The sequence below is a fragment of the Humulus lupulus genome, chromosome 9 (assembly GCF_963169125.1).
Source record: "Humulus lupulus chromosome 9, drHumLupu1.1, whole genome shotgun sequence".
NCBI classification, from domain to species: domain Eukaryota; kingdom Viridiplantae; phylum Streptophyta; class Magnoliopsida; order Rosales; family Cannabaceae; genus Humulus; species Humulus lupulus.
Genome location: NC_084801.1, coordinates 2,620,159 through 2,692,247, shown reverse-complemented (window position 1 = coordinate 2,692,247; position 72,089 = coordinate 2,620,159). Strand labels below are relative to the sequence as shown.

At 35.4% G+C, this 72,089-nt stretch overlaps 4 protein-coding genes and 2 long non-coding RNA genes across 7 annotated transcripts; 3 read left to right on the top strand and 3 right to left on the bottom strand.

The window, feature by feature from the left end:
• Positions 1-2,054: 2,054 nt before the first annotated feature.
• On the top strand, positions 2,055-5,313 carry LOC133800613 (phosphatidate cytidylyltransferase 1-like). The gene is made up of 7 exons (XM_062238616.1): positions 2,055-2,140; positions 2,981-3,103; positions 3,354-3,486; positions 3,678-3,931; positions 4,057-4,208; positions 4,465-4,609; positions 5,028-5,313. Exons 3-7 carry the CDS (start codon positions 3,415-3,417, stop codon positions 5,296-5,298), a joined length of 894 nt encoding a protein of 297 aa, XP_062094600.1. The 5' UTR covers positions 2,055-2,140; positions 2,981-3,103; positions 3,354-3,414; the 3' UTR covers positions 5,299-5,313.
• A 15,472-nt stretch (positions 5,314-20,785) lies between these two features.
• LOC133802050 (uncharacterized) lies at positions 20,786-22,420 on the top strand. The gene has a single exon (XM_062240282.1). It carries the CDS (start codon positions 20,786-20,788, stop codon positions 22,418-22,420), a length of 1,635 nt encoding a protein of 544 aa, XP_062096266.1.
• An 8,304-nt stretch (positions 22,421-30,724) lies between these two features.
• On the top strand, positions 30,725-36,269 carry LOC133801788 (uncharacterized). 2 transcript variants are annotated; one of them, XR_009876976.1, is made up of 5 exons: positions 30,725-31,037; positions 31,966-32,035; positions 32,814-32,993; positions 33,904-33,955; positions 36,115-36,269. It is a non-coding gene; the product is annotated as an uncharacterized LOC133801788 (long non-coding RNA). The 2 variants fall into 2 exon arrangements; XR_009876977.1 differs by lacking the exon at positions 31,966-32,035 and having other exon boundaries at positions 30,732-31,037.
• An 829-nt stretch (positions 36,270-37,098) lies between these two features.
• Positions 37,099-39,031, bottom strand: LOC133800917 (flowering time control protein FCA-like). Its single transcript, XM_062239027.1, has 4 exons — positions 38,699-39,031; positions 38,276-38,440; positions 37,994-38,191; positions 37,099-37,211 (listed from the first exon to the last, which is right to left on the bottom strand). The coding sequence occupies exons 1-4, from the start codon at positions 38,756-38,758 to the stop codon at positions 37,203-37,205; spliced, it is 432 nt and encodes a 143-aa protein (XP_062095011.1). The 5' UTR covers positions 38,759-39,031; the 3' UTR covers positions 37,099-37,202.
• Positions 39,032-41,916: 2,885 nt separating this feature from the next.
• Positions 41,917-42,444, bottom strand: LOC133801790 (calcium-dependent protein kinase 1-like; the record flags this gene model as incomplete). Its single annotated transcript, XM_062240037.1, has 2 exons — positions 41,917-42,219; positions 42,336-42,444. Coding segments are annotated over 2 exons (312 nt in total), but the record flags the coding sequence as incomplete, so codon positions are not given.
• Positions 42,445-66,102: 23,658 nt separating this feature from the next.
• LOC133801968 (uncharacterized) lies at positions 66,103-67,831 on the bottom strand. The gene is made up of 3 exons (XR_009877082.1): positions 67,352-67,831; positions 67,221-67,250; positions 66,103-66,199 (listed from the first exon to the last, which is right to left on the bottom strand). It is a non-coding gene; the product is annotated as an uncharacterized LOC133801968 (long non-coding RNA).
• Positions 67,832-72,089: the final 4,258 nt, after the last annotated feature.

Sequence of the window (72,089 nt, the reverse complement as noted above, 5' to 3'; positions counted from 1 at the left end):
GTTGAAAGTATCCCACATTTAAAAAAATAAATTAAATAAATTTATAATTAATATTATTTTAATTTGATTTAATAATTAATTAAATTGAAATTATTTTAATTTAAATTGAAATGATTTTAATCTAAATTTAAATTGATTTAATAATTAATTAAATTGAAAGAACAAAAATATATTTGTTAGACATATACAAGAAATACAATATTTGTTAGACATATTCAAAATGAACAAATATTGCATTATGTATGAAGAAAGAGGTAAAAAAAATAAAAAATAAAAAACCTATCAACGAGGTCGGTAACTTTGGATTATCGGCAACATATATGTCACCCATTCTTGTCGCAACTCATCAATTTGTGCCTCTGTATATGATGTGCTTGTTAACTGCAAGAAATATAAAGTAAAATATATTAATTAATTATTTGATTACATTTATTGTTAAAAAAAAATTGTAAATTTTGATTAATAATACCGTTCTCAAGTAATGCCCGGGACTCGTGTGTTCAATCAAATCCTTCAACATCCTCATTAAGTAGTATCCACATCCCACATTGTTCGGTTGGTGTGGACACTAATTATTTAAAAATATGAGTAATTTATTATTAAATTGAAACTTTTTAAAAAATGCATACATATTATTCTACTTAATTATTATAAATGTTCAAAAATTTATGCTGAAGTTACTTACCTGAGGTTGCTTAATGCGTAGAGTATCAGGGATCTCGACATCAGGAAGATTCATAGAGAAAAAAAGATTGAAAGCGTTGACGATCACTGATACAATCTCCTCATGGTTATTTAGCTCTGAATTCACTGGATCACAACAATAAACATGATATGCATATGGTGCCAAAATAAGCAACATCCGATGTTCACTGTATAAGAAAAACAAAAAAATTATAGCTCAAATGTTAAACAAAGAAATTATTGATATGGGTCGGAAAAATGACAACTTTTTTAAACTTACCCATGGTTCCAAGGGACTAGCATAACTTGTTCTTTTGATTTTATGTCATTGCAACGTCTGAACAGATTCTGAACACGATCGTCGAATGAACTCCCTTGAGTGGCAACGATATTAGGATTGACAAATAGAAACTTATTTTGGCGACCTTGTTGTACCACATATCTGTAAATGAACCTAATACAAAAATATGAAAAATTGTTATATGATTGAATAAATCAAAATAGAAAATTAAATGAACAAACTTATTTGTGAGATATATACCTCATGTAGCTGACGACTAATGCTTGTCCAATCTTCTCCTTTCGAGCAAACTGAAGTATGCATCCTTAAATATATAACAGTGAGACATATCCTGATCAAAAACTTCAGACTCTATGCCTCGATTGACACACTCGTCATCATCCCAATGAGATACGATATTCTGTAATCGTTCCAATGGAGTGTGGGCCAATTGTGTTGGAGGAGTTTGTTGTCGTCTTCTTTCTCTAGGTTGTTGTGTTGATGGAGCTCTTGGTCGTTGTGATTTGGTCCTACTTGTAGAGGGAGTCTGTATACAATAATATCAACAATTAAAAAAATTGCAAACAAATATAGAATTGCACTACAACAATATTGAGTATATATTACATTAAATAATAGCATATATTTAGAAGTGCTATTATTAAGTCGGGGGATTAAAAAACACAGAACTGAATAGTGGGGATTAAAAACACACGGTCTGATTTTGGCACCATATGACTAAAAACTCAGGCGGCAAAATGAATTTCTGCCAAATTCCCTTTCTCTCAGCCTTTCTCTAAGTTACCCTTTCTCTCAGCCTCCATCTCTCACTCACGAAGCCCTCTCCGCCCTCACGAAGACTCACCGCCCTCAACTCATCTCTGCCTCACCGCCCTCACGAAGTCTCTCAGCCCTCAACTCATCTCTGCCTCACCGCCCTCACGAAGTCTCTCCGCCCTCACCGCCCTCACGAAGTCTCTCTGCCCTCAACTCATCTCTGCCTCATGAAGACTCACTCCAGAGTCGACAAAAAGTGTGAGACGACAAACATTGAAATGTTAAGATTCAGAAACAGAACCTAAATGTTGGCAGCCATTCTAATTCTTTCTCTCAGTTTCACTTCCGCTGGGCGGCGCTCCTCTTCGCTTCCTCACTTTGATCTTTCAACTCTCCTCTGTTCATCTTCTCTCTCTCCTCTGCTTTATGTTGTTCTAGTTTCTTCCACTTGTTTTCTATCTGATTCGAAATTGATTTTGAGCTAAGAATCTAAGATATGTTTGCACCTCTTATATGCACTTTTCTATTATTGTGATGATGATTGAATTAGTCTTCTGCATTTAAATGCGAATTTGTATGCGTAAAATGGAAGCTTTAGTTGAGTAACGAATGAATATGAAAAAAAATCTAGAGAGAATAAAAAAAATATCATGGGTCTTTGTAACAGCTCATATAAATATAGTGACGAGTTCAATAAGTTTGTTCTTATTTTTACCAAATGTTTCGGTTTAGACTGTTGAGTATTCTATTGACTATTAAAAAAATTTCACTTCAAAGGTAATAAATATATCGAAACGTTTGTTTCTATATATTCTATTCTACAAAATAAGTAGTTCCATTGTCTAGGGTGAGTGAAGGTGCTTGAGTTATTTAACATGGATGAACTAGGCTAAATATAGACTGGTGTATATTGTTTTTGACATTGAATAGATGGGTTGTTGTTTTTCTTAATTTCTAGCAATGGTTACTACTTCTAGTACTATAATTTACGTTCACGTGGTAACTTTTCAGAATGGTTTTGAACATTTTGTGGGATACTGATCTTCTAGCTAAAATTTAACGACTTTTTTGTTTTCTGTTAGTTCGATGCCTCCATTTCCAGTTTTGGTTTGTTGGTCCTATTTGAAAATTATGGGTCATTGCTTCCAAGTTCATCGTAGATGGTATCTCTTATAATTATTAGCTCTACTTTCCATGTCTTTAATGCTTAAATTCTTGATCCTCTTGTCCAATTTTTAGTTCAAGGAGCTGTTGGGGGGTCGTACCACAGTTGTATATTTATTGGTGGACATTTTGATCTTTGGTTGTGGTGGTCTGGGGCTCTTAGTTGTTTGGTTCTTAGCTTCATTCCTCTTCTTGTAGGTGAGAACAATAAAACCTCTATTGCAGTTTGTATAATATGCAATTTTTCATCGTTTATTTTATTTTGGGATCTAAAATTTATTCGGGGAGCTTTCTGATGGGAAACCTGGATTATTTTTAAAGCTAAGAATAGAAATCATGCACATCCCAGTTTCAGAATCTTGGAGAATTATGTGTACATATTAGCTGAAAATCTAAGAGTTATAGGTGGTTGCTTATAATTGCCTACTATATGGTCTCAATCTTTCAGGTAGGGCTTTTGTGCATTATATGTATGCTTTTTTGTAAGAGTGAAATCCAAACTAAAGAGCATGAAGAAGGATAACACTAGCACCCCATTAACACCAACTGGTCGGGTTCGACATCGAAGACGTTCAAATGAGGTTAGTCACATCATAAAATCAGGTTTTGGTCATTGTTATTCACATTTAAAATTAATGATGTTGTATTTATTGGGTTTTGGATTTGTTATAAGAGATGGGATGATGGGTACAATTGAAATTTGAAAATTTTCTAATAATAGCTGATATTCAACCTTGGATTTTTTTTTTGAGATATCCTGTTGGCCTCTCAGGTTGTTCCAGATGTTAGTATAGCCAATGGAGGCAATTTACTTGTTGATGACAGTAACAAGTACAGGTCTATGTGGATACGGGCATGCTCTTCTGTTTGGATGATTGGGGGATTTGCATTCATTATATATATGGGTCATCTCTGTATTACTGCTATGATAGTTGTTATCCAAATCTTTATGGAGAAAGAGTTGTTCAACCTACTAAGGCGAGACCATGAAGAGAGGCATCTCCCAGGATTTAGGCTGTTAAATTGGTCAGATTACTAATTTCTTGTCGTGGTAATAGTTGAAGTGTGATTTTACAATTGAAACAGTAAACTTATATAATGATAACTAATGACGTATTTTGTTTTCTTTCATTGTTGACTTGTATGCTCAGGCTCTTCTTCTTCACTGCCATGTTATTTGTATATGGTCGCATTCTCAGTCAACGGCTTTTTAATACTATAACTTCGGACAACTTTCTCCATCAGTTTGTTAGCAGCCTTATCAAGTATCATATGGTTATCTGCTACACCTTATATATCGCAGGTTTGTTGTATGGTGACAATTTGGATTTTGCTATCAGACATTTCATCTTAAAGCTATGTTTTAGTTTAAATATCACTTAGCATTTCATTTACTTGCTTCTTTTTAGTTAGCTTTATATATAATTTTGAATCAAGAATCCTGTCTTATTGCTCATTGCTTTTTGGTTAATTTTTTCGTTGGCTTTAGTTCTTTTTTTTGGTTATGTTTAACTGGCTTATATTTATATATTTCTTCTTTATTTTGTGCTTTGGCTTAGGTTTTGTGTGGTTCATCATTACATTGAAGAAGAAGAGGATGTACAAATATCAATTTGGTCAGTATGCATGGACACACATGATCATGATTATTGTGTTTACGCAGTCCTCTTTCACAGTAGCTAACATTTTCGAAGGAATTATCTGGTAAAACAACTTTTTATGGAAATCTCAGGTTTCTTAGTTTCTTACTAAATATTTCTTTAATTCCACGTCTTCAACCTTTTGCAGCTTTCTTATTATTATTATTATTGGATCAAGAAATTACATGATGGTTGTACTTATTACATTTTTTTATATCCTTTATAAATGAGAATTGTGAAGGGTCTTGTATAATATCTTTAGAAGGCTATAAAAGTAATAAATTCTTTCCTCAGACCTGCCTGATATTGTATTTTGTGTTCACTAATTACGTGCTTAATATTTTATGGAAATGCTGAGCTTATTTATGTAAGATTGTTATTCCCCAAATTTGATCTTTATGTGTCTTCAATGTAGACTCTTTTTTATTTTTTTTTCCAAATCTTGTTTCTCTTTCTTGATGCACCGTCAAATATGCATGCAGGTTTCTTCTTCCAGCAACACTTATAGTTATCAATGACATTGCTGCATATTTCTTTGGGTTCTTTTTTGGAAGAACCCCATTGATCAAATTATCTCCAAAAAAAACTTGGGAGGGATTCATTGATGCTTCTGTTACAACTGTCATATCTGCATTTTTGGTAAGCTTATTTTTCCTATGCGATGCACATTTAGCATTCTTGTGCATATTCCTGAGATTTAGGAACTGTAGCATTACAAAGTTAAATTTAGTTTCCTACTCAGTTATAAAGTGATGGTTGTGGTCCAGCCTCGGTCACCATATTATTTGTTAAGGATTGTCTATGTGTAGATCCACACTATAGTTTGGTTGGTAATGGGCTCGATATAAGTATCTGCTGGCCCTAATTTCTACTGTTATCACACAGCCATATCACATTCTGTTTTACCTGAACTTTGTTAACCTAATACTATACTCAATTGTTCTTTATGTACTTAAATTCCTAAGTCCTCTAATACATAACAGTCGTGTATCCATATATACACTAGTCCTGTTATCTTGCTTGTATGACTCAAGTAGCGTGTATTAATTATGCAGTTTTGAACTCAAAAATAAGAAAGATTAGTTGATGCATGCCAAAACCTGCAGCTTAGCAATGAAACTTTTGAGATATAAACTGAGGACTTCCATTTTAGTTAAACACCATGGATAGCTATCACTTCATTATTATGTTCTTTCACTTGAGTTGAATCCTACAACTAGCATCCTTGGAAGAAGGTGAATGGTCAGAGACTGATAAACTTTATTCTCTTTTGCAGAATTTGAACCACAAAAATATTGTGAAATATCTTGGATCCTTAAAGACTAAGAGTCACCTCCACATAATTCTTCAGTAAGTGGATGTAAAACTTGTGTATGATATTTAATTTTGTGACTTTTATTTTGGAAAGTCCTATTATTTACTCCGGTTAAAATTTTTAGATATGTGGAAATTGGTTTTTGTTTGGCTCATGAATCAATACCAGAGATAGGATTTATTATTTTTGCATTCTGACTTGTTTCAGATACTTAATCAGTAGTAAGCTAGCCATATTACTATGTTTGGAAGCACTGAATTATACAGAAAACTTTTCTTTCTGCACATAAATGGATAAAACAAAATCAAAATGTCGTTTGCAATTTATTACTTGAAATAGAATGCAAATTGACCTTTTATTTAAAAAGAAAAAAAAATTAATATATATATTTTTGAAAGATAGATCTTAATATATTGAGTGCATATCTATGCATGGTAGACTAAATGTAATTTATTATTGGTTGCAGGGGGGAAGAAATTTTACACTACTATTGATACTTTGACTCAACGAGAGCCTTATTCAATGCTTGCTACAATGTTCAGTGGTTGGCATACTGTGTGTCAGGATCCTGAAATGGTATTTAGTTTACATATTATTCCTTCAGATTTCATTTTATATTTGTAGATATATGATTGTGTGTGCGCTAGAGAGGGATTATCTATTAGCATATACATACAGAAATGTGTACTTTTATATCATCTGTAAATGTTCATACATCTGTCTGTGCTATGCGTGTAGATGCATATATCTACATAGACTGTGTCCCATAAGTTGATAATTTAAAATTTTAGTCTATATTAAAGAGGTTAAAGTTTCTGTCTGAATTTTGAATGGAATGGTTTATTCCAAGAAAATATTATATGATTTTATGGTTCTATAATTATTTTAGTATTGCATACAATAAAAAGAAGAATAAATTTTGGAATTGTGGTGTGAAGATATGGTTATTGCGCGGTTTGGCTGGAAAGAAATGACAGGAATTTTCAACATAAGGAAAGCTTCTTCGAAAATCTATGGGACGAAATAAACTTCTGTCTTAGTTTGACTTTAAGCCGGATCTTTCGACTGAATGTGAGGCTTTGATGTGGTTTGTTTCTGCTTTTGTTATGGGCCTATCTGTGCTTGTCTTTGATGCTTCTGGTTATAGTCTCTGTAATCTTTATTGATGATACTTAATAATAATCTAGTCTTTCTCTTTCACTTTTTTTTTTCCAAATTTAAAGATAAATAAGAGAAATAAGAAGTGATAAAACAATGAAAGAGTTTATGCTTTGTTATAGGTGAAGATTTAGTTCTTACAAATTAATTTTGAAACACATCAGTCCTTATACATATTTATTATTTGTAGGGATTTGTATTTGTTGATAGGGATGGAAAACATTTCCGACACATACTTAATTGGTTAAGGGATGGTGTTGTTCCTACATTAAAAGACTCTCAATTCGCCGAGCTTTTGAGGGAGGCAGAATACTACCAGCTACCGGTAAGTAGAGTCTAATACTTATTTTGTGTTAACATCAGGATATTGCTTTGTGTATATTTACATGTAGGTGCTCTTACAATTTTTTTTTTAGTTTGGGATCTTTTTCATTTGATTTTCATGTGCTCATCGTCTACATATGGAAGTTGATCGTTCATATCAATTAGCCAGACATGTCTTAATGCATTGTTATAATAATTCTTGTTTTGCTTTATGCCATGCCCTTTTTTTCACATCTTTGGATTTTCATTGTCAAATTTGAGGAATTTCTCCTAAAAGTTTCTTTCTATAGAAGTAATATTGATCATCCGAACTTGATCAGTACTCAAGTCAAACAAGACATTGATCCAGAATCCAGGTATTTTGTCCGTTGTTTCTTTTTTATTTTCAAGATTTGGTGAAAATGTAGAGGTTTCCACATAGACATCCAGTATATTCTGTGAACATGAAATATCTTTTCTCTAAATCATAAGTCATTTTTACAAGATGACAAGCAATTTTGAATTAGTTCTTTCATGCGAGCTTTTCACAATTTTAGTGCTAACCTTGCTGTATATCCGTAATCTTGCAGTGGTGGGATGAATGGTTACATTTATGTTTCTAATAGACCAGTGCAGCCTGCACAAATAGATTCACCAATTAGTGGCATGGATATGATTGCCGATAATAAAGTCTTGTAAGTTGCATGTTACTTCCTCATCGCGTCTGGACGTATACAAATGAGAATCTTTGCTATCATATTTGATAAATCTTTGTTTCTGTTTATTTAGGTCAGTGTTCTACAAGTGTCCAGCCTTCCATGTACACATTCCTAGACCACCAAGTGGAGTTCATTATCCAAATAAGGTACACTAGTTTGTATTTTTTATAGCAGTTAATATTCTAAATCTTGGAAGTTTAATGCAACATAATTCTATGCGGGACTTGAAAAGAGTTATGAAATTTTACTAGATAAGGATAGACAACTTTCTCCTATAGCATGTGCTTCCAAACAATTCTCATTGGAACTAATGAAAATAAATTTTGGTAAGGAAACCTTTGAAAATATTTTAATCTGAACTAGTTAATTTGGTGGTAGTAACTCAAGAGGGGTAGCTCAAATGGTGAGGCATGTAATTTACTCCAACAAGATCTGTTGTTCAAATTTTTCCTGGGCACCTACATAGCAATTGCTATGGTTTCTTGTTCAAATTTTTTAGGTGGAGAGCCTAGTTAAAAAAAAAAATTGGTGGTAGTAACTTTCATTACCAATGATTTATTTTTGTGTTTATGAATCAGTTTATTAACCTTGTTTGTTAGTTTTAGTCTGGACTCTAGAGTAATTGTTTGTGTGGCATTAATGATGCCTGTCATCTCAGCTTTTCCAATTAAATTGTGTGATTGGATTGGAAAAAAAACATTTGGTTTTGAGCACCAATGGCACCTTTTAACTTTTAAATGACCCGATTTTTACACCTACCTTTTAATTTGAGACAAAGTGTTGATGGAAACTTTTCAATGAGAAAACTTACTTTATTTGATGCTCCCAGTTTCTCTTGCTTTGATTATAAACGCATGTATATAATACACACACACACAAACACAAATATATAATTTGGGTCAAGCTGATTTTTGGTATTATGTTTATGCAGTCTATCCTCAAGAAGCATGCTAAACCCACACCATATTTTTGGCATGAGAAGTCTGCTGTTGTTGGACGGTTGCATTCTTTAAGGTGAGAAGGCCCTAATATTATCTTTTTATAGAGCAGATTTTGCTTGTAGTATAATTGCATGGCCAGCTGATAAAGTTATAATTAGATAATTAACTTTTTTTATGTACTCTTTTAGTTTACTATAACTTTAAGTTAAAGCATTACTTATTTAAATTTTGTTGTAGCTAAACAAATGGACTCACAACAAAGACAAGTGCACAAAGGATGATGAATTGAAGGATGGAGCAAGTTTCACGCATGGTTTACTTTTGTGTATCTTGTAATGTTTCTATTTTTCATTTTTGAAGTAAAAATTGTTCAAGATTATAAAACTTTATTATGTTATGCTATCAAACTTAAGTTAGAACTAAGATCTCATGAAGTAGACACATTCGTGGTTTGAATTAGTTATTGTTTAATGTAATACTTATGGTTTATCAATCTATTGAGAATTACATTTTATGATTAATTTTGAATTTTTTTTTATCAAAATACAATAATGAAAATCTTTTAATTAAAAAAAAACCATATACTTATCAAAATAAAATTAAAAATTTTATTACTATATGTTATGATTTAAAAACATATTATAAGCGTAAAAAATCGTTATGATTTATATAATATAACAAACTAAAAATGTTATCAAAACAATCAAATGTAACAGTTGAAAAGTGTTATGAAAAAAGTACAAGATTAAACTTCAAATTTATAACCAAAAACTCTATCTAAATGTTATTATTTGAATATTATAGCACCTAAAAATGTGTTATTGAATAGTTTAAGATAACAGCGAACATAACATTCAAAAACTATTATAGAAAAGACTGGACTTAGCATTTTTAGAAGTGCTATCAATAGTCCCGGTTAACAGTTTTTAAGTGTTATAAATACTGTTTTTTCTTGTAGTGTTGTAAGGATAATTATGTAAAAATATGGCATCACCTCATGATATACATCTTCAGATATAATGACAAAATCCTTAGGCCACGCTATTGGTGTCCCAATGGCCTGAGCAACTATGTACATGTCCAAATCAGGATATGCAAAAGGGAGAGGACAGGTTGGCTTAAGAACACTCGTAATCATAACTTGGAAGTTGTTGCCTCCCTCTCTTTCAATGAGTTTACCTAATGCAACAATGTTTGAAACCGAACCAATTGCTAATTGGCATGCTCGGCCCTGTGTAAGAAACATATTATATACAAATAATCATGTTGAAGCAGTAAAGAAATTTATTTGGTTTCATAATATTCACAGAAAGTTATATTACCTCTTGCAAAAGCGGTTGTAGTGCAATAATGTGGTGTTCTGCTTGAGGCACTACTGGGTCTGGAGTATAGTAGGATGCCTGCGCTGGTGGCACTAGTGGGTCGGGCACATAGTATGATGATGGCGCTGGTGGGACTCCAATGTTAGATCCTGACCCGCTCTGTTGGGCCAATAATTTTCTCAAGAGCTCATCTTGTTGCTGAAGGCGCTCTTCTAGGCGTTGTACTTGTTCACGATGCTCTTCTTCTTGTTTTCAAAATCTTTCTTCAAATTCCTTTCTAATGTCGTCATTTGAAGAAGAGGCTTTTGATTTATTTTTCGTTGAGGTAGGTGTTGGAGTATTCGAGTATACTGAGTGGGACACACCGTGTCCTCCAGCCCTAACACGTCCTCGAGGCTCAGGAGTGCCCAACGCCCTCGTCAGCACATCATCAGGGCCATCAGGTTGCCCATTTACCCTCAGCTTGGAGTTGTCGGTAATGATCCTGTGAAACAATATTCACAGAAAGTTATATATATAAGCTAATAATTTGATATATCAACATTATTAAATATGAGCACTTACAATATTTTTTTGAATCTCAGCAGCCTCTCCAATGAGCTCTCCTTTTGCATTCCGACGACCCATGCTCCATAAGTCTGCCCTATCAAGTTCAGTCAGACTTTTCCCACTTTGTTCCATTAACATCTCTTCAATACGCACATAGCCTCCTCTAGAGAGGTTGTGATTGTATTTATTCAGTGTTCGATACTTTTGCATCTCCTCTCTCTTTCTTTGCCACTCGGGAGTTAATCTTGAGTTCACAAACTTTAACCATTCATCTGGAGTTATGACATTCTCAAATCCAAATGGCAAAGCTGGCGGGAACTCATTTGGGTATTTTTTTCAAAGCGCCGTAAACGTGTACCCTTGTAAGATTAGTCTTCCAATTTCGGAAGTACTTTCCCGCATCCTTCAACATCTGTTGCTTTTGTTTGGGGTCCAAATCATAAGTTTTCTGCAAGTTTGAAAGTAATAAGAAGCATATTATCAAAACAATATATATTTTAAAAACATTAAATGAAATATAATTAATGAAAATATACCTTCATTGTGTCCCATATTTTATTTTTATCCACCACACTAACATCTTTCCAACTGTCAATGTTGATGGACACAGTTGATCCAAGCTGTGATGAAACATTACTTCTAGAGTCTCCCACTAGTTGATCATACTCATTGTATTCAACAGGAGTAAGATGTCCTTCACTCCTTTTTTTGGTGTTTTTAGACATCCATGTACGTCCTCTCACAATTTTATTTTCTTGTTCCACTGGCTGAGAATGAGGGTGTTGCTCCCCCTCATCAGAACTACCACCAAAAGGATCAGCCTCCATCTGTGAAACATAAATATCATTATTATAACAATTTTGGACACTCATAATCAAAAGATGAAACAAAATGATGAAACCAAAAGATGAAACTAAAAATTTCACATATCATAAACATATGAAACCTATTAAATGGTACCTCAAGACCCATTATCATCAACCCATAATCCTTCACCATTTTCATGGAAACAAATACAGTCATCATCAACTTCGTCATTATCTTCTATTGCGGTGAATGTGACAAGTTCTTTTTCGAGAGGTATATCATGTAAATCACCATCTTTAATGTTCCATTCTCTTTTTTGCGTTGGAAGAACAATTGACCATTGTTTTTCTGAAGGATCATTCACATAAAATACATGTTTCGCTTGTGAAGCTAATATAAATTGATCAGATTTGTGCCCAATTCGTTTTAGATTAACTAATGTGAAACCAAAATCTTCATATATTATGCCGCCGTCACTTTTCACCCAATCACAAAAGAAAACAGGTACTCGAGTTGTGATATAATCTAACTCCCAAATTTCATTAACTACTCCATAAAAAGTCATATCACATTCAACTGGATTTTTATCTTTTGCACTAGAGACTTGCACAGTTTTAGCAACAAGGCTAACACCACTGTTTTGTGTGTTTCTGTTGTTATCGCGCTCCCTAGTGTTAAATAGAGTGCCGTTAATCATGTATGATGAAAACTTGATGACATTAACCGAAGGTCCTCAAGAAATCCACTTAGCAATGTCTGAAACCTTATTTGATGTGTTTTGTAATTCTGACACAACCTATCAAATCAACATACCAAAAACAACCAAAAATGTCATCTTGTAATTAATTACTAATTAATGACAATTTTCAATAATCAACACAATTTACCTTTTGTTCTATCCAACTACTAAAAGTTCAATAATGTTCGTCTTGTAACCATTTTGAGCTCCTTGACTTGGATGGAAATTTGGTCTTTATCCAATTAAAATGTTCCCTTCAATTATAAATATGCTGTTAAACAATTGAATATACGAAATTACACAACTTAAACTTAATGTATTATATGAATATAACTCACTCGATATAAGGTTGAATTTCATTTATATTCTGCAACACAAGACGATGCGCTTCATCGAGCTTCAAAGCTCCAAATCCGACCCCAACGGGTCCGAAACCCCTTAAATCAACATTTTAATCCCACAAATAGTTCACCCAATAGCTTAGCAACATTAAAAACCAAAAAATACCCAAAATTCCCATAGGAACTCCTAATCCAAGTCTTGATTTTGTAAAACTCAAGAACACCAAGAATATAGAATAAACTCATGATTTCAAAGCTTAAATTACCTCTAATTATGTCGTTTCTTGCTAAATCCTCCGGCTAATAAGCTTCTAATCTTCCTTAGATATCCTTTGCATCGATCCTCGCTTGAATCCGAGTCCTAGAACTCAAGTTTCCTTCGAAAATGCTAATGGTGTCAAAAATGGAACGGGAGAGAGAGAGAACGTTCTGAAAGTTTTTTTTTATGTTACTGACAAGTTACTTTAAGCTTAAGCAACCTCAAGCAAATCCTAATGCTCAAGATCCCAAAAACGCCCACCGGGGGTAAAATAGTCAAAATTCCCATAATTTCCCCTTGTTCTCACTAACTCCCAATTTATCATCAAATATTTATTCCCATTACCCAATCTCTCGTTAATGTACTAAATACCCCTTGACTCACTCCGAGTCAAGTATGAATCCCATTTTGAGTTTCCCACTAGCTTGCCTCCTAGGATCATCTCGTGTTGAGTAACCCTAGCATAACCAAATCATAATGAAGCACCACACACATACCACATATATGCCAAATATACCCGAAATGGCCAAAATATAAAAATTGCCCCCATTAAATAGAATTGGGCCCACATGCATAATTAATACTCCTAAACATGCATATATAGTCATATTATAATATAACTCCATATTCACATAATGATACACATAAATATCACATATTCATATAATTCCAAGATTTGTCATCCTGGCCCCCTAACCAAGGCCCTAAGCCTTATTAGGAAATTTGACTCATTACAACTATCCCCAGCTTATCAAACATAGTACTTGTCTTATTCATCGGTTATTTTCCCTTACGAGACTGAAGGTGTAGGGGTGGTAGTTCCACCTTGCCCCTATCGGTGCGACGTTGCCCCCGAGCCTCTCTTCCTACATTACTTTGAGACTTTGAGCAGCAATTTCCATTCCTGTCATGCCTTTCAGATGTTTAACCCTCATTTCTTGCATTGTTTTGTTGATCCCCCTGGGAGGGGGCCTTCGGGTTGGTAATACTCCTACTCTGAGACGGAGTGTTATTCTTCTTAGTCATGGAGGAGGCAGTCTTGGAATGTGCCTCTTCATCCTGTCTCTGGGAAAGTGGTTCTAAGAGTGTCCTTGGGGTCCTACTCCTCCCCTGGGACTCTCTGTTACTATTGTCTCACATTCCTGTTGCTTTGGCCTGAGCCTCCCTCACCGCCTGAGCAGCAGCTTCAGCGTTAGCTCGGGTTTACTGAGTAGCCGCCTCCAAGGCAACAGCGGCCTCGCAGTGCTTCTAGTCCGCCTCCTGCTCCCTCTGGATCATCCTCTGGACCAGCACTTCGATCTCCCATCATTGTCATTCCATAGTCGCCCTCTGAAGGGAAATTTCTGCAGCAAAGGCATCTTGCCTTGCCAGAAATTGCGCCATCTCCTCCTGGTGAGTGTCCTGTGGAACTTCTACATCAAGTTGATCTCCTACCTCCACCTGAGGTTCGTTAACGAGATCTATGGGATCCTGGGTGGGGGGATCCCTGGGAGCAGTCTTCTTTGTATGACTGGGTTTTGGAGGCATCTTAAATTGATGAAAGTGTGTTTCTAGATTTCATTCTCTCAATGAAAGCACCAAAATGTTGACCTGTGAAATTGGCCAATGGTCGTATGTGCAGTATATGACACCTTTTGAACGAAATAAATAAAATAAATGACAAAGTGAGATATCTTAAATAAACACATAGGAATTTTATAGTGGTTTAGCCCTATTCTGATGAACAGTATTAACCTAATCCACCCACTTAGCTTTTAGTATTGAATCACTCGACAATTACACCGTTGAACCAAAATATCCACTCGTTCTCACTTGCCCAGAATTTCTCCTCAAATATTCTTTAGGTCTCCAAAATTCTAGAAAAAGTGATCTAGCCTAAAGTCCAAAAGTCCCCGTAAATGAAGCCCTGGGTCCTTCATTTATAATACCCAGAGGTTGTTACATGACAGTAACACTAGGATCGTGGTTTTGTAGATGATTATCATGTAATAGAGAGACGTGTCCACCTTCCCATGATCATGAGATCGTGGGTCTTCTCATTGTTTCTTTAGATCGTGGTAGATAATGCACGATTAAAACTTCTGGGAAAATGTTAAGTCTCTGTTGGTATATGAGACTTAGGTGCTAGGCCTGACGACCAAAGCTTGGGTGCTGGACCTGTGACCCTCTGGGTGCTAAGCCTGTTGATCTTCGGGGTGCTAGGCCTATTGATCTCAGTTTGAACGAGAGTGATTATTTCTCAGTGAAGTGTACTTGGGGGTTAAGGGCGACCACCCTATGATATATAGGGTGGGCCGACAACCCAGGTGGCTCTTGGGCCAACTTAGGCCGATCACCCTTAGGGGTCCTTGGGCGTATAGGGGCCGACCACCCCTAGGGGCCCTTGTGCATGTTGGGGCTGGTCACTCCTAGGGGTTTTAGGCTTGGTCGACTTCCCATCGGTCTTTCCTCAATACTTTGTCATTTTTCCCTAATTTGTGATGTCATGTGTCACATTCTCATTCGCCACATCATCCTCATATTTTTTACGGATAACAAGCATGCTTACTCAACATTCATTAGCATAATATTGGTCGTGTACATTTACAGAGACTCAAGCTCTGATCAATCTCATATTCAACATTCATGCCATGCCCTAATCACATGTATCTTATGCATCACATACTGGATGCAGTTTTCTTACCTTTGGTCCAAGCACAAGTTACCAATGAACAATCCTCGAGCAGGATCATGCTTCCAAGCCCCTAGCGATAGCCTAGTCACAATGATAAACAGTGTTTCAATGAGTTCAAGTTCCAAACCCAATCTCGCACTCTTGAGACCTCCAATCCCACCAAACAGGGTGGTGGAATCATCCCCCAAGCCCTCGGGTCAAAACCCCAAAAAGTACCAAAAAACCAAGTTCTAAAGACTGCGTAGCGCTATAGCTACCTATTAGGCGCTACAGCGCTATAGGCAAAACATCATCCCCCAAATAGAGCACCCAACAGTGGAGCGCTACAACGCCTAAACAAGAATTCTAGGTTCTCAACTCGTGTTCTTCAAGCTTCAAAGCTCGAAATCCGTCCCCAACGGGTCTTTAACCCCATAAATCAACATTTTAATCCCCCAAACAGTTCACCCAATAGATTAGCAACATTAAAACAACAACAAATACCCAAAATCCCCAAAGGAACTCATAATCCAAGTCTTTAGTTTGTAAAACTCAAGAACACCAAGAACATAGAATAAACTCAGGAATTCAAAGCTTAAATTACCTTTGATTATGTCGTTTCTCGCTAAATCCTCTAGCTAATAAGCTTTTAATCTTCCCTAGAATCGCTATGCCTCAATCCTAGCTTGAATATGAGTCCTAGAACTCAAGTTTCCTTTGAAAATGCTAACAGTGTCAAAAATTGAACGGGAGAGAGAGAGAGAGAGAGAACGTTCTGAATGTTCTTTTTATGTTTCTGACAGATTACTTCAAGCTTAAGAAACCTCAAGGAAATCCTAATTCCCGGGGTCCCAAAAACGCCCCCGGGGGTAAAATAGTTAAAATTAGGATAATTTCCCCCTGGTCTCACTAATTCCCAGTTTATCATCAAATATTTATTCCCATTACCCAATATCCCGGTAATGTACTAAATACCCCTTGACTCACTCCGAGTCAAGTATGAATCCCGTTGTGACTTTCCAACTAGCTTGCCTCCTAGGATCGTCTTATGCTGAGTAACCCTAGCATAACCAAATAATAATGAAGCACCACACACATACCACATATATACCCAATATACCCGAAGTGGCCAAAATATGAAAATTTCCCCATTAAATAGAAATGGGCCCACATGCATAATTAATACACCTAAACATTCATATATAATCGTATTATAATATAACCCACATATTCATATAATGATACACATAGATATCACATAATCATATAATTCCAAGATTTATCATCATGGCCCCCTAATCAAGGTCCTAAGCCTTATTAGGAAACTTGGGTCATTACAGAATTGCTTCTCTAATCACCCTAAATACCCAATGTTTTCCTCATTATTTATAGTAAGATACACTCCAAGTCAGCATGTAAAATCACTTTGTAGCTAGCTATAATGTAACCTATAATTGAGCTATATATTGAACCCAGAACAACACTTGTTGAGATAAACCACCTGCATAACTTCCAATACCAAGAAACAAATAACTATTAAATAGATGCATATATTAAACTAATGAAGAGCTAAATGGACAGCATAAGTAAGGTTTACGCTACCACAATCATCACTTTGTTCTAACTGAACTTCTTCCCACTCTCTTGCTTGGATATTTAAATATATATATATATATATGTATGTATATATTTATATAATATGACAACAGGAGATCAATTCATCAGAGCATCGACTTAAAATTACAGAATCTCTACACAACGAGCATGAAAAGTATAAAATAGTGAAACCCTGAAAGTTTAATTGTAAAGTTAAAAAACCATTTTAATTCAATTCACATAAATGAGCAATATAAAGCAACCCATTACTCAAAATGTAAAGAAACATCTAAAGAAAACTCAAAATTGAAAAGTATAAAATAGTGGAGTTTTACCTTGTTCCTTCTCTGCTAGGGTTACGACTCTCAGCATATTGCTATGGCCATGGCAGGTCGTGACCGACCACGCAAAGGGGGAAACCAGGGGATCGGAAAGAGCACCGGAAAGACGAAGAAGAAGAAGAGAGGACCAAGTTCTCCAGATCCAGTCCTCAAATCACGATCCATGGCTGAGATTATGGGGATTTCAATCATTGATTTTCCAGATGGGGATTCTGCAGACATTGAGAAGGTTCACGCGGAGGAAAAGGATGAGACGAGTTTGGCGAATTCTAGGAACAAGGGATTGCCGGGAATGGAACAGAGTTACGTAGAGCCATCAAAAATGGCAGAGGGCTCTTCTTCGACGATGGCAAAATCTTTGGTGGAGATGGATGAAAAGGAGAAATCTGAGATGAAGAAGACTATCTCATCTTGGCTCAATGTTGTTCAAGCTTCGAAGGAAAGATGTTCAAGTGGTAAAATCTCTTCTCCTATCCCTATTCTTCACTTTGACCCGATTACTGATAGCTCTAGAGTAAAAGATAGAGTTAAGATTAATCTTGAAGATATAGAGGATGAGGTATCATACTGGATCTCTGCTCTGGTTTGTTATGTTTTAGGTGTGAATCCCCCAATTCAAGTCGTGGAAGGGTTCTTTCATAGAATATGGAGAGATTCGGGAGTGGATAAGGTTTCTTTACTTGCCCATGGAGTTTTTGTTGTTAGATTTCACACTATTGAAGACAGGGACAAGGTGATTAAGGGGGGTTATGTGTTCTTTGACAAAAAGACTCATTATGAAACCTTGGAATTCAAAGGAAAATTTTTGCAGAGAAACTCTTAGTGTTGTACCAGTTTGGATTCAACTTTCAAATCTGGTTATGAAGTATTGGGGAGTTATGAGGAAGATTTTGACTCCAATTGGAAATATGGTGAAGCAAGATATGGCAACAAGAAACAGGGAACGACTTGAATATGCTAGAGTTTTAATTGAAGTCTCTATAGGCCAAGAGTTGCCTGAGCAAGTCATCTTCGATAATGAATATGGGGATCCTGTGGCTGTAGGAATCTATTATGAATGGAGGCCTATTATTTGCCATAATTGTAAGAAAATGGGGCATACCACAAACAAGTGCAGGAAGAGTAATAAGCCAGAGCAAAAGTGGCTACCTAAAGAACAGGAAGCAGGGAAGCTAGGGGAAGATTGTGTGAATGAGAAGGGTATCAAGCATAAGAATGTTACTGACAGAGGAGTGATTGGTGCTAAAAAGAACTCACAAGGATTTTGGGTTGCTAGGAAGAAAAGTAAGCAAATTGAGAGACCTGAACCGAGTGGAGTTGCTTTGAAAAATGGTTTTCAAGTGTTGAATAGTGGTTTGGAAATGGCTGAATAAATTCAAATTAGGCAAATTCTTTGCGATTCGGGACAATCAATTGAGGGAGGGGGAGATCCTCCCACAATTGATGGATAACATTCTTTGTTGGAATGTCAGGGGGTGAATAGTTCCTGGAAGATGCAAGAAGTGAGACGATGTATTCAAGAAAAGAAAGCAGGAATTGTTTGTCTCCTTGAAACAAGGGTTAAAACTCACAAGCTGGGAGTTTTATACCTAAATTTATTTGGCGGATGGTGCTTTACGTCTAATTCGGCTTGTCATCCGAATGGAAGAATAATTCTTGCGTGGAAACCTTTGAGTTTCGATGTGGATATATGTGAAGCTACAAGTCAGTATATACATACATGGATCAAGCCGAAGCACACAGTGGGTTTTGCTACTACTTTCATTTATGCTCACAATGAAGCAAGAGAAAGAGATGTGCTATGGACAGATTTAAAATTGATTTCTTCCAAACAGATGGACCCTTGGATTCTTATGGGAGATTTCAATTCAATCATGCGGCTAGATGAAAGAATTAGAGCTGGGAAGCTTGCTACTGATTATAAGACTTTGAGGGATTTTGTGGATACTTGCGGACTTATGGATATTAAGTACTCGAGGTGCTTCTACACTTGGAATAATAAACAGGAAGCGGATTCCAGGATTTTTGCCAAGCTTGATAGAATGATGGCTAATGAGAAATGGATGGATATTTTTACTAGTGCGGAAGTCACTTTTTTCCCTGAAGGTGATTTCGATCATAGTCCAGTGGTGCTTGCAGTTTACCCTGCTGTGTCAATTGGGAAAAAGCCATTCAGATATTTCGACATGTGGAGTACTGACACTGGCTTTCAGAAAATTGTTGTAGATGCTTGGGGAAGGAAAATTGAAGGTACTCCTATGTTCCAGTTGTGTCAAAAGCTTAAATTGGTTAAACAGGCGTTGAAGGATCTTAATAAAGTGGGGTTTAGTAATCTTGAAGCTCAAGAGAGATTTACTAAACTCAACTTGATGAAATGCCAAAGTGATTTGCATAAAGATCCTATGAATGAATGTCTTCTTGTGATGGAAAAAGAGGCTCGGTCTGAACATTTAAAAGCTTCTATAGCTTACCTCTATTTTCTTAAGCAGAAGGCTAAAATGGCTTGGATAGCTGAGGGAGATGTTAATTCCAAGATGTTTCATGCTAGCCTCAAAAGGAGAACAATGCAAAATACTGTACATGCGATTAACGATGATAAAGGTAATAGGGTAAATGATCCAGAAGGAGTCAAGAATGCTTTCATGGATTTTTACACAAATCTTTTGGGCAATAGCTATGGGAAGAGAAGCCCGATCCTTACTAATATTGTACAGGAAGGCCCTACTTTAAGTGATATTCACCGTCAAGTTCTCTTGGCTTCTTACACCGAAGAGGAAGTTAAAGATGCAATTTTCTCTATTCCTAATGATAAAGCTCCTGGGCTCGGATGGATTTAGTAGTGGATTCTTTAAAAGGACCTGGGATTTGACGGGGAGAGACTTTACAGAAGCTGTGCTCGCGGTTTTCAATTCTGGGAGACTTCTAAAAGAGGTAAATGCTACCACTTTGACTTTGGTGCCTAAGATTTAATGCCCAAATAGTGTTAGTGACTTTAGACCCATTGCTTGTTGCAATGTGGTTTATAAAACTATCACTAAAATACTTTGTGTAAGGCTAAGGAAAGTTTTGCCATACTTGATTGCTGCAAATCAAAGTGGATTTGTTCATGGGAGATATATTGGGCAAATATTTTAATTTGTGAGGACCTTGTTAGTCATTATGGAAGGAAACAAAATAGCCCATCTTGTATGATTAAGATGGACTTAAAGAAAGCTTACGACACTGTGGAATGGGGTTTCATTAGAGAGATGTTGGTTGCTCTTAATTTTCCAAATCATTTTGTTAATTTAATGATGGAATGTGTGACAACTCTGAAATTTTCATTGATGGTGAATGGGGTTTTGCATGGTTATTTTCCCTCTAAAATAGGTCTTAGACAAGGAGATCCAATATCTCCGTTGTTGTTTGTCTTAGGGATGGAATATCTCTTCCGTCTGCTGGCCAAAGTCTCCATGATGGATCAATTTAAGCATCATCCAAGGTGTGCTTCTCTAAAGCTAAATCACTTATGCTTTGCTGATGATCTTTTACTTTTTTCTAGTGGTGATGTTCCTTCTATTATGCTGCTGTTGAGAGCTTTTAAAAGATTTTCTGAAACTTCTGGGCTTCATGCGAACAACAGTAAGACATTTGTTTACTGCTCAGGTATGTCTAAAGGTGATGAGAAATTTATTTTGGAAAGCTCTGGCTTTGCTAAAAGTTCTTTTCCTTTTAGATACCTTGGCATTCCCATTTTTTCAAAAAAGATTTCTGCTGCTGAATGTGATAATATAATTGAGAAAATGGTTGCTAGAATTCGGGTTTGGAGCTCTAGGAATGTCTCCTATGCAGGCTGGTGTGTGCTTATAAACTCTGTGTTAATTGCTGTCCATTCTTATTGGGCACAACTGATGGTGTTGCCTAAATATGTTTTAGAGCAACTTAACAAAATTTGCAGGGTCGTTTTATGGAAAGGCAATCATGATACTAACACTCCAGGATTGGTTGCTTGGAATCAAGTTTGTCTTCCAAAATATGTTGGAGGGTTGGGTTTTAGGAACATTGAGCACTGGAACTTTGGAACTTTGGGTAAGTATGTTTGGGACATTGCTAGAGACAAAGATAGCCTTTGGGTTAGATGGATTCATTCCGTTTATCTTAAAGGCCAATATTGGTGGAGCTATAATGCCTCACAAAATTGTAGTTGGTATTGGAGGAAGATTGTGGAAGTCAAGAATGCTATTAAGGAAAAAATGGAGATGGAGGAGTTTAGAAACATGAAATTTAATATTTCAGGTTTGTGTGGGAAGTTATGGCCGAACCAATCACAAAAAGTTTGGCATGCCTTCACTTGGAACAGGTATAGCTTTCCTAAACACAAATTTATCACTTGGTTAGCTTGTCAAGATAAATTGTTAACCAGGGATAGATTGATTCAGTTTGGCATTACTACTGAAAGTAAATGCCTCCTTTGTGAGCAGGCTACTGAAACTCATCAATATATATTCTTTGATTGCTTCTATAGTAAAGAAATTGTTACAAGTATCCTTTCTTGGGTTGAGATGAAGATGACTCAAAGAACCTTAGAAGCTTGTTTGAAGAGCATTAAGAGAAGGAAATTGTCAAAATTCAGGAGAGAATTCCTTGTGGAAGTTATGAACGCTGTTGTTTATTGTGTTTGGGAAGCAAGGAATGTTAGTTTGTGGGAGCAAAAAGTCTATACTGTAAATAATATAGTGAAAAAGATTAAATATGATGTTTGTAATAGGTTTTCTCATTTTAAAAGAGAGAAAACAAGTAAAGTAGATAGAGATTGGTATGAGGCTTTGAGCTCTAGTTATGGAGCTCTTTGATTACTGTTGTAAAGAGTTGTAAAGAGATTGTTGAGCAATAAAAGTTTTACTCATTTCTCAAAAAAAAAAAAAAAACTCAAAAGTGAAATGAAAACAAAACCTAATTCATGCTTAATTGGGACTTGTTGTGTGAATACACTTATAAGCTTACAGGAATTTATTTTTTAGTTACAAAGACTCAATGCTCTCAGCAACAAAAATAACTAGATACAGTTACAACTATTCTCTAATAGTTTTCTAGATCAAAGACTACAACTCAGATTACAACAATTATAATTAAGAGGAAAGCTTTACCAAAAGGGGACACACAAATTTTGAGAGTCGGGTGATCTGAAATCTTCAAGCAGTGATGACCCATTTTTCTCTTCGATATAAGGGATTTGCTCAAGAGAGGCAGAGAGTGACAAAACAAGAGAGTTTTATTAAGGTTTGAAATTAGGATTGAAAGAAAGAAAACTGTATATAGAAATTAGTGAGATACAGAGGCTTACCAGTCGAATGATTGTGACTTGGTACCTCCATTGATGCTGTAAAACTGCTTCAAATAGTGCAAAGAAGAGTTTCTCTCTGAGGCGAGCTCAACGAGGAAGTAGCCTCTGATTTTGGGGGTGAACCTCGATAAAATCTAGTGTATTCTCTTCCTTTCTTTCTCTTTGATTTTGTGTTTCAGACAAATGCTCTAATTTCAAGTATCTGGTTCTGTTCTTTAGAATATCGTATGGTTTCTAAGAAAACAAGAAACATAAACATCATATTAATATTCAGTTTTGTGTACTGTTTGTCATATACGTGTGTGCTTGAGATCATTACACATTGATTTGATAAATTACTGATTTATACTTATTTGTTTTAATCCGCATGTGAGTTGGTGTAGGGGTAACAAAGTAAGAATACATATAGTGGTATTAGAGCCAGGTTATTGGCAAGAAGATTTAACTAACAGAATAATCAGGAAAGCTTGCAAGACTGGAGGAAGTGGGCTCTCAAGAGGCAGAAGCCAACATTGAAGAATTTATGGATACTCCCCTTAATGATCCTACTGAAACATCTCAACCTTTAACTTGGTTTAATTCTGATTTTATTAAAATGAGTAATCTAAAAGTTGATATTGATAAGTTTGATGACTCGGGTGATTACAGGATATGGAGAAGGAAAATGCATGCTCTTCTTGCACAACAAAAGCTGCTAAGGGTATTAAAAGATCTTATAGAATGGCCATAAGGCACAACTAAGATTCAGCAGGAGGAATACTTAGAAGCAACATTCGGGGTCATCATTTTCAATCTTTCAAATGCAATAATCAGGTTGATTTACAAAGAGGAGACACCAACTGTAACACCCTAATTTCTCATAGATTACCGAGAACACAACGTTGAGTCATAATCATAAATATTGCTCTTTTATTTAATAAAAACTTAAAAATAAATACATGGATCCATGGTTTTATAAAAATAAAATACTTGTCTTTAACATAAAAATGAGCAACATTTAAATAAAACAAACTTTAAAATAAAAATTTTAATAAATAAATTATTAATTTGGCCCGCTTGATCTTGCTCAACTATATGGTCCCCAACGAATACATCACGAAGCTCTTAGGTCCCACTCACCACCGGCCTTTCTATCCTTAATTTCCTTGAATAACAACATCATAAGGAGTGAGCATCTAAGCCCAGTAAGGAAAATACAAACAAATGTTAGTCATATAATCAAACATAACATATATTCACCAAAGTCATACAAACACAACATCTAGATCATATCATACCTCAAGTCATAATTCTAAATCATAATCTGAGCCATAAATCATATATCATACTCTAAGTCATAAGTCATCGATAATAAATCATAGGTCATAAATCATAACTATAGGTCATATATCATAATCATAACTAAAAATAACAAATCAGATATAATAAAAAAGATAAGTGCTTATACAGGGATGGAAATTAAGCCCCGGACAAAAGTCTGTCATACACCGGACATAGGTCCATCATAAAGTTTTGGCAACCGAGCCTACCAGACATAGTCCGTCATACATCATTGGACACCTTAGGTCCAGACACACTTACTCCTTTATTGTACCTGAACACTCCTAAAACCAACAATAAAAATAGTGAGTATTTCTAAAAGACGGAGATGAAAGGAAAAGAACTAAACCGCCAAGAGGAAACTTACCGAAAAGACACCTTAAGTTCAAAGAACTTAAAATCATAACCACAAAACCAGAACAAAAGTTAGAACCTGAATGAAAACTAAATAAACTAAGGAATCAAACAGAATGAAACTTAAGAATAAGGGTGCCTCAGTTGACCTTATGGATTAGTCTAACTCCAATATCGAAACACTCTAACCTCACTTCCCAAAGTGTTTTATAAAGCTTAAGAATAGAAAAACTTTTTCCCAACCCAAGTTTTTATCACTCTTATGGTCTCACTAGCACCTTGGAGTCTGATCACAGCTGAAGAGTAAGTGAAAGGGCTGGGTCCTAAGTCCTATTTATAGAGTTCTAGGAATAAAAATATTCTTTTTGGCTTGAATAAAAATAATGAATTTTATTGAAGATATTTGAATATTTGTCAATCAAAGGCTGAAGACTCGGTCAAAACTATCAGAGGTTGGTCTAAGGAGTCAAAGTTGGTTTTTTTAAAAACAAAAAAAAAAATAGAATCCTAACTTCTAACTTCCTAAATTTCGTAACTCTAAAATCACCTATAGTAAAACTAACATAACTAGAGTTTTATGACTCCAATTTAGACCATCTTTATACTGTTAGAAAGATAATTAAATTATCTACAACTCTCTAGAAATACTATTTTTCAAAATTCATAACATAACTAGGTCAAAAATAGGTCATAAGTTACATTACCCTAAAGTTACGGGAAAATCTATTTAATAATCTAAATAACAACCTAATCCACAATTAAATCAAATCGTGACAAATGTCATGCTCCTAACAGAATATGGTGAAGACTAATTCTTATATTCCCCTTATTTTATCATTAAAATAATAATTCCTTAATAATCATGCATATGACAAGTGTCATAATCCTATTGGCTTTATCTAAACCTTAGGAATAACCATGATCATGACAAGTGTCATATTCTTATTGGCTCTATCTAATCCTTAGGTTATAATAATTATCATATTAATAATCAGCAATATTAATCAAACCTTATGTTATAATTAATATTCTTAAACTATAGGTTAAACTTATAAAATCCATAACTATTGCTAGGAGTTTCCAACTAAGTCTCGGTTTGAACCAAAATTCATGAAATCTAAAATACTACAACTACTACTATCTAGCTAACTAAGTAAAATTCTGGGATGCTACACCAACCAAAATATGGAAGAAGTTAGAGGAACAGTTCTAGCAAAAGTCCCTTACAAACAAGATCTTTCTAAAAGAAAGAATCTTTTGCTACAAAATGAATCATTCAAAGACCCTAGAAAAGAATCTTGATGAGTTCTTGAGGATGCATATCGATGAGCAAACTCACGAGAAAATGAAGCCTTGAGTGATGAAAATCAAGCCATTATTATCCTCAACTCATTTTCTGAATCATGCAGGGAGGTGAAGACAACAATAAAGTATGGGGGGACAGAAATTGCTCTTAAAGAAGTGATCTCAGTTTGAAGTCAAAGGACTTGGAGATAAAAAATGAAAAGTTTGGAAGCTCCAATGGAGAAATAAACCTAAGTCGAGGAAGATCAAACCATAGAAAGCCTTGGCACAACAGAGGACGTAGCCCCTAATTTTGGGGTTAACCTCGATAAAATCTGGATTATTCTCTTCCTTTCTTTCTCTTTGATTTTGTGTTTCGGAAAAATACCCTAATTTCAGGTATATGGTTTTGTTCTTTAGAATATCGTAGGGGTTCTGAGAAAACAAGAAACATAAACATCATATTAATATTAAGTTTTGTGTACTGTTTGTCATATACGTGTGTGCTTGAGATCATTACACATTGGTTTGATAAATTACTGACTTAGCCTTATTTGTTTTAATCCGCATGTGAGTTGGTGTAGGGGTAACAAAGTAATAATACTTACAATTATATATATATATATATCTTCTTATTATAATTTGTATTTAATATCCTATCAATATTAATTGTATTTATTGGAATATTTAAGTTGCATCTATCTTGTTTATAACATTATCCATCTATCTTGTGGACCATTAATGACTACCCAACTTATGCTATGATGTCTGGGTGGAGCACAAAAGGGTACAAGGCGTGCCCCACATGTAATGAAGAAACTCTCTCTGTAGGGATTAGAAGTAAAATTGCATACATTGGCCACAGAAGGTTTCTTGATATGTATCATGAATGGAGGAGTAAACGAGCACTATTCGACGATAACAAGGAACTCAGGCTACCACCAAAAGATTACTCCGGTGATGACACTACAAAATACCTTACTTTTGCCGGCACAAATTTGCGCCGGCAAAAGTCTTATATTTTTGCCGACGCAAATTTGCACCGGCAAAGGCCCGAGACGTAACCCCGTCGCTAATTTGACTTTTGCCGACGCAAAATTTAATGCGCCGGCAATAGTACCTTTTGGCGATGAAAAAATGCGCCGGTAAAAATAAGGATGCGCCGACAAAAAAATTTGACATGTTGTGGAAAATACTTTTAGTGGCGTAAAAATGCGCCGGAAAAAGTTGACTCTTTAGTGGCGCATTTTTGCGCCGGGAAAAGTGTATATATCCAGTGAATATTAAAACTTTTGCCGACGTAATTTTGCGCCGGTAAAAGTATGTTTTAAATAACATTTTTTATTTATTACTAATTTTATTTTCAATATATTAATATTAATTAATAATTTTTTATTTTAATATATTAATAATTATTTAATTTTTTAGTAATATTATTTAATTATATATAAAATTAAAATTTTATAAATAAATAAAAAAAATTACAACTATTAATATTTATTGTCTTCACCAAACATGAAAATATAAAAGTAGTTTAGTAAAATAAATGTCTAATAAATTAAACTTTAAATAAATAAATAAAAAGTTCTACAAATGAGTACTGCCTGCCTCATCATCCCCACCCCCGTCAGCATCATCATCATCGTCTGAATCCTGTTCTGGTAAGTCAATAGTAAAACCAGGAGCCATTTCACCAACCTGCTTCAACAAAGCATTGAGCAGGAGATCTTGACGCCGTTGACGACTCTAGCTTCTTTATTTTTCTTCGATATACGCTTCAAACAAAAAACAGTACTCATTAATCTAGATTGTAATTTTATAATTAAAAATTAATGTAAAATCTACAGCATACCTGGTGAGAATCAGAAGCCCAAAAATCACATAAAATTGCCCAATCAGAAGAAGTAATCGACACAAAAGTTTTTGACTTCGCTCTCTCATTGTCCACCTCCCCTCCAACCTCTACCCAGTGTTTCTTCATCGTGTGGCACCAATCAGTCAGATGTTTTTGCATTTGTCTTACCATGGCATTGTTGATTACTGGATTGTCTTGTGGATAAATGAATTTGTCCTAAAATCACAATTAAAATTGGAATTTGTTAAAATATTATGAAGATAGACAAAATATTGAATAGTGAGTTATTAAAGGTTTAAAAAATGCTTACAGATAGCCTATTTCGAATGACTTGGATATCAGCTGGTTTTACTTGTTCCCAAGCTACTGTAGTTGGGGTACGGTGTTACGCAAATAACGAGCCATGGAATTGTTGAACCACTTTCCATACGTTTTAATAGCTTTTCCAGTTTGTGCATCAAACTCTACTTTCAGATGGCTAACTTTTTTGGTGGCCAGTTCTCTCTCGATATTGGCACCGTAATAAGCTCCCCTGCCTCTCTTTGAGCCACCACCTGTGTCATTACTTGGTTCGACCATTCTACATTAAAATATTCATTAATTAACTAATTCAAATTATGTATGTCTGTTGTTTTTTGTTATAAAATTAACATTTTTTCATTATGGTATTTCCAAACCTACCCTATTCCGACCTAGTGGATCCCTTGGAGATAGTAAGGACTCATGTACTTCTCCATATTTTTAAAAAATGAGGAGCAATACATGAATACATTGGCTCGATATTAAGATACTTGTTACAAGGACACTTCACTAGTTCCCTTGTATCCACAAATCGCTATACACTCCAGCAACATACTCATCGGAAAAAATTTATTTGGATTATTAATCCAGGTCTTGTCGATCGACATTTTATGGGATACTGCACAATGTAAGAAAAAAAAAACTTATTCATCTAGCTTTACAGAACAACAGTGTGTGTATCCTAATCCATCTTCTCGCTCCATTTCTATAAGGGTAAAGAACACACCCTCCCTGAACTGGGCTAAGGCTTTTTCGTGAGTACAAATAATAAAATAATTTATCACTATGTGATAAAAACAATCTATCCTATCTTTGATAATAATTATCTATTACCAAAGAAAAACAAACAAATTAAATATTGTATTATGATGTCTTATTATTTTTTCAATAAATTATGATGTTTTACAAATAAATTAACAATAACTTATTTTATTAAAATTTAGTAATTAATAAATTAAGTAAGTAATTAATAATCAATTTAATTTTAATTTTAAATATTATGTAGTAATTAATTTTATTTGATTTAATTATCTGTTTTATTACATTTATTTTAATAATTATTGCAAGGTCATGGTCTATTGAATTGTATGGCTTATTATTAATGCAATTAAAACTAATTAGCACATTTCATATAATTATATATAAATATTAATTATGTCGTGTCCAAAACTTTATAATAAGCTTTTAAACAAATTGAAAATATTAGCATATGTACTTAGCACTAATGGTCAATTTTCAATTCTAACTATAGCAGCTAGCATATAAATATATATATATATACTAATAATCTATTATACTACTTATCACTTTAATTTTCATTATTTACCGGGATTTATGTGAGAGGTAGAGCGTATAGCTGGCCTAGAATTTATAAAAGTAGTTTAATGTTAAAAGAACAAAGGCTGCTTTTTTTTTTAAAAAAAAAAAAAAACCAAGAACAAGAACAAAAACCCAAAAAAAAAAGAGTTAAAATGAATATATATAGCACAAGTTCGTCAACTATTTATGAGCCTAATTTTCTTGTAGTGATAATTCAAAATGGATTCAGGTTAGACTAACACCTCAAACCAAGACTCACTCAATCTTAACAAATTTACACAAGTGAACAAGACTAAAAACAAACAAACAAATTTGAAATAAGTAACAGTTGGGATAATAAGTAAATCGTACAAAACACAACACAAGACTAATTAATAATAGCATTCCATTTTATCAAGGAATTAAAGGCATACATAAATCACTACAAGAAAAAATGCTTTTAATAACACCAAAAATGTGTTATCAAAACCTACGATAACACTTTCTGATGTGTTAAGACAGACTATGTTATCGTAGGTCAGGGTACTTTACATAACACTTTATCAGTGTTATACAGATGTGTTATTGTACTGTCAACGATAACACAATTTCTGTGTTATTTTAATATATAGATAAGTGTTGATTTATGTTATTTATAGTCGATACTATAACACTTATTTTGTGTTATACTACACTTTAATATAATACTTTTTTTGTGTTATACTACACTTTAGCATAACACATTTTTTGTGTTATACTACACTTTACTATAATACATTTTTTGTGTTATACTACACTTTAGTATAACACATGTGTTATATTAGCTTAGAAAAACATAATCTTTTTTTACTTACACAAAACTAGGAAAACAAATATGAAAGTTGAAGCCAAATAAGATAACATAAATAGATTTTTATTAATTACTCAAATGTAATTACAATATTTAGTCTACTAGTCACTACTACAAAATACCCTTTACGGGACACTTTTTTAGGACATGCACATAAATGCAAGTCCTTAAAAATATTTATGGAGTTTTTAGGACACTCATTGAGAGTCCTGAAAAAACATAATATAGGACTCGCAATGAGTGTCCTAAAAAAATATGCGAGTCCTAAAAAACTATGGGCTAAAAAATGAGTGTTTTACTTAACAATTTTAAGGACTTGCTTTGGGAGTCCTTAATACTCTTTAAGGACTCGCTTTGCGAGTCCTAAAAACACATTGGCGAGTCCTAAAAACACATTGGCTGAAAAATTAGTAATTGTGACTTTTAAAGACTCGCTTTGCGAGTCCTAAAACAGTATTAAAGACTCTCAAAGCAAGTCCTTAAAATATTTTGTAAAGAAGCATAAAAACACTCTTTCTTTCGAAAATATAGGATAAAAGGGATTTATTTTAGTCTCACCCAAGATATTTTTAATTTAAATAAAAAAAATTATGTTAACTAAAATAGAATTTATATATTAGAAATCTAATCCCTAATATACCACTAATGGATTGTAGCCGCAGACCCTCACCCTCACTCTCGATCTCTCCGTCGACGCACCCCTCACCCTCGATCTCTCTGTCGCCGCACCCTCACCCTCCCTCTCGATCTCTCCGTCGCCGCCTCTACCTCAGCCAGCCGATTGTAGCCGCACCGCCACCGTCGCCGACCGAATAGCACAGGCAGAAGGGACGATTCGCACGGAGCGAAGAGCACAGGCCGAAGGTATTAATCAATAATAATTTCCATTGCCAATAATAATAATAAAAAGGAAAAAAAATCAACCTAAGTTCTTGATATCTAAGCCAAGTGGAGTTGTTCAATATTAGTAGAAATGATGAAAATGAAAGAAAAATCAAGTCTGTCAACTTTTATTTTCTCATTTCTTTCTGGATATGATGCATGCTGGTTAATTGTATTTATGTATTTACATATTTTATAAAGATCATTGAGTCATTGCCTCGTTTGTTTGAACTTCGAACCATATTATTTTAGTTTGTGCTTTCATTCTATTGTAGATTGTGTGTATCTGGGTCTGGTTTTTCTGACCAATTTGAGTGTTGTTGATTTGTCTGGATTTTTTTGTACATATGTTTTTTTTTCTGTTCATTGGGTGATATCAAATAAAAGAAAGCTCGTGATTTTATTTTATTGTTCATCGGGGTGTATCACGGGATCCGTTTATTTCATTTATTTTGTTTTTCTGATGCATTCTTTCTGCCTGACCATTCAAGTAACGAAAATAGCATTTATAATTTATTCCATTGTTTGACGAAGTTTAAATATATTTGCGTAAATTGGTAAGCAGTGAATAAATTTTGCAACTTCAGAAAGTAGACCAATGTTATTCAGATTCTATATATATATATATATTCATATAAATGGGGTGATAGTCTATAAAACCAGAGCTCACTGTGCATGCTGAGCCAATCATGGACCCTTATGGCCCTTCTATAGTTGATGAAAATTTGGAAGCTATAGTGGTCAGGTTAGTTTTGGATTAACTTCTTTTTTGGGACATTTCATTGAAATTTATACATGATGATAAGTATTATGATCTGGCCATTAAACTGGTTTTTCAAGTGGATTAGTTGAATTTTGTTTGATTAATGAGCCAGAAGAAGAAAAGTTTGACTGATTTTGGTTATGGCAGTAAGGAGACTTTACCAGGTGGAGTTTCAGTCAATAAAAAGAGAGTTGAAAAAGGGCTTTCACAACTAAAGGTTTTCACTTTGTTTCTTTCTACTCTCTTCTGATTTTGGATTATCAAACCCAGTTTTAGATATTATTCAATTATGGAAGTTTATGGAACTAATAATAAACTATATTATATAATATAATCTCTTATACTATAACAAGCTCCCCTTTCTCCTTCAAGCAAGAGATGTTGGTCTCATTCTCACTTTCGTCTTGAGTAGTCTTTTATTTTTGTCTTTGGAAAGCAATTAATGTATGTATGCTAATATATAATATATTAAAAGCTACATGTGAGGATATATAATGATAACTTCCATGTCTAATTTCAGTAGCTCTAGTAATTAATAATCTCCAAAAAGGCCCGTCGGCAACATCATTCAATTCTTGTTATGTATAATTCATCCCAATAAGGTTAATTAATTTCTCAATATATATATATATATGTTTGCATAGCATGTTATATAGCTTGGTTCTTAGCAAAAATGGCATATATATGCATGCCTCTCCCCCTTGTGGTATTGAGGGTAATCAAATACTATCGATCAGATCATCACACTCTTCTTTGTATAGATTATTGAGTGGAACATCATCTATACCACTCATTAATATTAGTTTATGTAGCTATATATAGTTAATTAATTAGGAGACTCTAGCTATATACATGATATGTTTCTTGAATTTGGTTTGTCTTGTTCATGCAGCTTCTAATTGATGGTAACTTATTATTACAGTAACATAATTGCTGGTCCCTTTTGTGTGTTTATAATTTGTTTTTGTTTGCATATTGTAATGTGGTACTGACAGCTTAAAACAATGGCCATGAGTACTTATCCCCAAAAAAATCAGAGCTCTATCTCGCTGTTCTCCTGACTCCGCTACTCTCTCCATTTCGCTGTCATCTCTTGGTTTTCCGAGGTACTCTTGCTCGTCTTTGGTGTGCGTGGCGTCGTCTCCGGTGGTGGCTGTTCTCTCTTCTTGTTAAAGGTTTGGCTGTTCTTGGACTTAGTGTTACAAATAGCATTTATTTATACTATGTACATTTTCTTTTGTTGATTTGTTTATACTATCTAATATTTTACAAATTTTTAGTAACGTACTTTATTAGAATATATAAAGCTGCTAATGTTTCCATTTGCACAAGTGTGGAGGTTGTGCAACTATTGAAATTGGTTTTGCAGCTTTTGAATTTCAAAGCTGGGATGGTTAGTTTTTATCTATTTAAAATAGTATAGATTTGTTAAGGATTAATATATATATGTAATCACTGTAACTTTGTGATTTGGAGAGGGCTATACAAGGGTCCCGTTATTAGAACTGGAGAATTTCTTTTTTTGATGTTCTTTACATTTCAGTCAAATTTGCTTTACTTGATAGGTGTACGAGTTTATATAAGAGTCTTGCTAGGAAGTTGCAAGGAAGAATATATATTTGAGAGTTATATATTGAGAATCCAATTAAAAGAAAGTGGAAAGGATCAATGAGAGAAGTTGACCGTTGTTTTCATTTGGTTTCAGTTTAATTTAAGAGTTTGGTCAAAGTATGTAGTTCACTAGTTGCTCCTGGGCCTTTTAAACAAAAAAATCTTAGTAGCTCCTGGACCTTTTAAACAAAATATCATATGGAGCGTTGTTATATAGGCACCAGTAGTGGTTGGTGTCTAACACCACCACATTTTGATGGGTACAATTTACTAGCAGATCATATGTATTTTATTCTAAATAAAAAAAGCTCTTAAAAGTGTTCATTAGACAAATGATAGTTGATACAAGGGTGACATGTAAAAGAATATACAAGTATGTATGCATATATTTGTTGTGTTGATTTTAACCGTTTTAAAAGAGCATGTCAACATCTGACATTTTTCTTTTTTTATAATGTTGATTAAAATGAATAGGTTAATATTTTGATTGGTCTTAAAGCATTGGATTGGTAGCTAATTGCAAGAGGTATGTTGCATTTGATTTAGTTTTAAAAAAATTTAATATTTTATAATTTTGAATGATAACTGTACTATTTTAGTGGAGTTTGGATATCTTAGATATTCATCCGTAGTGAAGTAGGTTCTGGGAATTCTGTGTGTTGCGGTGATAACGGAAGATTGAGAACTTGCATGTCTTAGTGAAGTAGGTTCTGAGAATTTTGTGTGCTGCGGTGATATATGGATGAAAACCTGTGTGTTGTTTGATTTGATTGACATGTTGGTGTTGATTGTGACAAATGTCTAGGCTAGTAAATTAGGAGATATGCTGTCCAATTTTCTATAAATTTTTTTGTACTTAGTTTTGTGTGGAAATATAAAAAAGATGACTGCCACAATGATAAATTTGTGATCTGGATATTTAACATTTGAACCCTCATATGAACTTGGTTATCAAAATAATTTTTGATCCCCTCTTATGAATGCTCAGCGTGCCCTCTTTAATCATAGAAATGAATAAAGTATATGTTGCACTTGTTTAGTTTCACAACGGGTACAGATCTAAAAGCTCACTATGTTCTTAAAAAGACAAAGATAAGCAAATAAGTTGTCCCATCAAAAATTAAAATCACACAACTGCATTAGGCCAACATAAGTGACATTTTGTGTTTACTTTCTTGAATCATCCGTGTATTTACAATGCATGGTATTTTTCCTTTTTATGGAAGATATATATATATTGTTGTTGAATTTGTATTATGGACTTATATAAACTTTATGCTGATGAATTTAACATTAAATAAAAAACTATCAATAATATTTCTTTTTTAAAATTTACATTAATATCTCAGTTGACTGGTCTTTGTAGCACCTTAATTTGACTTCCATAATAGCAGCTATTTGCCTGGCCTAATTTAGCTTTGGTCTCTAGATATGTCTCAAATAATTTTGATGTACTTTTGCCTAGTCTGTTACCAAACATTGGTCCCAAAACAATTACTTTATTTATTAAGTTGGATTTGTGTAATTAAAACAATATTCAACCATGTCAATAATAATATTGGTTAAAAGCATTTTAAAAGTAGTCCCAATATAATAGGTGAACTTTTAGGGGAGTGGTCCAGTAAATTAATTCAAAAAATTTATGTAATGGTTGGCTCAAGTAAATGTATACCAAAAAAAAAAGTATGGTCCAACTTTGCTACATCACCAGCTTTGTATAAATAATTTGGTTATTGCATTTTTATGACTATTTTATACAATAAAATAAATTAGTTGCTTCAGACAATTAAAGGATCGCCTCCTATAGAATTAGAACAACGTTAATCAAAGATTAGATTTAATAATTGGTTAACTTTTGTGAGTCACTTTTGAGTAATTGATTATATACTAATCCCTATAATATACTAATACAACATATTGAATAAAATGATGATAATTTCTATGTTTTGTTGTTTCATGAGAAATGAGAATCCAAACTTTTTAGATAACGTGACAAATTGTGTGATGTTCAACCAAATATTAATATATCATATGAAGTTTAGTACTCATCTTGTCCGTGAGCTTTGCTATTTTAATTGTCACATCAGTTTTGGTATCAATATATATATATATATTAATCAAACTTCCTCAAATATGTCTCAAGACATTTTTTATGCTTAGATTGATAAATATTTTTATTTTGGCTCACTTGTTAACATGAATATATATATATATAAATTTTCATGTTATAAAAAATATTACAGGAATGATTTGTGTGTGGTTTAGACATTTTGTGAGGTATTTTGATTGATCATGAGCAGAATAAGTTGATTGTATATTTGCTAATGTGCTATGAATGATTAGTAATTTGGTTTATTAATGTCTATGTGATTTGATAAACTAACTAGCTTGAGCACTTTTAAATTGAGACTGACAGATATGTATTCCTTAGTTTAAAGAACTAAGACTAACTACTTAAGCCATGAGAAAGTGTCGATATTCTTAGCTGTACAAGGGTCTTGTTTTTAGAACTTGAGAATTTCTTATTTTGATGTTCTTTACATTTGAGTCAAATTTGCTTTACTTGATAAGAAACATTGAGGGGAACTATGATATATGAGTGGTTGAAATGACCATGGCTATATATGCTTTGAATTTATTACCACTAATATAATTATAATTAAATTTTTGTTTTTTTTTTTTCAGTTCACCTTCGACAAGCCATATACTACTCAAGAAATTAATGAAGTTAGAGAAGAATGGGCAATGTTATTTTTACATTTGGTTAGAGCAAAATGAATGATGTTATAGCTAGCTAATTACAATACATGTTTAGAAATTTTAAATTTATTTCGTAAATTTTTTTTCCATTTTTTTAGTATTTTCTTTTCAAATTCTTTTGATACATATTCGACACTCAAATGGATATATATATTTTTAAATCAAAATTAAAATTGTAGCTGTATTTTTTTTTAAAAAAATTTACTTTTAAGGTCATGCAAAGCAAGTCCTAAAAAATTACCCGCGAGTCCTAAAAAATTACTTAAAGGCACTCAATCCGATTTTTTTGGACTAGTATTGCGAGTCCTAAAAACATTTTTTTAGGACTCGCGTTGCGAGTCCTAAAAAGTTACTTAAAGGTACTCAACTAGATTTTTTAGGACTCGCAAAGATTTTTCAGGACTCGCATTGCGAGTCCTAAAAACATTTTTTTAGGACTCGCGTTGCGAGTCCTAAAAAGTTACTTAAAGACACTCAACCAGATTTTTTAGGACTTGCATTGCGAGTCCTAAAAACTTAATTAAAGGCACTTAGCCAAATTTTTTAGGACTCGCAACAATTTTTCAGGACTCGCATTGCGAGTCCTAAAAACATTTTTTTAGGACTCGCGTTGCGAGTCCTAAAAAGTTACTTAAAGACACTCAACCAGATTTTTTAGGACTTGCATTGCGAGTCCTAAAAACATTCTTTTAGGACTCGCAAAGCGAGTCCTAAAAACAGTTTTTTAGGACTCGCGTTGAGAGTCCTAAAAAACCTTAGTTTTTAAGGCTCTCAAATAGAGGACTCGCGTCCCGCGAGTCCTAAAAAATTTTTTAGGACTCGCAAAAAACCCTTTTTGTAGTAGTGAGTCTAAGCTTAAATAAATCATATTACAACATAATTTATGCCCAATTCAGATTCCTTTATCACTAAATACAAAACAAGAAATGTATACAAAAATTAGTGAAATACATTCTTCCATTCTAAAGGCCTCAACTACAAATGTTGTCAAGAATTGCTCCAAAGAAATCATCTCAATATACCTGCACATTGTAAAAAAAAAAGTCATTTTATTATTAAGAACATAAGAGTTAATAACCATATATATATATTACCTTTATTAGTTATATTCAAAGATATCATGTAGAGTTATTAATATCCGAATATTACTTCTGTATTCCACAAATACTCTACATGGCTATCTATCTAAATGGAATTTTAACAAATTTGACCATATATTATAAACAAGGTAGCAGACATAAGTGAAAGAAAAAAAAATGAATAAACTTAAACAGTACACAAATAGCAAACATTCAAACTCAGATTTAGAGCATTGATCTCTTTCATATTTATAGAATACCAATAAAGCAACAAAAAATGACATGATAACACCAGTTATATACACATATCAAGAAAAATGCTCTGTATGTGCAGGTTCTACTTATTCAAACCCTCATTTACTTCTGGCCTAATGATTGAGATCACATCTATACAAAATAAAAAATACTAACTATATGCCTTCTCTTTGCTTCTATCCTTCCTGGCATACACATAGGTCAAGGGTGGCCTATCATATTACCAGTCCAAGTTCTAATTGAGGGTATTCAAATCAATAATTCATGTTATATGAACAAGGAAATAAAACTAACTCTTCGTGAAACCTCACAGACCAACCTTCACAAGATATGTCACATTGTCATTGCTATGCATATGAGATGGGAAAAAATATTATTTAACAGAAGTCTTTTCATGGCACCAAAGTTGCATTCATAAATCAACAGAAAAGTTACTGAAAATGGAAGATAAAGAAAACAGTAATATGCACCGGCGCAGATAGAGCAGGTTTTTCTAGTTGGAGATTTTGATGGTCAACATGAGTTTGGCAATGAATTTCTTGTGTTTGAGCAGGTTGCTGTTTAGAGAGAACCAAGGAAGAAGACTGAAGCTTGTGGGCAGCAGTTTGCTGCTGTCTCTCATTCTTTAACTGTTCCTCAAACAAACCATATTCCTTGGGCTTTTCCCACTGCAGATTAATTTTCAAGCCCTTATCCTCGTAAATTACAGATATAAGAGTGAAAAATAAACAAGGGTGAACGAAAGAACATACCAAGCTTTCACGAGTGACACAATTATAATAATACTTATGCCCATCAGGGCAGGTATGCTCACTCCAATCACATTCTGGAAGTTCAGGCATCTGAGGATTTGCAGGCACTGCAGCTCTGGGAATATTGTAAGCAACTTCCCGAGAACTGCTTCCAGTTGGTAGAGGCTGCATTAAACATTTCATTAAAATAACATAGATAAAGTTCTTAATTTAAAAAAAAATGAAGCAGAAGGAATGCAATATAATATTCTATTGAATAAACCCCTTCAGATGCTGTAAGCACTCTTCTGGCCGCATTCAATTGAACACCAAAAAAGGGACATATAGATAGAAGTTATTAAAAAATAAAAACTTCAACATATAACATGCAATACTAAAAAAACTGAAAATTAACTAGCTAAGATTATTATTGGTTCGAAATACCGGTTGTCCACTAGTCTGAGACCACTTGTGCTGCTCTAGCGTTTGTTTCAATGGTTGCATCACATGCAACTATCTTGGAAAATCACGAACTTCACCTTGAAATTGTTGAGAACTTGCTTTTCTATTATGCATCTGAGACAACTGCGGAGGTTCCTGGTTTGCCACTGAAGAATCTGCTTGTGTTTGTTTAGTTAACGAGAAATGTTGTGCCAGATGAGGTGCATTAGGCCGGTTATGCCCCACCATGGAATCACCCAGGTTGGTTGTTTTCCTGGTACGTATATCAACAAAAACAAAATTTAAATACAGTCAACAAGAAAAAAAAATGAATGGAAGTAACATGAAAAAAGTTACTTTACAACTGGTTCTTGAGAATGGGGGCCAAAGGGCATGCCACTAAACATCTTATTGTCCCTGGAGAGAAATTTGAATGGGGCACCTGGTTATCAATTATAATACCAAACAGTTACTAAAAGGATCAGTTATGAAAAAAGAGAAACGGTATGAGGAATTCCAGTTCACAAATAAGTAGAACAGAGCAAAACCTTGCTTCTCCATTCCTAACTTTCTTAGGTTCTACAAAACGTACAGCTATTGGCTTATCACAACCCTTCAGTGACACCAAAGGAAAAAGGAAAAATAAACAGAATGAATAGATAATAGATGCCTCCACATATACAATGTAAATTGCAATACATATATTCATGGAAGAAAAAAAAAATGTTACCCTCATTGTGTAAGTTCTGTTTAATCTAATACTTCGATAAACATCCGGATTTATGGCCATAAAAGGAACTAAGTCTTATTTTAAAAGAACTTGCAACTATCAGATGATAAAACAGAATTTTCCATCATCTACAAATAATAAAATCTGTCAAAATAACAATTGAAGATCCTCACCTCTTGCAGTCCCTTGGTTCAAAGTATTACCCAGAGAAAGAATTTTCTTCATAATATCTTTTAATTTGAGGGAATTCCGGACCTATTAAACAGAGCATAAAACTACCCAAGTCAAAACAGATTCTCAAAACTGCATGGAAGAATTTAAGTAGCACAGGGATCTGTCAATATAGTACAGATATCAAATTCTGCAAGAAAAAATTCATCATCAAGAGCTGCTTACCTCTTCACATGCAGAGTTCACAATGTTCAGACTCTTTTTAAATTCTGAAATCTGTAAGACGATGAGAAGAATTATACAATATAGATTGTAATAATAATAATATTTTAACCACCAATGAAAAGCATAAAAAATATCACCAAACCTGGCAGTTGAACTGAATCTTGAAAGAGAACACTCGCAATTTTGATTCCACTCTAGGAACTTTCATCAACTCCATAAAATACTGAAATATTAAAAACATAACAAAATAAAAAATGACCTTTTGGGACTATTCCGGCCATGATAGAATTCAAAAGGAATCTATATGCTCTCAAATTGACAAGTAAATAGCTAAATTTCAACTGGACAATAATGATGTACAACAGTAGTAATTCCAAGTTTCTATTACATAAATTGCTTTTCTTTTAAGTAAATAAATAGAGGGAAATTAAAAGAAATAAAGGAGTTTGTAAGAAACTAATAAAATAAATCAATAAGTTCAAAACATTTTACTGTTGTGTACTTTAATAATAGAAAGTCATTCATGGACAAGAAAAGATGAATAATGCTTCTTACCTATTCACACTTTCCCAGGCTCTCCTTGTCACCTGTGTAACCCTGATAATCATATAACAGAAACGGTCATAGCCAGCAACAGAAAGAGTAATAGAACAAGTCATAATGCTGTATTTTGAAAGTTGAATTACTGTTGCTGAAGGCTGCAATTAAGGCATGTGGCAGCAAGGTCTAGAGACTAGCTTAAACTTAAACTCTCTAGGCCATTTCTTTTTTTTTTCTTCAGAATTTTCACTTATATGTTGTCAAAGCTCAAAGGCCTCCAAACATAAGGAATATCACCACAAATAGAATATAGATTAATATGAGGAAGGCATCAAAGGATTTAAACAAAAATTGCGTCACGACTTGATTATCATAATTTCCAAGTCCAAAAACAGATATCAATGCCAATAACATGTTATGGTTACAAATTGTTTAAAGTTGATTGTTTCTCAAATCATCTCAAGAAGGGAGAATCTTAACAGTAGTTTTAATAAAACATTTTGCGATTGAAATAGCCAATTGGCTTCTTGCTAGAAATCATAGAGAGATAATTTGAAGAAAAAATTGCTCATGAAACATTACCCATGACTGGCTAAAGCATAAACAGGTTAAAAAGCAAGGCAAAAACATATATATTAGCATTGCTTCTCTATACAAAAAGCATGGGATTTCCATAAATAATGAAAGTAAGAGATCTCAATTCCCAACTAGAAAATCAAAGCAGAAATATACCAACTAGAATGAAGCAAGGAGGATTTTTTTAAAGATGTTTAGGTAGGAACACAAGTCCTTGGCAACCTAGTAAATTTCAACTTAGTATCAAGATGATAATTAAAAACAGAACAACTTACCTAGCAGATTTATAATGGAACAAACAGAACAACCAAATTGAATGGATTATAGGTACATTTGAAGAAGATACACAGTTGCCAACTTTCTTCACATAAAAGGCAAAAGGATTACTATTTAATTTAGAAACAAGATTGCAAACTGAAGTTTAAAGACTTCAATATAACAAATTCCATAGACAAGCCTATGTGCCATGCTAAAAATCTGGCCCCCGACAATGACATGACAAATTCAAATGAGTAATTCATCCCAGAAAAGAGAGCAATAAATATATATATATATTTTCTTAAAAAATCCTGATCAAAAGCAGGGTAGAGAGCAGCTTTACTATTTTTACCCAAATTTGAAGCCACCAGGGGGGTAGGGTAGGTTGGTTTGCTCCAAAAGGAAAACCTTGTTGAGTTCCATCCCTGTTATCCTGGATGTTTTGCTCCTCATCTTCTTCTTCTGCCTAATTACAGTCTGCAAAACTGAATTTAACAAAAAAAAATTACAAGCCAATCATCATTCAATAGAAAAATCAGAACAACAATTTAAATGCAGATAATTCTCTCACCCAAAACTCTTTAAGAATGAAAGAACATTCTCTTTAAAAACAAAGGAGCCAGAAAATTTCAGTGCAAACAGATGCTGTGCCTAAGAACACCATGATATAGAATTATACATAAGCAAAAAATTATGACAATTGTTGAACAAAAATGATGAGAATAATTATTTATAAAGCAGCTGAAATGAATAACAGATGCTTTTCCAAAAAGCTTTGCTCAACAATAATTGCAACCCTTTAATTTCAGTAGCAACACAGGTCAAACACAAAAATTGTAATTATGAAAGCAAACCAGTGATAAAAACTCACACAAAACATCATGTGCAGATATCCGCCTTTTGGGATCTCGAATAAGCATTTTCCTTACTAAATCTTTGGCACCTTCAGAAATACTAGGCCATGGGTCTGTTGAAAAGTCTAGGTCACCATGTAATACTTCTTCAAATATCCCTTGCTCGCTCTCTATTGAAACCAAGGGGAAAGAAAAAAGGTCACAAAATACACATACAGAGACACAAATAGAAACACAGATACTAAATACAATAATGACTAACAAGAAGCATCTTTAAAAATCTTACCTGCCCAAAATGGAGGCACTCCACTTAACAGATTGTAAAGAATCACTCCAGCACTCCAAACATCTGCTTCTGGACCATACTGCTTGCGTAAGACTTCTGGTGCAACGTAATATGGTCTACCAACCACATCACTAAATCTCTCTCCTGCAAATGGGAATTGAAAAATAAAAACAGATTTTTTATTAACTTCTCATACAAATTATGGATCAGATCTAGTTCTATGTTGTGTTAAATAAGTACAACAATGCATCATATAGCCAGAGAATAGCTTTCCATTAACAGTTGCAGTCATTTAATAACCCTTGCAAGCTGCATACAGAACAAGGAAAAAAGAAAGTGTTATTAAGGCCTTTTTAATAATGTTATGTTATGAAGACATAAAAGTAACAGAGTTTTCTGGACATTACAAGTGGGAATCCCCTTGCAAAGAACCCAAGATCCACAACAGAAACCAGTAGCACGATTATAATAGGACTAAATAAGCTATTTATGAAGAAATTTTTGCTCTTTTGGCTAGACTATACATGGATATTTTTCTTTTCATAATTTAAAAATTTTATTGTCTTATTCTTTGTGGCATTTCTAATTTCTAATTCATGTTGATTGCAACTTATAGTTTAGTCCCTTCACTTATCTTTTTTATTCTCTCTTTTCAATTTGAATATGATTCAAACCACTTGTAAAAAAATTTGACTGAAATTAATTGTATATTTATATAAATAAACTTGCTTTCCAAGTCAAGAAAGTGAAAATTATTATTGCTTTGTGTCTTTCCTATTCAATACTTTGGCCAAGTCCTGCAAAAAAATTCACTCATAATGAATAGTTGAGATAATTATCCTATGTAACCCCACCACTACATAAAGAAAAATAAATCTTGAATTGAAGAGATAAACCAAGAAATTTTCTAAGAAAAGGAAATTTATTAGCTATTTGGATTTGACAATGAGGTTTAGTTTTAGTCAACTTTCTCAAAGTAGTAGAGATAGAAATGCATACACAGCACACACACACACATACTTTCATTGTATGGATGAAAATTCATTGAACCAATTCTCTTTTGAATTTATATCTCTCACTTGATTTCTTATGTTTTTATTCTCTTTCCAATATCTATTATCTTTTCTCTCTCTTATTCTTTTTCTATTTTTCTTGCTAACTTCTATTTGCACCAATAACTTTATTCTTAACAATGTATCTCTGTTTAGTTTAGAATAGTTCCCCCCCTCTTCTCTAGTTGACAGAGCACATGAATATATTTGAAAACAAAAAAATATTTTTGTTTTCCTATACAGGTGTATTATTTGTTCCATTGAACCAAGAGTCATGCTACTGAACAAAAAAAAAGTACCTATTCTAATTATGATCATAATTACCATTATTTTCAATAATTTTGGGGTTGTAATTCAGAAGAATGAAATTAGCACATGAAAGTATGGCTTAATAAAAAATTGACTACATTTTAGGTATCCTATTCCTGAAGCTGTCACTGTCTTATGGACATGCTCTGTCTAATGACATGCCTCTTCCCTAAAATTGTTGTCCCTCAAAAATCCAACTTTTGAACAAGGTCAAATGAAACTAGGACAATATTTTTTATATCTCTCTATTGAAGTTGTCTGAGATGTCATGACAAACTCTTCTTCCTGTTCCTAAAAGTTTAACCATGCCTAAAATTATGTTAGAGCAGACAACCTCAACATCCTTAGCTCTTACATTATAGGGATAATGTTAGGCAGTCAACTTAGTCTACGATTTCATCAATTTGTCCCTGTGGTACATTCTCTAACAAGTATTTGGTCTCGAGTTTCTATCAATGTGCGGTCTGTAAGATTTTGAACTCATCTTCACTAACATAAGAGGGTCTTATTCGCAATTCTGGTACCGGGATCTACAAACAAAATCCTCTTAAGTAAAAGGAGGCGACTTCAAACCATAGGGACATCACCTTGCTAGAAATCCAAGGCCAAAGATTGTGTGGGAAAAGTCCAGCATGCAGAACTATTTCTCATGAAACCTTAGGGTACTGCATTTTCATTTTCTGTAATATTACTTCTAAGAAATATCATTCCCATCAAACAACAAATCATAAGTTTGGATAGTTTTTTGCTACGTCAATTAATAATCTTTATGTTATTATGAAGTAACATTTTTTTTCTTTATTTTTCAAAACTAAAATACCAAATACACAAGGCTGAGTTTCATTTACATCATTCATTCTATTTCACACATAGCACTATGACATAACTAACTTATTCAAAAAAATTAACACATCGTCTATTTAACCACAAAGCCTAAGACTGATGAGCAAAATACCCTCTCCAATTCTAGTAAAACCAAACAGTGTATCACTAGGCAGAAAGTTTATCCAAGTAATCTACCTCCAACCCGGCAACTTTCGACTCCATGCGAATGCCTGAACCAGTCAATCTCATTTCACAAAAATGAGAAACAGAGCAATGAATTACCCAAACTGCAAAGAGAAATCTAAAAAATAAAATGCAAGAGATTTTTAATATCTAGGGGAAACACAAACCAATTCGAGAGTCAATTTTGGGGCTTTCGGAAATGAAAAAAGAAAACAAAACTACATACCAATAATAATAGCTCATTCATGAAAGAGAAAAACCCTCTCAAAATCGATTACTCTTTGGGTTCTTTCAAGCCTCTGAATAAATGGAGAAATGAGAAAGAAGAAGAGAGAGAAGAAAGGGAGCTAGAGAGAGAGCAGGGGAAAGAAATTGGTGATGGTGACGAGAAGATTACCTGATTTCAAACCAAAGCCTCCAGGGAAGATCGTGCCTCCTAGCCTCAGAAGGGACTGGTCGATTCTAATGGTGGGTATTGCGTAAATGGAAGATTCGATGCAGGGAGAGGCACAGATGGGTGCGAAGAAGAAAACGAGGGAGTTATAGGCGGGCTAGGAAATGGGAGAGTCAAAGAAGTCGATGAGGCGAAGCCCCAGAGATTAAGCCGAAGAGAAGTCGCCTCTCTGCCGCCGCCGACAAACCAGGACTCCTATATCTCCTTCGAATGTGGTCTCATTTTTCTTTGAATGAAATGGGATGTCTTTCGTGAAGGGGAGTGAGAGACCGAGAGAGATAGGTCTCAGAGAAAAAGTATGTAGAGAAAATGAAATAAAATGATAAATAAATATTTTATATAATTGGCGAAAAAATAAATGAAAAGTAAACATATATGGCGCCTAAAATTTTACTGAGCACGCCTTATAATTTTAACACAGGTAGGGTAACACTTTTTAATTTGTGTTATACTTTAATGTTGTAGTAGTCCTAGTTTGTTGTAGTGAATTAAGTTACACTAATAACATGCATGCATATTTACACTGTACGTAAATATGTCTGCTCATGTCATATCATGTGTAACATTATTATTCATTACTACTAGCACTATATATATGATTGACATTATTTCATAAATATGTAGGCGTCAATCGACAGTACATAGAACACATATTACAATCAAACACATGCTCCGAAACCTACATCTCCAACACATTTACATCCAGATTGGCAAGGTGACCAAGGCGCGCAAAATTTACCAATGCATTGATTCTTTTCTTTCAATAATATATCTGAAAGAGATGGTTCGATAACGAAAGTGACCTGTGCCTGTCCAGGATGATCTGAGGAGTAAAGTTGAATATTATTCAGAGCTCGCCCACCTGCAAAACTAGTAGATGGAAGAAACACAAGAGCTATAACTATAGCATAGCTCATCATCATCACCGCACTAGTATTCTTAGTACTCTTCTCCATTTTCATCATATAATATGTCACTACAAAAAACAGGGCCTATACCGAGAACAAATGTCCTCGGTATAGCCTCTACCGAGACAATGTCGTCGGTATAAAGTTATCGGTACAGCCGCGTCAGTAAAACAAAACTTATACCGACGACATTAAAAATGTTCTCGGTATAAGGTTTACCGAGGATAATGTCCTCGGTAGAAAGTGACAAATGTCCTCGGTACAACAAACCCCAATTTGTCATTGTACTGGTATATACCGACATCTTGGTGGTATATACCGAGGACAATGTCCTTGGTATAGACTTGTCCCCAATTTTTTTTTTATATTTGTTATTCCCTTATTTATTTATTTTGAATTAAATATAAAAGAATAGAATAAAATTAAAACACTTATATTAAAGATATAAATAAAAACATAAGAGTATATTCGCTGAATCAAAATAAAGACTTGTCTTAAACATGATAATGTAATAGTCAATTGTAATAAAATTCATACATAAGTCCTACTGAATCGGTGCTCCAACATCGGGATCATCGGGTGGTGGTGGGGCAGATTGAGATCCCGGGGTGATACAATGAGTCCGGACATGCTCCTCTAACTGTCGAAGACGCTCTCTCATCTCAGACAACTCTTCATCTCTAGTTTGTGAAGGACGAAAATCAAATGGAGTTCGGTCCCTTATGTTAAGGATACGTCCATATCCTTTCTGGTGGCCCCGTCATTTTCCGAAGACATTTTGTACCAAAGATATGTCTTCATCTTCAGGCGCACTCGAAACTGGTGTGGAATTCTCAGTATCAGTTTCCAGTGTCTGTTGTGTGTCGCGGTATGCACGCAATTCCTCCTGTGATACAATGTATAATGTAATTAAAGTTTTGAAACAATTAAAAATTTGAAAAATGTTTAAAAAAACTTAACGTACCCAAGTATTTTTGGCTGTCTCTGTCACCCACCCTGTGCCTGATTTATGGTGAGTATCCATCCAGCTATCTGGGATGGACTCAAGTTGCCCAGTCTCTAAATTGCGCTGTCACGTACATATATTTTTATAAAATTAATAATTAAACGTAAATAAGAAAAATAAACTAAAAAATAATTAATTAACTAACATTTTTATAGCGTAAGGCTGGGATTGACTGAGAACCTCCATAGCTAAGCTCTTTCAGTTTCCTTCTATTTTCCTTGTTGACCACAGAACGTTTCTACAAAAAGTTATCGTTTGTAATATATTTAATTAAGATAGTTAAGTTTAGCAAGAAATTAATACTGTAATTTCTGGGCGTAGAAAAAAATCAATTGCTTTTTGCCACTGCGTATCCGTGCAACCACCATAACGATTTTGTGGCCCATTAATCGTTAAATGCTCTTTAATATCATACTTCCAGTCAGAATACTTTTTAGCACACGAAGTATCAATGCCTCTCAAGATCCCAGGCATATGCCCTTCTCCATATCTAGCACGCCCAATATCAAACAAATCATCCTAATTTACAAACATTTATTAGTAAATATCATATATAACATAAAATGAGAATTAACATAAAAATACATAAACTACTTACTTCCAAATGTGCAAGTATTCTTTCTTTCGAGGCATTTGGTACTTTTGACCATTGAGGACAGTCCGGATCTGTGTACTGTCGAACAAGTAATCCGAGCTCTCTTGAGAAATTTGAGCTGTACTCTCCGATCTCTTTATATGTTCTCCCCCGCACATCCCACTCGAGAGGGAGAGGACGCCCCAACGGTTCCCTCTTTTCCCGCGTGTTCAATCCTTTATGGCGTCCATGTTTACTTGGAGGCGCTATTGTATGCAAATTCAATATTTTAAAATTAATATGGATTAATTGTTAAATTTTAAGGAGTATATCAATGTGTAAAGTATTACCTCGTTCACAATCAGTTGGGATATCTGACGGTCCACGTGGAGGATCGCATCCTCCACCATCACCCCCGTGAGATTGAGCAATAACATCAGCCATATCTGTCAAATTATTCGATATTAAAATTACATTTATCAGTTAAAAATGACAATATAAAATTATTTATTGTTAAAAATAATTACTTCAACATATTATAAAATTACCACTTAATTATCACTATAATAATCTTCACTATCATCATCGGTTTCTATGTGTTCATCTTCCTCTTCATCATCTTCATATTCAACCTCCTCCTCCTCCTCCTCCACTTCCTCTTCCTCCTCCTCTTCTTCTTCCATTTCCTCCTCCCTCTCCTCCTCAATTGCAACATTATCTATCTCAACAAATTGTAATGGAGCCCCCGTACGTTCAAAGCTGATTTGTGGAAACGGTCCAAGATCAACGAATAATTGGAAATTAGAGGAACTAGTGTCGTGCATAACATCTACTTCTACATCCTCCGCTTGTTCTTCAACTAGTGGGATGTCCCACACATTTCTGTGATGCACTTCTTGGACGACTTTCCAATGAGATTTATTTTTAAGGTCTTCAATGTAGAAAACTTGGTTAGCTTGAGTTGCTAAGATAAATTTATCATCTTTGAAGGCCTCCGAACTGGTTTTGATACTCGTTATGTTTTGCTCAAACTTTAATCCTGAAGACCGATTAGTGTCAAACCATTTGCACTTAAATAATACAATAGAACAACCAGAAAGATAAGACATCACTAAAACATCTTCCAACTGGCCGTAATAAGTACTATTTTCGACACCCGCTACAGAGACTCCACTATTTTGAGTTTTGCGATTCTTGTCCCTGTCATAACACAAAAATCTTACTCCATTTACAACACACCCAGGGTACGATGCAACACAAGTTGAAGAACCGTTTGCTAAAGAGATTAATTCTTCATCTACTTCCAAGGATCCTGTTTGTCGAAGATGATAAATCTTATTATAAAACCAATTAGGAAATTCCTCTCTATGTAATTGGTCTAGGTTTTCAACACCTCTAGTCTGTAGAATTTCCCTATGCTCTCTGCAAAAAACAAAAACAACTAATTTAAGAGCTACTAATAAGTGTTATAATAAACATGCAATGAAATGATGAACTACTTTAATTACTTACCGAAGATATGGCAAGATCTCATTGCAGTTGTTTAGAATATACCAATCTGCTATTTTCTTCACTTCAACTTCCAAAATTATCAATGATTTCTTACCAATTGGACGGCCCTGAGATCGAAAGACCGACATCTTTTTAAGTGATGGACCAATATCTACATTTCGGTCTGGACGATTGAACTTTGTCTCAACACTTTTCAAGTACATGGAGCAAAATGTTAATGCCTCATCAACCACATATCCTTCTGCTATTGACCCCTCTGGACGTGCTTTGTTACAGACATAATTCTTCAATTTTTTCATATACCTTTCAAAAGGATACATCCACCTCATGTGAACCGGTCCTCCAAGTATTGCTTCTTCCGGTAAATGTATTAGTAGATGGACCATGATATCGAAAAAAGCAGGTGGGAAAATATTCTCTAACTTGCAAACAATCTCAACAATTGAAGTTTGGACTTTTTCTAAATCTGAGACTTTTAGAGTTCTCGCACAAATGAGCTTGAAGAAAGTGCATAACTCAATAATAGTTGTACTCATTGATTTCTCTAGGAATGCATGCACACCAACTGGCAAAAGGCATTGCATAATGATGTGACAATCATGCGATTTCAAACCAGTTATCTTATTGTCATTATCAATCACATTTTTCCTTAGGTTAGATCCAAAACCATCTGGAAACTTCACTGATTTAAGAAATCGACAAAACTTTTGGCGATCTTCAACAGTGAAAGTGAATTTGGCTGCAGGCTTTTGTATCCGACCATTCAACTTCCTCAGCTGTAACTCTGGTCTCATCTTCATATTCTCCAAGTCTACTCTGGCACTAACTGTGTCTTTGGTCTTATTCTCCAGCCCAACTATTGTGCCTACTAAACTGTCACACACATTTTTCTCAACATGCATAACATCTAGATTGTGTCGCAACATTATGTTGGCCCAATATGGGAGCTCAAAAAATATACTTTTTTTCCGCCAACCAACTTGCTCTTTTGTACGCTTTCTTTTTTGGCCGCCATAACTGACATGCTTACCAGGAAGAGAATCAGGTATAAAACTCATTTGTGTGAACATTTCTTGCATGGTTAATGGCTTTGGTGGTAATCTTTTTTAAACGACACCATATGTCTTCTTGTCCCTTCTAATGGCATGTTTGATTGGTAAAAAATGTCTATGACCATAAAAAGCAACCTTCTTTTGTAAACGAATAGATGGTGTTGCCACATTGCAAGTAGAGCAAGCATGATAACCTTGAGCAGTCCATCCAGAAAGGCTACTCCTTGCTGGGTAATCGTTTATAGTCCACATCAAAGCTACCCGAAGAGTGAAGAAACTGCCATCGACTGCATCTCGAGTCTGTACACCAATCACCCATAATTCTTTTAACTCATCAATCAATGGTCTTAAGAAAACATCAAAATCTTTTCCTAGCGAATGAGGTCCCGGAATTAATAAACTCAACATGAAATTAGTTTCTCTCATGCACAACCATGGTGGCAAGTTATATGTCGTCAACACTACCGGCCACATACTATAAGACAGACTCATATTACCAAAGGGATTGAATCCATCTGCAGCCAATCCAAGCCGCACATTCCTGGGTTCCATTGCAAATGTTGGATTATTTCGGTCAAAGTCCTTCCAAGCTTTCCCATCAGCAGGATGACGCAATACACCATCTTCTTTTATACGTTGCTCGTGATGCCATCTCATATGTTGAGCAATGTGCCTCGATGCATATTTTCGCATTAACCTAGGGGTTAAAGGAAAATAACGCATCACTTTATGAGGCACTTTCTTTCCCTTGGTGTTCTTGTCCACCCATTGATCCTCTCCACAAACAGGACATTTTCTTTTTCCAGCATGTTCTTTCCAAAACAGTGCGCAATCATGCTTGCAGACATGGATTGACTCGTAGCCCAATCCAAGTTTCCGCAACAACCTTTTCGCTGCATAGTGCGATTTTGGAAGCTTATTTGGGGCTGGAAATGCATCATGTAACAACTCCAGCATTCCATCAAATATTTTGTTGGGAATTTTTCCCAACACTTTGAAATGCATTAACTTCACTAGGAAATTCAATGAAGTGTAATTTTGACACCCGGGGAATAATGGAGCCTCGATCTCAGCAAACAAATCGTTATAATGTTGCCCACTCCTGTAGTCTGTTGTAGGTATCTCTTGACCGCGCTCATTCTCCGCTTGTTCGTCATTGTCATTTTGCATAAGATCAGTGAGAACATCCATCATTTCATCTTCTTCATTTTGATCTATCCGAGCTCTCATTGGTATTATTTCATCCTCTCCATGCCAATGCCAATTGGTATATTTCCGTAGAAAACCATTTACAAAAAGATGATTTTCTAATACATCAATCGTCTGAAATTCAACGTTGACACACCTCCTACACGGACATTTCACCAATCCCCTTGAGTCAACGCACTGCCGGGCTCTCTGGAGAAAATCCATCACATCAGCCTCATACTCATCGGATAATCGATCTGTCAAATTAATCCAACTCTTGTCGATCGACATTGTATGAATGTAGCACTGCACGGAACACTAATCATCAAACTTACAATCAATTTGTGTGTGTCCTAATTCAGAGAGAGGCAAATGTAAGAGTCTTCAATGACTCACCCTCTCTAAACGGGTCTAAGGCTTCTTGTGATGAACACTAAAAAATATAATATTATCACTAGGTGATAATAACACTATTATATCTTTGGTAATAATTTCTTATTACCAAAGAAAAAAGCAAATATAATTAAATATGTTTTTTTAATGTCTTATGCTTTTTGAAGTTAATTATGTTGTTTTATGATATCTAACTATAATATATTTCAGTGTAAATATTATTAAAATTATTTAAATTTGACATATAAATTTAGTATTTATTAAATTACATATTTTACTTATCCTTTATTGAATAGTTTGATTAATTTAAACAAAATTTCTAAAATTTGTTTAAAATTTATTTAACTACTTTAGGATTAATTTTTATTTTTATTAAAATTTAGTTGCATAATGTTAATGTTAATTTTTTTTAATCTTAATTTTAAAATATATTATTTATATAAAAAAAAAATTATTTAAAAATTGAAAAAAAAATTAAAAAAAATACAGAAAAATTAAAAACAACTAACAAATATAATTAAAAACATATTTTTTTTAATTTTAATTTTAATAATGATTAAAACTAACAAATATTAAATTTAATTTTTTTAATTTTAATTTTAATTTTAATAATGGTTTTTTAATAATATATTTGTTCATTTTATTTAATCAGAACTAACACATATTATTTTTTTACATATTAATTTAGTATTTATTAAATTACATATTTTACTTATGCTTTATTGAATAGTTTGATTAATTTAAACAAAATTTCTAAAATTTGTTTAAAATTTATTTAACTACTTTAGGATTAATTTTTATTTTTATTAAAATTTAGTTGCATAATGTTACTGTTACTTTATTTTAATCTTAATTTTAAAATATATTATTTATATAAAAAAAATAAATTATTCAAAAATTGAAAAAAAAAATAAAAAAAAATACAGAAAAATTAAAAACAACTAACAAATATTATTAAAAACATATTTTTTTAATTTTAATTTTAATAATGATTAAAACTAACAAATATTAAATTTAATTTTTTTAATTTTAATTTTAATTTTAATAATGGTTTTCTAATAATATATTTGTTAATTTTATTTAATCAGAACTAACACATATTATTTTTTTACATATTAATTTAGTATTTATTAAATTACATATTTTACTTATGCTTTATTGAATAGTTTGATTAATTTAAACAAAATTTCTAAGATTTGTTTAAAATTTATTTATTTACTTTAGGATTTAATTATTACTTAAATTATTTAATTAATGTTTATTTTTATTAAAATTTGTTATACCCAGATTTCGAGCTATAGTAAATATGACCTCGAAAGCTGAGTTCGCAATAAATGGTCTCGTGAGGGTTAGGGCATGCTCTAGGATTGTAAATCGAGCCTGCAAAGTACGATACATGACCTCGAGTATCGTGACGTCGAAATGATCTCGATCTCGAAAGGTAGCTCTGAGAGCACCCTCATCTTCAGGAACAACTTCGGAGCAGGGGTCTTGAGCTCGACGTACTATCTCGAAAGCCACGTTAGCTCGGGAGATGTCACTGGCTCGGGCAATGATGGGAAACATGGGAGGCAAGAGCCTTAGAGATACGCGATCGCCGCTTTGAATATCAACAAGTATTATAAACATGAGATGTGATCCTCATTTATTAATGTAAATCCCGAAGAATCGTGGGATATTATTTGGTCAGTTATGCGTTTCCTGGTCTTCAGGGGACGTTTCCTTTTATATCTGATTATAGGCATTTAAAGCCATTTATTTTATTCACAAAAGAGTAACTACCCAAAATATGTGGGATAGTATTCTGCATCCTTCTCTATAAATAGAGAAGCCATGCACCATTGTAAAAGACCGAAATTCTGATCCTTGAGAGAAAACTCTGGAGAATTCATGCTAAAGAATTTTTCAGAGATAATCTTGAGATTAATAACAGAGACTCGTGGACTAGGCAGATTTAACTGCTGAACCACGTAAAAAATCGTGTGTTTGATTTGTTTGTTTCGTTTGGCCATTGTCATTCATTGTTTTTGTGCTCTTCTTTTATCTGTTGACGAAAAACGGCGTCAACAGTTCGGTGCTTTCATTGAGAGCCTCAAACATTCATCCCTAAGAGATTCATGGCTACAAACAATCAGAACACCCCTGACGAAAGCTACCCAAGGCGTCCTGGAAAACAACCAATGGAGAACCCGGAGTCTGGGGAGAGAAGTGGGTCATCCGATTCCCGGGGACCACCGCCTCCACCGAGGGATGAGGATATGTACTACAATCCTGAACGATACGTTCCTATTGTAGAACTGGAAAACCGGCAGTTGAAACAGCTGTTGGCAGAAGCCAACAAACGGAATGAGGAGTTGACTAGGATGGCCGCGGAGGCGCAGGTGGCTCAGCCCCCTCCTTCGCGCGAAAACCAAGTCCCTCCTCCAAGGGACGTGCATGTTCCTCCACGGAGGCCCCGTGGACGACCACGAAAAGATGCTGCCACGAGGAGGCCGACTCAACCTCCGGCACCAGCAGAGCCATCTGCTCCTCCTAGGCCCCAGAGGAGTATCCGAGCTCGGGTCCTGCCTAATCCACCTGTGGAAGCGCCTGCAGGAACTAAGAATAACCGAGCTCCTACCGAGGCTCGGACTCATGTTCCTGGTAGCGCACCGAACGCGACTGACCCATCATGGGCAAATTTTGGACCCTCTAGGCCGAGGCAAGGGAGGTAGCCACCGTCGCCTATACGGTTCCCTCCATCTCCCATAAGATATCCTTCACCTCCCTGCAGAAACGCTCAACCTGTTCAGAATCAGGATCAAGGGCGTACGGGGGATAGACAAGGACACAAGGAGACTTTCCAGGAGCGGAGAGGCGCACAATCTGAGAGAAGTCAGACGTCCCGATCTCGCACTGCAAAGACAAGGCGACATGGGAAGAACCCATCTCGAAACGACCGATCAATGAGTTTCACCAGTGACAAGTCCGGAGAGACCAGGTCCGTCAGTAAACGCGACCGAGGTCGTAAAAATACTGGAAGCCGCAAGACCCTACCTGACCTGCGGAATCATCTGAATCAGAGCAGGGGGAAGGGAGATCAGACAAATCCGGACCTAAGGAATCACCTAAATGGGCGTAGAGATCCCTCACGGAGACGCGAGCCTGGGATCATGATCAATGACTGTCAATTCCAGACACCACCTAAGGACCCAGTCCAAGAAAGGATTGATCAGCTCGAAAAATCCTTTAGGCTTTTAAAGAATGAACGAGGGAACGGTCGATATGAGGACTCTGACGAGGAGCTCGAGCCGTTTGCTCCAAATATTTCTAACACTCAATTTCCTCAAGGGTTCCGGATTCCTCACGTCCCAGCATTTGAAGGAAAAACCGACCCATGCAGTCACCTGAGTACATTCAACACTATTATGAGAGCTAGTAACGTGGGTTACGAGCTCAGGTGTATGTTGTTTCCAACATCATTGGGCGGACCTGCTAAGAGTTGGTTCGAAAAGTACAAGAGGCACTCAATAACTTCATGGGATCAGTTGTCTAGAGACTTCAAGAAGCAGTTCCGAGCCATGATGGGAGTCAGACCAGAGGCATCCACTTTGACTAACGTCCGACAACAGCCGGGCGAAACACTGAAAAGCTACCTGACAAGATTTAATCTAGAGGTCGCACGGGCTCGAGATGTGGATGACAGTGGGCACCTGATGGCTATCCGAGCTGGTGTGTTACCCGGAAGTGCCCTTTGGCATGACATGCAAGGGAAACCGATGAGGTCAATAACCGAGTTTAACAGACGGGCGCAGAGATTTGTCAATGTAGTGGAGGCGAGGTCAACGCTGAAGGCGACCTCGCAGACCGAAACTACAACGATAAACATTAACTCCGCCTCAACCTCGGCTGACCAAGCAGCTCCACAGCCTACCTCGGAGAATCCCTCCAAGAGGAAAAAGAGCGAGGGAAATAACCCTGAGGCTGAAGGAGGAAAGAAAAAGAAAGGAGAAAGGTATTTCTCCGTATATAAAGTACACATCGAACTCAACGAGTCTCGGGAAAACATATACTTGGCTAATGAAAACCAGGTCCCCTTCAGGCGTCCGGACCCAATGAGAAATCAAAAGTCAAAAAGGGATTCCAGTAAGTATTGCCGGTTCCATAGAGACACCGGACACACCACTGATGAATGTCGACAGCTGAAGGACGAGATCGAGGGGTTGATCTCGAGAGGTTATTTCCGGTAGTATGTCAAAAACTAGAGTACTGGACAGACTACTGCGAGTCAGAGAGTAGCCGCGCCTTCGGCGGCACAAAATAATAACTCCTGATCTCAAGAAGAAGACAGGCCCCCGCCGATTGATGGAGAGGATGTAATAACCATCTCGGGAGGGCCTCATCTCGCGGGAGGGGGCAGAAATGCTCAAAAGCGATACGTTAACGAGTTGAAGACAGGGGACGGGTCTCCTTATGAACCCGAACCTAGGGCACCAAAAAGCCAAAGGGTTGAAACGCAACCGATAACATTCACTGAGGAGGACGCATCTCATGTTCAGTTCCCTCATCATGACCCATTGGTTATTACCCTTCAGCTTGCCAACAAGAGAGTCCGCCGAGTTCTCATAGATAATGGGAGCTCGGTCAACATTCTTTATAAGGTGACCCTCGAGGTTCGCGACCTGAAGGCATGTGCAACCACTTTGTACGGCTTTTCAGGAGAAGGGACTGCTTGTATGGGATCCATTGAACTCCCCGTGACCTTGGGAGACTATCCAGTCTCGGTGACCAAGATGATGGAGTTCGTGGTGGTAGATTTACCATCTGCCTACAATGTACTGCTCGGGAGACCCGCCCTGCTCGGGCTGGGGGCAGTGTCATCTGTGAGGCACCTGGCCCTTAAGTTCCCAACCCCAAGCGGGGTCGGGACTTTAAAAGGAGATCAATTGGCAGGAAGGGAGTGCTATAGCATTTCTTTGAGGGGAAAGAAACAAACGAGCGCTCAGGCGCTCGTTATCATACAAAATAAAGATGGGACGGTTTTAGAAATTGATGAGGAGATCGATCCGAGGATCGAGGAAAAAGTTGACCTCCAACCTTTGGAGGAGCTCGAAGAAGTTCAGCTCGAGGCAGCTGATCCCTCAAAGAAGGTGAAGGTCGGAAAACACCTCCAAGACGAGGCAAAATAGCAATTAATTTGCTTTCTGAAGAAAAACCAGGATGTCTTCGCATGGTCACACTCAGACATGGTGGGGATAAGCCCGAATGTAGCGAGCCACGCATTGAATATAGACAAAAGCTTTCCCCCGAAGCAACAAAAGCGAAGACAGCTGGACGAAGATAGAAAGAAAGCACTAAAGGAGGAAGTTGACAGGCTGAAAGCAAACAATTTCATTAGGGACGCTTTTTACCCTAACTGGGTAGCCAATCCAGTGTTGGTCCCGAAGCCCAATGGGATGTGGAGAACCTGCATTGACTACTCAGACCTCAACAAGGCCTACCCAAAAGACTATTTTCCGCTGCCAAGAATTGACCAGCTCGTGGATGCCATGGCGGGGCATGGCCTGATGTCGTTCATGGATGCCTATTCTGGATATAACCAGATTCCCATGCATGCCCCCGACCAAGAACATACAAGCTTCATTACAGATAAAGGGCTATACTGTTATAATGTTATGCCATTCAGACTCAAGAATGCTGGAGCCACGTACCAGCGGCTCGTAAACATGATGTTTTCAGACCAAATAGGGAACAACATGGAAGTTTATGTTGATGACATGCTTGTAAAGTCTCAACTTAACAAGAACCATGTTGATGATCTCGAAGAGTGCTTTGGCGTACTCAGGAAATACAACATGAAGCTAAATCCTCAGAAGTGAACTTTTGGGGTATCTTTGGGAAAATTTCTGGGCTTTATTGTCAACTCTCGAGGGATCGAGGCTAATCCCGACAAAATAAAGGCCCTGATTGATATGCCTTCACCTCGGAAGCATAAGATGTCCAAAGCTTGACAGGCAGGATGGCCGCCCTGAGCAGATTCATCTCGAAGTCAACGGATCGAGGCCCTCCATTCTTCAACTTATTGAAAGGAAGTAAGAAGTTTGAATGGACAGATGAGTGCGAGCTGGCCTTTCAGGAGTTCAAAAAGCACTTAGCTGAACCGCCCATCCTATCAAAGCCTGAGACGGGAGAAGTATTGTTCTTATACCTCTCAACTACCGAACACGCGATAAGCGCGGTGCTCGTTCGAGAAGAAGAAAAATTGCAGAAACCCGTCTATTACATTAGCAAAAGATTACTGGGGCCAGAGTCAAGATATCCATTGATGGAAAAGCTTGCCCTCAGCCTAATCCACTCATCTCGCAAGCTCCGCCCCTACTTTCAAGCACATCCCATCCATGTACTGACAGATCAACCACTTAGGCAAGTCCTGTCTAAACCAGAGGCGTCAGGTCGGCTCCTTAAATGGGTTGTTGAGCTCGGACAGTTCGAGATCACTTACCATCCAAGAACGACCATTAATGCACAAGCCTTGGCAGACTTCATGGTGGAGTGCACTGGTATAGCCGACGACGAGGTAATAACCACGGCCCACAAGCTGTGGAAACTTTACGTCGACGGCTCGTCAAATGAAAATGGAGCGGGGGCAGGAGTTATTCTGATCACTCCTGCAGGGAGCGAATTTCACTCTGCTTTAAGATTTGGTTTTAAAGCATCTAATAATGAAGCTGAATACGAGGCTTTACTTGCGGGACTACGAATAGCAAAAGAGCTCAAGGCCAAAGCTATACATTGCTACAGCGACTCCCAGCTCGTGGTTAATCAAATCTTCGGGGAGTACCAGGCTCGTGGCACAAGAATGGCAGCTTATCTGGCGAAGGCAAAATCCGCATTAGAGTATTTCGAGTTTTATGCAATCGAACAGGTTCCCCGAGAACAAAACTCAAATGCAGATGCCTTAGCTCGGCTCGCCACTTCCACCGAAAATGAAGAGCTGAATGTTATACCCGTAGAATACCTATCAGCACCAAGCATTACTGAGCCAGACGAGGAAGATGTGTGTATGATTGAAACAGAACCAACCTGGATGAGTCCAATAGTTAATTATCTCGAAAATGGAATTCTTCCAAGAGATCGAAATCAAGCTCGAAGGTTGATGTATCAACTTCCTCGTTACACCATTCTGGATGGAAAGTTATACAGAAGAGGGTACTCCATGCCGCTGCTTAGATGTGTAACTCCTCCCGAAGCTAAAAAGATCATTGAAGAAATTCATGAAGGGTTCTGCGGAGACCATACCGGGGGGCATAGCCTGTCCAAGAAGATTATACGCCAAGGATATTTTTGGCCAACCATTAAAACAGACTCTTTCGAGTACGTGAAAAAGTGCGACAAATGCCAGAGATTCGCAACGATACCCCGAGCTCCACCTTCCGAACTGACCATGTTGACATCCCCATGGACTTTCGCGGTATGGGGCATCGACCTCATAGGCTCACTCCCAACTGGCAAAGGCGGAGTAAAATATGCTGTGGTCGCCGTTGATTACTTCACAAAATGGACAGAGGCTGAACCATTGGCGACCATAACTTCAAAAAAGATCCTTGATTTTGTGGTAAAGAACATCGTATGCCGATATGGAGTACCAAGAAAGATTGTATCTGATAACGGAACCCAGTTCGATTGCGACTTATTCACCAACTTTTGTGACAAGAACGGTATAATAAAGATTTTTTCATCAGTGGCTCACCCTTAAGCGAATGGTCAGGTCGAAGCCGTTAACAAAACCCTCAAGAGTTCTCTAAAGAAGAAGTTGGAGGAGGCAAAGGGACGATGGCCCGAGGAATTACCTCAAGTCCTTTGGGGATATAGAACTACAGCTCGGACATCAACGGGACATACCCCGTTCTCTCTAGCGTACGGATGCGAGGCAATGTTGCCCATCGAGGTCGAAATCCCAACGATTCGAACTCAAATTTACGATCAGGATTCAAATCACACTCGGCTCGAAAAAACCCTAGACTTGATCGAAGAAGAAAGGGAAGAGGCTCAGCTGAGAAATGCTGCTTACCAGCAACGAACCACAAGATATTTCAATAAAAGGGTTCGAGATCAAAAGTTCGGAGTGGGAGACCTGATTTTGAGACGCGTATTCTTAGCAACCCGAGATCCAGCAGCTGGAGTGCTCGGGCCAAACTGGGAAGGACCATACCAGATAGAATCAGTCATCCGACCTGGCGTATACAAACTTGCAAGATTAGATGGGAGCCTGATACCACGAGCATGGAATGGCAAACACCTTAGACCATATTATCAATAGTGTAGGAAGTGTTGCCTGTAACCATGAATTTCTATCTGTACTAGTTTGTTTGTTTGTTTCTGAATTTCATCAAATAAAAGGTCTGCTTTGTTTCACATGTAATGTATTTTTATTTTTGCAATCTCCCTTAATTTAATAACCTATGGTCACACTCATAGGATATTAAGGGGGCATCATTGGTATACATACCACCAGCTTAAAAAATAAAAAATATATATAAAGTATTTGGATGTAACCAAGTACGCGATTTAGATAGTTCGGACATAACCGAATTATCAAAAACATAAAGTATTTGGATATAACCAAATACGCGATCTTAGATAGTTCGGACATAACCGAATTATCAAAAACATAAAGTATTTGGATGTAACCAAATACGCGATCTTAGATAGTTCGGACATAACCGAATTATCAAAAACATAAAGTATTTGTATGTAACCAAATACGCGATCTTAGATAGTTCGGACATAACCGAATTATCAAAAACAAAGTATTTGGATATAACCAAATACGCGATCTTAGATAGTTCGGACATAACCGAATTATCAAAAACAAAGTATTTGGATATGACCAAATACGCGAGCTTAGATAGATCGGATATAACCGACCATCAAGAACCTAAAATATTTGGAGTTAACCAGATGTGCAAACACAACAGGTTTGGAACAAACCAGCCAAATTATCGATCGATGATAAATGGGAGCCTAAACTTATTGCGAAATATGTCGAGATCGAGGCTGGAATATCTTAAAGAAAAATAGTTTCGAACTCATAACCTCGGAGGCAAAATACTGAGGATGAGAAAAAGTGACTAAAAAGATAACCAAATCATTCATATTACATACCATATAAGTACTTTCGAGTTCATGGTTAAAGTAATATCCGACCTTGATAAGTAACGAGGTCGGAAGCGGATAATTCGAATAAACTATGCATGAATGCATCGAATTTTGAGCCCAAGTCCAAACTATGTTTGTATGAATAAATAAACATAACCGGTTCATCAATTTAAAATTATGCAAAATATTTCGAGCCAAGAAATGTAAAGCATATAAAAGAATGGTAAAAGAAATTGTATCAGCCCCGTGGGCATATATTAAAATAGTTACAGAAATAAGGGGACGCAGCCCCGATAACTGATCTCCCCGAGGTCAGATTCAAGAGAGAGGAGTCTCCTTGGCCTTCTCAGCATCAGTGGCACCGGACCTCTCAGGACGAATAGCATGGCTATCCTCCTGAGCTTCCTCCGATACGGTGCCCGGAGCAGCCTTTTCCTTCTCGAGCTGCTCAGCCTTCTCCTTCTCAAGCCGTTCAGCCTCTTCCTTCTCGAGCTGGGCATTCCATCGTTCAAGAAGCGGTGCCTCGTGGGGACCCTAGAAGCTGGTGTCCAGCTCTTCGTTATAAGCCCACATCCGGTACATGGCCGAGTCGACCGCCTTTTCCTTCTTTTCTTTGTACTCGGCAGTAAGGCGAGCTTTGACATCCTCTATGAAGTCGAGGGTGGCGGCCTTGTCCTCTTCGAGCTTCTTGTTGGTCTCCTGAAGCTGGATGTTATCTTTCTTTTGCTCCTCGAGTTCATTTTTCAGCTTTCCGAGCTCCTTGGCCATTTCCTCACGCTCCTTAACCACTGCCTCGAGCTTAGTATTCGCCGCCTTCAGATCGTCGTTCGCTCTAAGGTGGAGGTCCCTCTCCTCTTGAGCATGAGTCTTGCTCGAATGGATCTCGTTGTTCAGCTCGTAATTGAGCTGGGCAGTGAAGGCAAGAGCCTGAAAAAAGGAAGAAACCACCATTAGCCTCAGGACAGTATGAATGTAAGCAAAAGGAATATAGAAGGATACTTACCGCGGCAGCGTGCTCGATACTCTTCTCGTACAGGACAGTGCGGTCTCGGGTGCCAGTTAGGCACTGCCACTGAGGAGCCTCAAAACTGCCGTAGCTCTGGCCAATCCGGGACATGACATCCGAAATCAGCATAGATCCATGAGGTCCGGCAGCGTTATCCACCACATATGAGTCCATATGGGTGGAGATGGTTAGCTTCTGAGCTCGAGAAGCGGAAGGTCTCTTGGCGAGCTGAGCAGAAGACGTTTGACCCGCCACAGGAGGTTGGGATTCGACCACGACAGGGATACCAGCCTGCGAGGCCGGTGCCACCGCAGAGACGACAGCCTGCGAGGTCGTGGGGGCGCTGATCTGGCCAGTCGACATTGCAGCAGAGCTCGAAGCCGGCGGGGGAGGAGGAGGCGTTTTCTTAGATCTCTTGGAGCCTTTCCCCGGCTGGCTGGTCTTCAGCAACCCTGCCCTGGGGCGTTTGCTCCTCTTGGCGCCTGCATTGTCGATAAGGGCGTCGAGGTCAGAGTCCATCTCGCCTGCACAAGTCACAACACTGAGTCAGTAAAAGAGAAATGTACAGCAAGTAATTTCGGTATCAGACACATAGAGTGATGATGGAGGAAACCTAACTGGAACTCTCCCCCGAGCTCGAGCTTGGGGACCATGAAATTCCCCCGTCTTCAGAGGAGGCGGGGGGAGTACCTTCCCTATAAGTAGGGGATAACCTCGAGAGGTCCCTATAGTCATTGGTCCCGTACTGCACCGCTATCCCATTCCACACCTCGTCCGTGGTGTACATGGTATCATATTTCCCGAGCCCACTATCGAACCTATGGACACAGTCGTCTACCCAACTCCATATGTAGAAGTGGTATCTATCCTGTGGGCACGAGACTAACCTATTAGGCCTGTGTTCTAGTAGTGTGGGGGACCACATCCTCGAGGTAGGGAGGACTTTACCTTCATCTGAGTCTGAGCTCGAGGCTTCATCATTGGCCTCATTCCCGGACCGCGGACTCCTCAAACGAACTGGAAGTGTTGGCCTCCTCTCTCTCCTCAGAGGGAGGGCACCTGTAGGCAGGGGCACCTCCTCCCAACGTTCGTATTTTTTATTAGACCAGTCAGAGGTTGACTGGCCTTCTCCCAACAACCCACAGGCTCGGAGCTTGCCCTCTTGAAGAAGATACGAAAGAGACCTCCTGCCATAAGGAAGTCGGAGCAAGGCCTCTCTGTGCTCCCTCATTGCCTTGGTGGGGGAGGGACGCTTAAAATTAGCTGAAAAGCGAAACACATTTCAGCTAAGTATGGTCTTAAGGGCTAAAATTCTGAGCTCAAAAAAAAATATAATAATAAAAGTAACAAGAGTACTTACGAATCCGCCTGAACGAACGATGTCGAGATAGGGACAAACCGTCTGTCCAGAAAAAAGCCTTTTTGGAGTCAGGAGGGTGGTTTGAAAGATCTTCAAAAATCTTCGTCTCTTTGGGGTAGCTCGAAAGATAATAAAAACCATCTCCTCCCCGAGCTCGGGAGGGGTTACTTTTCAAACAAAAGAGATATAAGATCTCTTGAGGTGAAGGTCCTTCCCACCCCAGCTCGTGGAACAAGGACCTCAAGGCAGACAGCACCCTGTACGAATTAGTGTTGAGTTGGAATGGAGCCAACCCAACGAAATCAGTGAAGTCTCTGAAAAAGGACTTCAAGGGCAGCAGATCTCCTGCCCTTATATGTTCCTGGCTCCAGGCCGAATATTTCACACTGACGTCGCGGCCCCCAGGGGCGAAACAGCTCCGTTCATGACTAGCCGGAGCTCGACACTTCAGGGTGTCCAACGAACTAAGGCCATGGAGGGCCAAAATGTCAGTTATTTGGTCGGTGGTGGTAATCGAGCTCTGGTAGAGCTCGGCTTCGAACATTTCTCTCCGAGGCTGCGAGGACGAAGGTTCCGCCATTAAAGAAAATTGGAGTTCCCCTGGATGATATGCAACCATGACTTTTAACGTAGGGTCGAGGGGAATTGACCTAGGACCTGGGTTGGGCTCTGGATATATGGCCTCCCGAAGAACTCTACTCTTCTTCTCAATGACCTCGTCTATCTGACGGCGATAGTGGGCTCGAGTGTCCTCTTGCTCGCGCGCAAGCTCGTATTTTTGTATCCGACGCTGATTCCGGACGAACAGCGATTCTGGGCTCGGAGATTTAGGCTCGTAAGGGATGGCTCGCAATTACCCCCACCGTCTTTCCAGATTCTGTGACATCTAACGAGAAAGAAAAAATGGTGAGGGCCATGCATGCAAGAATCACGAGCTCGGTGGTATGAGCTCGGGGATTTAGGAACAAGAAATTAAATATTGAGACCCTTACTAAAGAGTCAGAGCGTGTGTTCCATGGGAGAGAAAAGGAGCGTTGAAGATTTTTTGAAAATCCCGAGATTCAAGGGAAAGAAAGGTGGCGGTTAACCAGAAAGGGTATTCTTGGTTTTCGTGGATTTGTCAAGGACAAGGGTTTTTACCCGAAAACTTGTTAGACAAGAAACATGGCCTAAAATTTTCAAAACCCAGAAAATTGAAACTTTGCTCACACGTTAAAACTGGATATAAACCAGTGATGCGAAATCCAGCAGGGGAAGTCTAAGAAACTTGAAAGCCTATCGAAATGAAACCCCCTATCTTACGATGAACAAACGTGAAGAAGAAGATGAAGAGGGGGGGTCTTGTATATATAGGTCGAAAAATGGAATTAATCAGGAGCGTCGAATGAAATCCTCACTAGATCGAACGGATGGGGATCAATGACAAGAAGGCGCCGAAAAGTTGTCAGAAGGACGATCGTGGGCATGTTTCCAAGGTACTCAAGTGCCTAAAGTGAGCAATACCCGGCTGACGCGTGTCCATTTTCAAGAGTGTGACGGTACGGTCCCCCAGAGGAAGTAGTTCAAAAGTTTCCTTCTCTTAGGATTCGAACAAATACTTTTGAGGGGGCAAGATGTTATACCCAGATTTCGAGCTATAGTAAATATGACCTCGAAAGCTGAGTTCGCAATAAATGGTCTCGTGAGGGTTAGGGCATGCTCTAGGATTGTAAATCGAGCTTGCAAAGTACGATACATGACCTCGAGTATCGTGACGTCGAAATGATCTCGATCTCGAAAGGTAGCTCTGAGAGCACCCTCATCTTCAAGAACAACTTCGGAGCAGGGGTCTTGAGCTCGACGTACTATCTCGAAAGCCACGTTAGCTCGGGAGATGTCACTGGCTCGGGCAATGATGGGAAACTTGGGAGGCAAGAGCCTTAGAGATACGCGATCGCCGCTTTGAATATCAACAAGTATTATAAACATGAGATGTGATCCTCATTTATTAATGTAAATCCCGAAGAATCATGGGATATTATTTGGTCAGTTATGCATTTCCTGGTCTTCAGGGGACGTTTCCTTTTATATCTGATTATAGGCATTTAAAGCCATTTATTTTATTCACAAAAGAGAAACTACCCAAAATATGTGGGATAGTATTCTGCATCCTTCTCTATAAATAGAGAAGCCATGCACCATTGTAAAGGACCGAAATTCTGATCCTTGAGAGAAAACTCTGGAGAATTCATGCTAAAGAATTTTTCAGAGATAATCTTGAGATTAATAACAGAGACTCGTGGACTAAGCAGATTTAACTGCTGAACCACGTAAAAAATCGTGTGTTTGATTTGTTTGTTTCGTTTGGCCATTGTCATTCATTGTTTTTGTGCTCTTCTTTTATCTGTTGATGAAAAACGGCGTCAACAAAATTTAGTTGCATAATGTTAATGTTAATTTTTTTAATCTTAATTTTAAAATATATTATTTTACTTATCAATTCACTATTTATTAAATTAGAAATTTTATTGAGTACTTCTACTAATATTCACAATATCTCTAAATTTTACAATTCTAAAAAAATATTAAATATGTTTACTAATATGTTTAATACACATAAAATTCACCAAAACAACATAGAATTTATTTAAAAAAAATACTAATTAATCATATAACAATTTTCCAATTCCTAATATCATTTTTACTAATACTTATTTTGAAAACCTAAAAATAAATACATTCGATCTAATATAATAATTTCATATTTTTATTAAAATTAATATTATATTATTTATATAAAAAAACATAAATTATTCAAAAATTGAAAATTTTTTAAAAAAATACAGAAAAATTAAAAAAAACTTACCAATGCCTTCAATATCTTGCTAGCAATCTCTTTAGTCCAACAAAAACCGAATATCCAACCTTCAAACAAAAATTACAAAATATCATTATACAATTTCATAAATATATATATATAATGAATAAATCGTTAGAATTACTTTAAGATTTATTACTTATTTAAATAAAATTTCAGGATTAATGTTTATTTTTATTAAAATTTGGTTGCATAATGTTATTGTTAATTTGATTTAATCATGATTAAAAATATATTATACAACTTATCAATTCACTATTTCTTAAATTATAAATTTTATTGAGTATTTTTAATTCTAAAAAAAATTGGGCAGCATAACGGCTGTATTTTCATATATCCCAAAATTTAAAAACCTGCAAATAACACATAAAAAAATATCCAGTCGCAGAACATACACAAAGCAATACAAATACATTGTAAATGACTATATAATTTATAATTATTACTCTAAATTTTATTAATTATTCAATTTTCTATTTAAAATATGATAATTCTACTAAAAATTAACAACAAAAACAAAGCATCAATATTCATCAACACTAAGAATAAAAAAATTAACAACAACAACAAAATTCAAATTAAATAAACAAAACTCACTCTAATAATCAAAATTTATTAACCAAATCTAATAATCTAAAACTAAAATTATTTAACCCAATCTAAAAAACAAACAATCAAATATTAAATTTTCATATAAACATATATTTATAACTAAAATTCAAATTATATACCTAAAAAATAAATTATTAAATTAATAAATTTTCATACTAATAAATTAATTATTTATCATATGATTAAACTAACTAAATCTTAAAACTATATATGTATTTTACTAAAATACTACACAATATATTATTTCCTCTAAATTGGATATCACTAAATTTTTAACTAATTTTCATCACAAATTATTATTTTTACCTATTTTAATTACATAATCAGAAATTGTTTATATAATATAACAAATAACAATATATTAACAATATTAAACAAATTATAAATAAAACCCTAAATATATTTATGCAAAAAATATAAATAAAACCAAAAAATTACAAAGAAAATGTGAAATACCTCTAAAACCGCTGGTATACAATGCAAAACCTGAAAATAATACCACAAAAATCTCATTATAAAAACCCAAAACTGAAAAAAAAATTATAAATTTATACAAAAAAAAAACTGAAATATTTGTAAATAACTACCTCAATAGACCTTATATCCACTTAAATCGTCTTTGGAAGGTAAACTTTGACAAAAATCAAAGTTTGTGGGGGCCAAAATCCAGGAAAATAGAAATGGGGGGCGGAGAAAACGGTTTTCGGAATTTTCCGTTTCAAAGAGAATGAGCTCTCTGTTTGGGGAAGATGAAGATTATAAAGACCCTATACCGAGAACATGTTCTCGGTATAGGGTCCTCGGTACACAAACTAAAATGAAATAACCGCGTAAAAAAGGCGGGAGTCTAAATTATCTATATCGAGTACACGTTCTCGGTAAAGACATCGGTAAAGACCCTATACCGAGAATATGTTCTCGGTATAAGGTACTCGGTACACAAACTAAAATGAAAAAAATCGCGTAAAGGAGGCGAGTGTCTAAAAGTATACCGAGAACTTGTACTCGGTAACATGTTCTCGGTATAAAACGTTTTTTTTTGTAGTGTGTATAGGATTCGATCTCACTTGTTGTATCAGTTCCTAACACCCTAACATTGTATTTATAGCACTTGAAATAATATATCCATGGCCACTGGTCATGATTTTTTCTATAAAAAAAAATGGTGTCATTATTTAATTGACCACATGATATGTGTAATTAATGCAATAGTCCAAAACTATATAATGCTTTGGTTCCATCTATTCCCAAAGATACTAAATGTCAAATGCCAATGGCATATTTTTAATCAAACATATGTACACACACTTAATAGTACTTTACCTTTCTTTATTACAAAACTAAATAGTTTCAAACATCAATATGAAGAAACGAAATAGACACATATTTTTGACAATTTTCTAGTGACAACAGATACACTGTTTTATTTTATTATTTATTTTTTATTTAATGTCTCTATTAATTACAACAAAAAATTAATTAGACACAAGTTATTACTAATAAATAATGAAAATACTAGTTATCAAAACATTATTTATAAATATTAAGATATAAATATATGAGGTTGATATTTTTACCTAATTAATTTCTTAATATAATTTTTCTTAAATATTTCTTTTAGGAAATTATTTAAAAGGGTCCAAAAATAAAAGCAGATGAAAGAAAAAAAAACTCTATAATTGGAAATAAATGAAAATATCAGATAGATATGTACATATGTGGTGGAAATAAAAAAGAGGAGCAGGAAAAAAAATCTTTGTCCTATTTAAAACACTTGTTATTCTACAATGCTTATTAATTCTGTCTTTCACGGAATTATGCAATAAGCTCTAAATTTTTTGTCACATCCTTTCTACTTCTTCTATTTGCTTATGTATCCACATATTTAAAAGCATGTGGGAATTGCTTTTGATTTTGATTGTACAATGAATAAAAATCGTATGTCCCATGATTATTTCCTTCGATTGTCAGTCACATCACTTATTGTTGTATTTCCTTCAATTGTCACATCACACAGTTAGGTATCAAAATCAGTTTTGTTTTTTCTTAGGAAAAATGAAATTGTAGTATTCTATTTAGGGGAAAATACTTTTCCAATATTGTATAATAGAGGCATATTTGTTCAATTCCAACCATCATTTAGCATATTTCTCCCAATAATTCTCCTTATTTCTTGGTTTATTATATATCTTCTTATCATCAGAATTTATTTTAATAATGGTCAGAGGATCCACGCGTCCGATGAGATACGTAAAAAGATATAATAATGGACCACTTAATTATATTATTGAGGCATAAAAAGTGGTCCATTGTTTGTAATGAGGAATGGACCATTTATATTATTGAGGTATATATATATATATATATATGTGGACATGAATTATCTATTTTATCTTTTTTTTAATAACAATAAAAATTAATAAAATTATTTAAATAAGGTAAATAAATTAAAAAAAAAAGTAATAAATGAGCTATAATATTTTCTCATTAGATATTTTAAAATTGTTATATTAAAGTATTTAAATTATTCTGTCAATTATGTTTTAAAAATTATGACTAAAAAATATTTATGTGCTTAAATTCATTTTTTTCTTTCTTTTATTAATTATTTATTTTGTTATTTAACATATTTTATTTATCTAAACAAGTGTGTAATTGTAAAATATGACATAAATATACTTTTTTTTTTTTTTGCTTTTTAGTATTTTTTAGTGAGAAATTACTTATATTAATTGCTCTCTAGCCATTAATTAAATAATATATACTAAAATATAACTTTTTGTTGGCTAACAAATATTGCAAATTAAGAAATTAAAATTTGATCAAATAAATATAAAATTCATAGTTTTCGTTTGGATTTTTTTAATATTTTATTATATTAAAATTCATACATATTCTTTCTAAAATAAATATTTATATAATTTAAAACTAGAATGTACCATATATTTATATATAAAAAGTTGTCTCTAGTGAAATCTTTGTTAAATGGTTTAATTTTATAATATATGACAAAGTTTATTTATTTAAAATTTATATGACAATTAAAAAAACAGAATAAAAATAAATAGAAACATTTTTTAAATAAACATACATTGCATTGTTGGTTTTAACTAGTATATATATACATATATCTTTATATATTATAAATGCGAGCTTAACGGAAATTGTTGGTTTCCATTAGATTTAACATTTTTTTTTATTGTTTTCTAATACTGTTAGTTTTAAAGTCATATAAATAAGGTAAATAAACTAAAAAAAATTAATAAAGTCATCTAAATAAGGTAAATAAATTAAAAATAAAAAATAATAATAAATGAGCCATAATAATTTCTCATCACATACTTTAAAACTTCATATTAAATTAATTGAATTATTCTATCAATTATATTTTTAAAACTATAATAAAAAAAACTATTTATATGTTTAAATTTATTATTTTCTTACTTTTTATTAATTATTTATTTTATCATTTAATTTATTTATTTATCCAAACATATATGTACGTAATAGTGACAAAAGAAATAGATTATGGAGCCCAAATTTTATGATGAGAGTTTGATAGTAGAAAGAAATAGGCTTGGAATATTAATGTGCATTGCATTCTAACAAAAATAGATTAGGTAAACTAAGAACTTTAAACCAAAATATAAACACAAAATCAATTACATAACAAGAACAAATTTGACATTCTTTGTATCAATCTCTTAGAGGCATTTCAATAAACATATACAAGAAAGATAAAACAATTTATATATAGCACATAATATAAAACATTTGGAATATGAAACAACCATAAATATCATGGTACGAAATAAGTAAAATATCATTTGTAGGGCAGTGGAAAGTAATTGAGTAACTTACAACGAAAGAATGAATTTGTAATGCTCTACTACCCAAAGGCCGTTACGTTGTGCATTTTTAACAGTGATAAACTTGCTAACCGAGCCATTTGGCCATAATCGTGTAACTAAGTATGATTAACGGTTTAGGGTTAAAAATTTTGGTTAAAAATACAATGTTTCACTAAAACATTTAATGTATACATTGGGATCCCGAAAATATATTTTAAAGGTTAATTACGATAAAATATTTACAACCAGCCGACCCAAGCGGAAAAATAGGGTTTATCCCTAGTTCCTCTTTAAACCCTTGGCCGTGGCATTCGAGCAGCCGCATATGTACACATCGTCACCTAAGCTCTCCAACTCAAGGATGGTCTAGCTTTCTTTTGCCTTTACCTGCACCACATAGCACCCGTGAGCCGAGGCTCAGCAAGAAAACTCATTATGCTTATGAACAGGTAATAACATGTCACTAAATCATAATAGGCATGCCTAGCAGTAATAACCCTACTCATGCATGCAAGCAAGTACAAATAAATGATTGTGGGCCCTGCCCTCCTGTATAAATGACTATCAAGTCAATCCTAGGTGAATATCAATAATGATTTTGGTAATCATGCTGGGGCTTGCAGCCCAATCAGATAAGTGACTATGGTGTCACGAACTTGAACCAGATAAGTGACTATGGTGTCAAGAACATGAACCAGATAAGTAACTATGGAGTCACAAACTTTAACCGAATAAGTGACTATGGAGTCACGAACTTGAACCAAATAAGTGACTATGGAGTCACGAACTTGGGCTCGCACCCTAAGCTGGCTCTAACTAACTAACCTTTAGAATAGACAAGTGCTTTTGTTTTCTCGAACTTAAGGTCGGTCAAGCATTTCATACTTATGTTGATAATGTTCATGTCAATTAGATCTAATCTTTTCGGCCCTGCATTTATTACGCTTATGCCACTCTTGATTCACTGGTCAATTCCATACGACCAGTGCTCAGTACTACTTTCGAACTTGACTAATGAGTCACAACTTCACAGTCAATACTAACATCATTGTCGATTCTGACTATGGAGTTAGTTCTACTCACAAGTAAGCAATGCAACCAGGCATATATCATATGTCAAATATCCAAATACAGGGCATTCAACATGCTTACTCAACATTCACTAGCATAATTATGATCATGCACATTTACAGAGACTCAAGCTCTGATCATTCTCATATTCAACATTCATGCCATGCCCTAATCACATATATCTTATGCATCGCATGCATCACATACTGGGTGCAGTTTTCTTACCTTTGGTCCAAGCACAGGTTACCAATGAACAACCCTCGAGCACGATCTTGCTTCCAAGCCCCTAGTGATAACCTAGTCACAACCATAAACGGTGTTTCAATGAGTTCAAGTTCCAAAACCCAATCCCGCACTCTCGGGACCTCCAATCCCACCAAACAGGGTGGTGGAATCATCCGCC

Bases quoted from the DNA above. Each gene is read 5' to 3' on its own strand.
- LOC133800917 (XM_062239027.1), bottom strand. From the start codon at position 38,758: ATGCAACCATTGAAACAAACGCTAGAGCAGCACAAGTGGTCTCAGACT. The intron at 38,441-38,698 runs GTATTTCGAACC...TGTTTAATGCAG, and splicing joins CTCAGACTAGTGGACAACCG to CCTCTACCAACTGGAAGCAG. The intron at 38,192-38,275 runs GTATGTTCTTTC...ATTAATCTGCAG, and splicing joins GTGTCACTCGTGAAAGCTTG to TGGGAAAAGCCCAAGGAATA.
- LOC133802050 (XM_062240282.1), top strand. From the start codon at position 20,786: ATGGACTTAAAGAAAGCTTACGACACTGTGGAATGGGGTTTCATTAGA.
- LOC133800613 (XM_062238616.1), top strand. From the start codon at position 3,415: ATGAAGAAGGATAACACTAGCACCCCATTAACACCAACTGGTCGGGTT. The intron at 3,487-3,677 runs GTTAGTCACATC...TTGGCCTCTCAG, and splicing joins ATCGAAGACGTTCAAATGAG to GTTGTTCCAGATGTTAGTAT. The intron at 4,209-4,464 runs GTTTGTTGTATG...GCTTTGGCTTAG, and splicing joins CTACACCTTATATATCGCAG to GTTTTGTGTGGTTCATCATT.